Here is a 71,059-nt window from a genome sequence, read left to right as displayed (position 1 = left end):
GTGGCGCAGTGGGTAAGCCCTCAGCTGCTCACCGAAGGGTCAGCGATTCAAATCCACCAGCTGCTCTGTGGGAGAAAGATGTGGCAGCCTTCTTCCGTAAAGATTACAGTCTGGGAAACCCTATGGGGCAGTTCTACTCTGTCCTGTAGGGTTGTCATAAGTAGGAAATGACTTGACAGCAATTTTTTTTTTAAAATATAAGCCAAAGAATATTAGTGGTGACCAGGGATTTGGGGGGAGGGGGAAGTTTTTGCTTAGGGAGCAGTGAGATTATGTCCAGGGTGGTGGAGTGATTTGGGAAAGGATAGCAAGAGTGGCTGCACGACTTGAAGAATGTAATCAACGTGTCTGAGTTGCACATGGGGAAATTGCCGAATTGGTGAACTTTTCTTGTGTCTGTTTTCACCGCAGTGAAAAAGAAAAGAAATATATCACTGAAAAATGACTAAAGTAAAAATAATAGGACAGAAAGAAACAGTTAAAGATGAGAAGGAGAACTGCTTTGAGGTACAAAACCCCGTTGCCATTGAGTCGATTTCAACTCACAGTGACCCTATAGGACAGAGTAGACTGCCCCGTAGGGTTTCCAAGAAGCAGCTGGTGGATTTGAACTGCTGATCTTTTGATTAGCACCTGAGCTCTTAACCACTGCGCTACCAGAGTTTCTTGAGGGACAAAGACCAGTTAAAACTCAGCTGCGGCAAGTTGTCAGTCAAGGGCTTGAACAGCACATCCGTTTCTTAAAACCTCAGGAGGGTTGAGGTAGAGCCTCTGAATGGGACAGAAGAACTCAGGAGAGGCGTGACACTGCCATCGAAGCTCGACAGGGCTGAAGGTACCTACAGTAACATCGCAGAGGCGTGAGGGAGGCAGGCAGGTAAGGAGTGAAGCCATGTGTGAGGAGGAGCCCTGGGTGCAGCACCTGGAGCCAGGTGACGTCCACTAGGTGGGAAGTTGAGTGAGACTTGGAGAGAGACTTGCTGCAGAAGGGGCCATCAGCCTGGCCTGACAGAGCCCGAGACTGAGACTTACTGAGGCCCACAGCCCTGGGAAGTTCTGGGCAGGCAGCAAGCATCTGAGAAAACTGCTCAGCCTCCAAGAGCCATAGCCTGGCTGGAAGTCTCCGTGATAGCTGGAGATGCACAAAGACCTGGGCTCTGGGACCATTCCAGCCCCCTATGGCCCAGAACCTGCTCAGCCTGAAGGGCTGTGCCCCCTGGAGCCCAGGAACAAGGCAATGGCAGGGTGGAGATGGAGGTGGAAGGAGCTTGGGGTTGTTCCTTCTGTCCCTGCCCCAGGCTGGGCAGAGGGGTTTCTCACGACAAGTCGAAGGTCTTTTAGTAACAGTCCTGGGGGTTACCTGGTCATTGGGGGCCACATGGCAGCCTCAGGGAAGACTGGGGTCTGGGGACTGGACAGGCACCTGCAGCTCAGACTCAGCCTTGGCCAGCTAGGCACTCAGGGTTAGGTTAGTGTCACCACCAGGCTCCAGCTGTGTCCAGGAGGGCCCTGCCCTGTCCTCCCAGGTTGAGCTCCAGGCCAGGCCAGGAGAGCCCACATCCCTGGTGGGGCCTCTTGTCCTCTTGGGGTCCAGGGCAACCCCTCTCCTCTGCCGGGTGCTCTGGACTTATGAAGCTCGCCACACCCCACCCCTCTGCGAGGCAGGCCTCCTGAGCTTGGCCTCAAGGTCAGGAGACAGAGGCTTAGGGAGTGGGGAGACTGGGCAGCCACTGAGAGCACAGGCTCAGAGGGACCCCATGGGAGGAGCCTGGCAGAGCCCCTTGTTTTTCTGCAGAGCTGACAGGAGTACCCTCCCTGCAGGGTGGGCTAGAGGGCTGGGAGCCTCACCTGCTGCTCAGCCCGTGACCAGTGGTGCCATCATGACCCAGCACGATGTCACTGTAATGTGAGCAGAGGAGCTGACCTGGGCACCGTCTTCTGACCCAGAGTGCCCTCCACCGTCGTCCATTGACACACCTGCAAGAGCTCAATCACACACCTGAAGGGGCACTCACCTGGCTGAGCCTTCTGGGGAGTGAGTCCAGATGCGACGCTGGCCTTGCTCACGGTCCTTGAAGAGACCAGATGCCCATGAAAATGAAGGTGCTTTGGGCATTCCCGGTTCATGGTGCCCAGAGCCCAGGCGCGATGATACATGGACTGCCCCCTCTCACCAGGGCTTTCTAGTTGCTGCCCCTTTGTTCCTAGCATCCCCAGGGGCTGGCTGGTCCTTGCAGGAGGGGTAAAGTATCTGTCCCCACAACAGAGAAAGCAGGTCACTGTGTTCACGGCCCGGAGCTGGAAGGATTCAAGCTCTCCGCCCTGGAAACAGCGTGGCTCGAGTCCCTTTGTGGCTCCCTTGGTCGGGTGGTCTGGGGACAGGACAGAGTCAGGGAGATCAGCGATCTGCCTCTCAGTGCACACATGCTCACAGTGCACCCACACGTGTATACGCATGTGCATGTGTGTATACATGTTCAAGCAGATACGCCACTGCAGGGAGTTGGAAAGAACAGAGGACAGCTGCCTGAGTGACCGGACTCAGACCTCACCGATGGCAACAAGTGAGCGACACAGAGAGCTGGCCCCCAGGAGTTCTCTCTGCTCCTCGGTGAGGTGGGGACAGTGGGCACATGAGGGGACACTCCTGAGGTGTGATGCCCACTCTGACCACAGCTGTCTTGGTGGGGTGAAAAGGTGGGAGCTTGGGAGCTGGCCTAAGCAGGCTCAGTGTGCTCTCCACAGACTGCTCAGACCTGTCCTAGGAAAGCGGTGAGTCACCTTGGCTGCCTCAGAAAGATGAGATCTAGTCTGCACGGCGGTGGGTAGTAGAGGGCAGAGAAGGCCAGCCTCCAAAGCACTCCCGGCCCAGTGGGTGGGGCAGCTGCTGTCACCTGGAGCTTCCCTAGCTGGTGCCCCCCACACCCACCCGTGTGTGGTCCAGGTCCCAGGCAGGAAGCAGCCTCAGAGCTTCCATCTGCCAGTGGAGCTCCCCGAGGATGCCTGGAAGAGACCTCTGTGGCGAATCCCTCCAGCGATTGCCATCACTCCCTCACTTCAGCCTGGCAGAAGCCGTGGGAATGGGGCCTCCGACCCTGCCCTCTCTCTCACCTGGCACAGGTGGAAGGACTGACAGGGCTGCCTTGCTTGGCCCCAGTTGGGCTGCGATGACCTGGTGGCCTCTCTTGGCTTGGGGCTTGCTTTTGGGCCACAGTCAGGAGCATATCATTCTCTGGAAATCTCCCAGGAGCACAGCTCTTGTACGTTTGTGTACTTTTTTGTTTTTGTTTTTTTCCAAATTGACAAATGGCATCACATAGGTTTGGGAGAAATCCAATTCCCAGGCATATGCTCAGGACTGACATGTTCCACAGTGCAAGAATCTCACCACCCTTTGGGATTTTCTGAAATTCACTTTAAAATAAAAGTCCGCTCGTCTGGGAGCTCCTTAAGGGTTAGGAAGATTTGAAAGACTCTCCGGTTATGAGAGGAGGACTCGGCAAGAGCACAGCCTTGGGTGTTCGGCGAGTTACTCATTGCTGTGTAACAAACTACTTATCTCATCGTGTGTGTGTGCGCCTCTGAAGCTGCAATCAAGGGGTCTGCCAGGACCAAGGTCTCGCCTGAAGGCTTGGCCAGGGGAGGGTGAGCTTCCAAGCCTCCTCATGGGGGTGTTGGCAAAATTCAGTTCCTCAAGAGCTGTTGAGATGAAGACCCCAGGGCCCTGCTAGGTGCTGGTGGGAGCCCACCCTCTGGGTCTGGCCGTGAGGGGCCTCTCCAGCAAGGCAAGTTGCTTCTTCAAAGCCAGCAAGAAAGGAAGTCCACTGGCAAGCTGAAAGCACACCTCTTGTAACCTCATCACGAAGCTAACACCCCATCTCCTGTGCCACTTTCCATTGGTTGGAGCAAGTCAGTGTCCAGCCCACACTCAAGGGGGAGTGCCAGGGGACAGGAGTCATTGGGCCACAAGAGGATCCACCTGCCCACGTTGGTACGATGTTTCTGCAGGTCCTGGATCTGCTCCTCACTGACCTTGAGACCTCAGGTGCTCCTTTAGCCCTCCTGCAACTGCGTCCTGCAGGAGCCTTGCATCCCCGCCTGGATCCACGCCAGTGCTGTTGCCTGAATGTGGCCGAGTGGGTTCTGGGCCATGTGTGAGGCTGAACCCTGCAGGGTGCAGCCAGTGATGGCTGTGGGTGGATTGGAAATGAGAAGACATGGCTCCTTCTGCAATGCGCTTGGGTGCACATGAGAGGCGGGACTCGCAGCAGAGGCTTAGAGGCTCACAGAGGGGGAGGCCAGTGTTCGGTACTCACAGCTGAGGGATGGAAGGCGGGGAGCAGGCTGGGATTGCTGGGTTCACAGGAGGAGGTGGGTCTCACCTTGGGCAGGAAGGAAGAGTTTAGAGAAGGCAGAAGGAGGATGTCACTTGGGATTAATGGAGCACAGCTCTTGAACGTCTGTCTGCAGAGGGACTGCTTTGGACAATTGTCAATAGAAGAATAAACCAGTAAACCATTGGCCATCAAGTTGATTCCACCTCACGGCAACCCCATGCATGTCAGATTAGAACTCTTCTCCATAGGTGTCTTAGTCATCTAGTGCTGCTGTAACAGAAATACCACAAGTGGATGGATTTTTAACAAAGAGAAATGTATGCTCTTACAGTCCAGTAGGCTCTAAGTCCAAATTCAAGGCATCAGCTCCAGGGGAAGCCTTTCTCTTTGGAGGAAGGTCCTTGTCATCAGTCTTCCACCAGCTGAGGAGCTTCTCAGTCCCAGGGACCCAACTCTGCTCCCAGCACTGCTTTCTTGGTGGTATGAGTTCCCCTACTCTCTGCTCACTTCCCTTTCCTTTTATCTCTTGTAAGATAAAAGCTGGTACAGGCCACACTCCAGGGGAGCTCCCTTTACATTGGATCAGGGATGCAACCTTAGTAAGGGTGTTACAATCCCACCCTAACCCTCTTTAACATATAATTATAGTCACAAAATGGAGGGCAACCACACAATACTAGGAATCATGGCCTAATCAAGTTGACACATATCTTGGGGGAATGCAATTCAATCCAAGACAGTAAGGTTTTCAATGGCTAATTTTTCAGAAGTGGATTGCCAGGCCTTTCTCCCAATGTGCCTCTGGGTACGCTCAAACCTCCAAACTTTCAGTTAGCAGCCTACTGTGAGGGCTTACTGTTTGTACCACCCAGGGAACCCAATAGCAGAGGAGCCCTGCTTCACTGCAGCCTGCATGCTGAGCACATCCCTGCTCCTGATATTGCAGGCAGTGGGGAGGCAAAGGGGAACCCTGGCCATGACAGCTGGGTGGAAGGAGACCCATTTTGCACAGCTAGACCCAGGCTTCAGGGTGGGGGCTGGGGCCACAGGTCATCGGCCCACCTTGATGCAGCTTTGGCCCGACCATTAGACACCCACAGGCTTTAGTAGGGGCTCTTGGGGGAAGTGAAGTGGTGTGATTTGACCTGGCCTGGGATAATGCGTTGGATGGGATTCCCTCACCCTGCTTGTCTGCTCTCCACCCTCATCCCTCCACGGGAAAGCCCCCTGCTGACAGCTTCAGCTCTCTCAGGGGATTCCTGGGCCTGAAGGAGTTAACAGGAGCTGGCTGGGCAGCAGATGGCAAACTCCCAGCCCTCCCAAGGCAGTGGGCACCAGATGGCAGCTTCCTGAGTGTTCTGCGCCTTTAGCTTTGCGTGGGAACTGCATGAATCCCACCACGAGCTCCCGCAAGGCAGCCTGTGCTCTTGAGCTGTGTCTCTGAGTCACCCTCCTGGGGCCCTTGCCCACCTAGCCCTGTGATGTGCCTGGGAATCCCTGAGCACACTGGGACGGCTGGGTGCCTTTGGTTACCAGGGCCAAGTCCAGTCCTGCGGATGGTGAGGGCAAGGGGATTCCCAGGGGTCCTCTGCCCAGCCCCGGACACAAGGAGCTTCCAATGGATGAAAGTCTCCAGCTCACTCAAACTTCTGACATTTAAGCCCCTCTGTGCCTGCCGAGGGAGGGGGTGAGCCCACATGCACCCCATGGTGAGCGAGAGGAACCCAGCCCTGCAGGAAACACAGAACAGTACAGCAGTGAGGGCACAGTGACGCAGGTTCTGATGGGAGATGGGGGGCCATGACGTGCAAGTCACCACCCAGACTGGGGTGCTCAGAAGGCCCCAGTGAAAACCCTATGATCACAGAATATTGTCAGAGACCTTGACTCACTTACTCTGGGTTCATCATCAGGAGGGACTCCTTGCCGGAGAAGGACACCAAGTTTGGTAAAGTACAGGGTCATTGAAAACGATGGAGATCTTCCATGAGAGATGTACACAAATGCCGCAACAATGGGCTCAGACAAGGCACTGCTCATGAAGATGGTGCAGGACTGGGCGACATTTTGTTCTGTCGTCCATAAGGTCACCGTGAGTCAGAGCTGACTCGATGGCATCTCACAGCAACAATATTCAGAAATCACTTTGAGAAGCACCGGCACAGTATAAAGGCGTTGGCTGTTTTACTCCGTTCTGCTCATTCTTGAGGCAGAGGCGGGGTGGACAGTCGGCAGAAGCCCAGCCTTGTGCCCAGGACTCAGGTGGCAGATGGGTGGGATTGGAATGGATGGTCCGTCAACAGCCGTGATCAGGCTCATGGGATGGAGCTGAGGGTGCAGGTGCGGGGCTCCAGGACTGGGCCTTCTGGGACCAGGTGAGGAGAAGGGGTTTGGAGCAGAAGAATAGAGGTGTGTGACAAGTGTGGAGGTGGGCCGACTCCCCTTCATTTCCCAGGAAAGCACCTGGAGCCTGAGGCCCAGGGACTGGAAGTCACTGGAAAGGGTTAGCCAGTGGTCCTCCCATGTTAGCCAGATTCAGAACCGCTGGAGGGTTTGTTAAATCAGCTTGCTGGCCCTCCTCACCAGGGTCTCTGACTCTGCAGATCTAGGGGGAGGCCATGGATGTCTGTTTCTCACAGGGGCTCTGGGACATGAGGGTGTGGTGAGTTTTTCCATCTTCTCCCTAAGTCCAGCCTGGCCACAGTCAGAGTAAGATACCGCTTGCACACTGGCCTCACAAAGTCTGCAAAAATGTACCCCCAGGGTTCCTGATCTTGACATTTCACCCTAAAGAAATTTGCTCCTTTTGTGTGAAGCTTTGCATCCTATTAAAATGAGAGCTGCACAAAGACTTGAAAGGTGGCTTATCGGTTGATCCTGTAGTGGAAATCATTTTGACAATCTTTGTTTAGAAGGAGATTTTGGTAAAGAAGAACAGAACCCAAGAAGGAAGAGAAAGTGGGGAAGGCTCCCCTAAAAAATGAAGGATGGTGAGGAACATGGTGCCTCAGGCACCGGGAGCCGATATCACCATGTCGATAGCTTGTCGGTGGTAAGGTTGATTCTCTCTCATCCGGGTCTTGAGGGACTAAGCCACAGATGGAGGGGATCAAGGCCTCACTCGATTGCTTGTTCCACCCTGGTTGGCATCAGATTCTCTTCTGGGAGAAGATGACTTGTGCTCAGGAGGAGGAAGCATGAAGTGCCAATAGGAAGTGGCTCACAGACAAATGAGGGGGCACTCACAGCTAGGAGCATTGTGATAAGGGGGAGCAGAGGCGGGGCCGGAATGCAGGTGTGAGTCAGGGCAACATTCCCTGCTTGGCCAGAGGGTAGATGGACAATGAAACATGATGCAGAAAATCAGACATGGCGTACATGCATGGTGGCTGTGAGTACTCCCCTGGGCTTAGCCTCTGTCCACACTGGACAATGGCTGTGAATACTCCCCTGGGCTTGGCCTCCATCCAGGATGATGGACAAACACCCGGGAAAGGCTTTGAGACTAGGTTTGGATGTGATCAGTGCTGAGCTTTAGTCATGTGGACCTGGTGTTTTGGAGCGGGGAGAGGTCTGTGAGGGCATGGAGGCCTGTTAGAGGGTTACTTCAACAGTCCAGGAGATGTAAAGAACCTTAGTGAAAAGTGGGTGTCAGAATACCTGTGCACTGACACCGTACTTGGTGAGGAGTAGGTGTCAGTGTGCTGGGACACACTCTTCTTACCTGGTGGGCAATGGGTGTTAGTAGACCTGTACTCTGACATCATACTTGGTGGAGGGGTGAGTGTCAGGATACATGTACAGGCAATACCTCCCACACCAACTCTTACCCATTATCTCCTCCTTTACTATCTCTGCCATGTGGATCCCTTGCTGTGACTTGAATCCACCAAGGCCCTTTCATCATTGTATAAGGCTGACTCCTCACATAGTTGTACATCTGGCTCATTGTCTTTCAGTTATCTACTAAATGTTACAACCCCAGAAATCACATGATAGAATTTTGCAAGTCCAACAATTTCTTCATCTCGAGTACTGTTTTTAACAACATAAATGGTGACTACACTTGTAGGCTTCACCAGATGAATACATAGGAATCAAATCGACTCCATCTTCGTAAAGAGACAACGGGGCCATCTGTGAAACAGACCATCAATTGCTCATATACAAGTTCAAGCTGAAGCTGATGAAAATTAGAACAAGTCCACGAGAGCTAAAGGACAACCTTGAGCATATCCCACCTGAATTTAGAAATCATCTCAAGAATAGATTTGATGCATTGAACATTGATGACCGAAGACCAGCAGAGTTGTGGAATGACATCGAGGACATCATACATGAAGAAAGCAAGGGGTCATCAAAAAGACAGGAAAAAAAGAAAAGACCAAAATGGATGTTAGAAGAGACTCAGAAATGTGCTCTTGAATGTAGAGTAGCCAAAGCAAATGGAAGAAGTGATGAAGTAAAAGATGGGAACATAAGATTTTAAAGGGTGACTCAAGAAGATAAAGTAGATTATTATAATGAAATGTGCAAAGACCTAGAGATAGGAAACCAAAAGGGAAGAACATGCTCAGTGTTTCTCAAACTGAAAGAACTGAAGAAAAAATTCAAGCTTCAAGTTGCAATACTAAAGGATTCTATGACCAAAATATATTAAACGATGCAGGAAGCAGCAAAAGAAGATGGAAGGAATACACAGAGTCAGTGTACTAAAAATAATTGACTGATGTCCAACCATTTCAGGAAGCAGCATATGATCAAGAACTGCTGGTACCGAAGGAAGAGGTCCAAGCTGCACTGAAGGCACTGGCAAAAAACATAAAGCTTCAGGAATCGACAGAATACCAACTGAGAAGTTTCAACAAACAGATGCAGTGCTGGAAGCTCTCACTCATCTATGCCAAGAAATTTGGAAAACAGCTATCTGGCCAATTAAACTGAAAGAGAGAGCCATATTTGTACTCATTTCAAAGAAAGGTGATCCAACAGAATGTGGAAATCATCCAACAATATCATTAGTATCACACGCAAGTAAAATTTTGCTGAACGTCATTCAAAAGTGGATATAAACACTTATACACTGCTGGTGGGAATATCAAATGGTACAACCACTTTAGAAATCGATTTGGCGCTTCCTCAAAAAGCTAGAAGTAGAACTACCATATGATCCAGGAACCCCACTCCTTGGGATATATCCTAGAGAAATAAGAGCCTTTACACGAACAGATATTTGCACACCCTTGTTCATTGCAGCACTGTTTACAACAGCAAAAAGATGGAAGCAACCAAGGTGCCCATCAATGGATGAATAGATAAATAGATTATGGTATATTCACACAACGGAATGCTACACATCGATAAAGAACAGTGAGGAATCTGTGAAACATTTCATAACATGGAGGAATCTGGAAGGCACTAAGCGGAGCGAAATTAGTCAGTTGCAAAATGACAAATATTGTATAAGACCACCATTATAAGAACTTGAGAAATAGTTTAAACAGAGAAGAAAATATTCTTTGATGGTTACGAGGGCAGAGGGAGGGAAGGTGGGAGAGGTGAATTCACTAATTAGATAGTAGATAAGAATTACTTTAGGTGATGGGGAAGACAACACACAATACAGGAGAGGTCAGCACAACTGGACTAAACCAAAAGCAAAGAAGTTTCCTGAATAAACTGAATGCTTTGAAGGCCAGCATAGCAGGGGCACTGGTTTGGGGTCCATGGTTTCAGGGGACATCTAAGTCAATTGGCATAATAAAATCTATTAAGAAAACATTCTGCATCCCACTTTGGAGAGTGGTTTCTGGGGTCTTAAACGCTAGCAAGCAGCCGTCTAAGATGCATCAGTTGGTCTCAACCTACCTGGATCAAAGGAGAGTGAAGAACACCAAAGACACAAGGTAATTATGAGCCTAAGAGGCAGAAAGGGCCACATAAATCAGAGATTACATCAGTCTGAGACCAGAAAAACTAGATGGTGCCCGGCTACAACCGATGACTGCCTGACAGGGAACACAACAGAGAACCCCTGAGGGAGCAGGAGAACATTGGAATGCAGACCCCAAATTCTCGTAAAAAGGCCAGACTTAATGGTCTGATTGAGACTGGAAGGACCCCGGTGGTCATGGCCCCCAGACATTCTGTTGGCCCAGGAGAGGAACCATTCCCAAAGCCAACTCTTCAGACAGGGATTGGACTGGACAATGGGTTGGAGAGGGATGTTGGTGAGGAGTGAGCTTCTTGGATCAGGTGGACACTTGAGACTATGTTGGCATCTCCTCCCTGTAGGGGAGAGGGGAGAGGGGTTAGAAGCTGACGAAATGGACACGAAAAGAGAGAATGGAGGGAGGGAGCGGGCTGTCTCATTAGGGGGAGAGCAATTGAGAGTATGTAGCAAGGTGTATATAAGTTTTTGTGTGAGAGACTACTTGATTTGTAAACTTTCACTTTAAGCACAATAAAAATTAAAAAAACAAAAGTGGATACAGCAGTACTTTGACAGAGAGCTGCCAGAAATTCAAGCCGGATTCCGAAGAAGAGGTGGAACAAGCGACATCATTGCTGATGTCAGATGGATCTTGGCTGAAAGCAGAGACTATCAGAAAGATGTTTACCAAACTGTATGTTTGGTTTAAAGTCAGGAAATGTGTGCATCATGGTTGTATCCTTTCACCGTACTTATTCAATCTGTATGCTGAGCAAATTGTCTGAGAAGCTGAACTACATGGAGAAGAATGGGGCATCAGGATTGGAGGAAGACTCACTAACAACCTGCAGTATGCAAATGGGAACACCTTGCCTGCTGAAAGTGAAGAGGATTTGAAGCACTTACTAATGAAGATCAAAGCCCACAGCCTTCAGGATGAATTACACCTCAACATAAAGAAAACAAAAATCCTCACAACTGGACCAATGAGCAACATCAGGATGTTCATTTTACTTGGATCCACAATTAACACCCATGGAAGTAGCAGTCAAGAAATCAAAAGACGCATTGCATTGGGCAAATCTGCTGGAAAAGCAAAGATTCACATGAAAGATAAGGTGTGCCTGACTCAAACCATGGTGTTTTCAATCGCCGCATATGCATGGGAAAGATGGACAAGGAATAAAGAAGACTGAAGAATTGACGTCTTTGAATTATGGTGTTGGTGAAGAATATTGAATATACCATGGGCTGCCAGAAGGAAAAACAAATCTGTCTTGGAAAAAGTACATCCAGAATGCCCCTTAGGAGGAAGGGTGGTAAAACTTCATCTCACATACCTTGGACCTGCTTCCTCCCGTCCTTGGCTGACTCCTGACCTGCACAGGCGTGGGCTGGGACTCCAAGGAACCCAGTGGGGAGGAGCAGCAGGAAGGCTGAACTGGCTGACCAGAGGTCACGGCAGCTTCCCAGTGTGCGGAAAATAGTTTGAGTTCAAGTTCGACCGAGTTCAGTGGATTTGGTAAACAGCTCAGGCTTTCCACTGAAACCCCAAAAAAGTCCTTCCTTAAGTAACAGGATCACACAACAGGACTAAAGTTTACAATTTAGGATTTCGGGCAAAGCTAAAATACGTTCATCCTACCAGGTGCCGTGGAGCCAATGCTGCCTCGTGGCTGGCTGCTCTGGCGGTTATTAAGACCGCGCCCCATAAAGTTGTCAACGGACGCGACCCTGTGGAAGCAGGTCACAGAACTTTCTTCTGAGGTACGTCTCGGTGGGTTTCAACCGCCAGTCTTTCAGTGAGTAGCCAAGATCTTAACCATTTGCGCTATCCGGAGGTCTTAGGTTCATCCTAACAAAGCTTGAAGCCCAGTCTACCATGCAACACAATACAAACCGGTGATTTGAGACAGCAGGGTGTTCTACAAAGGAGCTAAGCGGGATGAGTTAATAACAAAGCGGTGCAAAATAAGACAGATGAAGCCTGAAATCTCTGTGGCTTAACACACAATGTTTGTTTCTTGTTCTCGTAAAAGTCAGTGTGGGTGCTCCTCACCTGCTGGCACAAAACTCAGCTCTTCGCTGAGGATGAGCACAGAACTCAATGTCTATGTAAAATACCATCCATAATGTCCCGTATAGAATCAAAATTTAGTAGACATGCAAAGAAGGAGGAGAATGTGACCTATGTTGTTGGTTATTGTTAGGTGGTGTCAAGTTGGTTCCATCTCATAGAGACCCTATGTACAATAGAATGAAACACTGCCTGGTCCTGTGCCATCCTCACAATCGTTGCTGTTTGAGCAAATTGTTGCAGCCACTGTGTCAATCAATCTCGTCGAGCATCATCCTCTTTTTCGCTGGCCCTCTACTTCACCACGAATGATGGCCTTCTCCACAGACTGGTTTCTCTTGATAACATGTCCAAAGTATGTGAGATGAAGTCTCGCCATCTGCATTTCTAAGGAGCTTTCTGGCTGTACTTTTTCCAAGACAGATTTGTTTGTTCTTCTGGCAGTCCACGGTATATTCAATATTCTTCGCCAACACCTCAATTCAAAGGCGTCAGTTCTTCTTCGGTCCTCCTTATTCACTGTCCAGCTTTCACATGCACACAAGGCAATTGAAAACACCGTGGCTTGGGTGAGGTGCACCTTAGTCTTCAAGGTGACGTCTTGGCTTTTCAACACTTCAAAGAGGTCTTTTGCAGCAGATTTGCCCAATGCAATGTGTCTTTTGATTTCTTGGTTGCTGCTTTCACGGGTGTTGATTGTGGATCCAAGTAAAATAAAATCCTTGACAACCTCAATCTTTTCTCCGTTTATCATGATGTTGCTTATTGGTCCAGTTGTGAGGATTTTTGTTTTCTTTATGTTGACGTGTAATCCATCCTAAAGGCTGTGGTCTTTAATATTCATCAGTAAATGCTTCAAGCTCTCTTCACTTTCAGCAAGCAAGGTTGTGTCATCTGCGTAACGCAGATTGTTAATGAGCCTTCATCCAGTCCTGACACTGCGTTCTTCTTCATATAGTCCAGCTTCTCGTATGATTGGCTCAGCATACAGGTTGAATTAGGTACAGTGACAAGATACAACCCTGATGCACACCTTTCCCGACTTAATTTTTTTTTTTTTAGCTGGCTTCCTTCCATCCTTTTTTTTTATTATTATTATTTTTATTGTGCTTTAAGTGAAAGTTTACAAATGAAGTCAGTCTCTCATACAAAAATTTATATACACCTTAGTATATACTCCTAGTTGCTCTCCCCCTAATGACACAGCACACTCCTTCCCTCCACTCTCTATTTCATGTCCATTCAGCCAGCTTCTGACCCCCTCTGCCCTCTCATCTCCACTCCAGACAGGAGATGCCAACATAGTCTCATGTGTCTACTTCATCCAAGAAGCTCATTCTTCACAAGCATCATTTTCTATCCCACAGTGCAGTCCAATCCCTGCCTGAAGAGTTGGCTTTGAGAATGGTTCTTGTCTTGGACTAACAGAAGGCCTGGGGACCATGACCACCGGGGTCCTTCTAGTCTCAATCAGACCATTAAGTCTGGTTTTTTACGAGAATTTGATGTCTGCATCCCACTGCTCTCCTGCTCCCTCAGGGGTTCTCTGTCGTGTTCCCTGTCAGGGCAGTCATCGGTTGTAGCCGGGCACCATCTAGTTCTTCTGGTCTCAGGATGATGTAGTGTCCGATTTGTGGCCCTTTCTGTCTCTTGGGCTCATAATTATCTTCTGTCTTTGGTGTTCTTCATTCTCCTTTGCTCCAGGTAGGTTGAGACCATTCGATGTATCTTAGGTGGCTGATTGCTAGCATTTAAGACCCCAGAAGCCACTCTCCAAAGTGGGATGCAGAATGTTTTCTTAATAGATTTTATCATGCCAATTGAGTTAGATGTCCCCTGAAACCATGGTCCCCAAACCCCTACCCCTGCTACGCTGGCCTTCAAAGCATTCAGTTTATTCAGGAAACTTCTTTGCTTTTGGTTTAGTCCAGTTGTGCTGACCTCTCCTGTATTGTGTGTTGTCTTTCCCTTCACCTAAAATAGTTCTTGTCTACCATCTAATTAGTGAATACCCCTCTCCCTCCCTCCCTCCCCCCCATAACCATCAAAGAATATTTTCTTCTCTGTTTATACTATTTTTCAAGCTCTTATAATAGTGGTCTTATACAATATTTGTCCTTTCACAACTGACTAATTTCACTCAGCATAATGCCTTCCAGATTCCTCCATGTTATAAAATGTTTCACGGATTCCTCACTGTTCTTTATCGATGTGTAAAATTCCATTGTGTGAATATACCATAATTTATCCTTTCCTACGTTTTTACATTGATGGGCACCTTGGTTGCTTGTGTCTTTTTGCTATTGTAAACAGTGCTGCAATGAACATGGGTGTGCATATATCTGTTCGTGTAAAGGCTCTTATTTCCCTAGGATATATTCCAAGGAGTGGGATCGTTGGATCGTATGGTAGTTCTATTTCTAGCTTTTTGAGGAAGCGCCAAATCTATTTCCAAAGAGGTTGTACCATTTTACATTCCCACCAGCAGTGTGTAAGTGTTCCAATCTCTCCACAATCTCTCCAACATTTATTATTTTGTGTTTTTTGGATGCATGCCAGCCTTGTTGGAGTGAAATGGTATCTCATTATGGTTTTGATTTGCATTTCCCTAATGGCTAATGATCGTGAGCATTTCCTCATGTATCTTTTAGCTACCTGAATGTCTTCTTTGGTGAAGTGCCTGTTCATATCCTCTGCCCATTTTTTAATTGGGTTATTTGTCTTTTTGTAGTTGAATTTTTCCAGTATCATGTAGGTTTTAGAGATCAGATACTGATGGGAAATGTCATAGCTAAAACCTTTTTCCCAGTCTGTAGATAACCTTTTTACCCTTTTGGTGAAGTCTTTGGATGAGCATAGGTGTTTGATTTTTAGGAGCTCCCAGTTATCTGGTTTCTCTTCTGCATTGTTACTAATGTTTTGTATACTGTTTATGCCATGTATTAGGGCTCCTAGCATTGTCCCTATTTTTTCTTCCATGATCTTTATTGTTTGAGATTTTATATTTAGGTCTTTGATCCATTTTGGGTTAGTTTTTGTGCATGGTGTGAGGTATGGGTCTTGTTTTACCTTTCCTGACTTTAAATCACGCAGTATCCCCTTGTTCTGTTCGAAAGACTGCCTGTTGATCTATGTACAGTTTCCTTATGAGGACAATTAAGTATTGTGGGATTCCCATGCTTTGCAATGTTATCCGTAATTCTTATGATCCACACAGCGAGATGCCTTTGCATAGTCAATAAAACACAGGTAAACATCTTTCTGGTAGTCGCTGCTTTCAGCCAGGATCTATCTGACATCAGCTATGATGTCCCTGGTTTCATGTCCTCTTCTGAACCCAGCTTGAATTCCTGGTAGTTCCCTGTCGATATACTGCTGCAGCCACTTTTGAAAGATCATCAGCAAAATTTTACTTGTGTGTGATATTAATGATATTGTTCGATAATTTCCACGTTCTGTTGGATCACTTTTCTTTGGAATGAGCACAAATGTGGCTCTCTTCCAGCTCGCTTGGCCTGGTAGCTGTCTTCCAAATTTCTTGGCCGAGACAAGTGAGAGCTTCCAGCGGTGCATCTGTGTGATGAAACATCTCAACTGCTATTCCGTTGATTCCTGGAGCGTTGGGTTTTGCCAGTGCCTTCAGTGCGGCTTGGGCCTCTTCCTTCAGTACCATCAGTTCCTGATCACACGTTACCTCCTGAAAGGCTGACCTACACTCAAGAGGAAAAAAACCAACACACAAAAATGAACAGGTGACTCAGATGTTTTCGAATTTGCAGGCAAGGACTTTATTGTAATTCGGCTGAAGATATGCTAAATAGTACGCAATAAAGATGGATATAATGGGTGAAGAGATGGAGATTTCAAGTTGTTATTGTTAGTTACCATAGAGTCCGTTCCGTCTCACAGTAACCGTGTGTGTGCCAGGAGGAAACACCACCCGGCCCCGCGCCGTCCTCACCATCATTGCTGTGCTGGAGCCCAGTGCTGCAGCAGCTGTGTCCATCAGTCTCATTTAGGGTCTTCCCCTGTTTCGCTGACCATCTACTTTACCAAGCATGATGTCCTTTTCCAGGCTTTGGCCCCTCTTCATAACCAATCTGAAGAGAGATATGTAAATTCTGAAAATAAACTAAACAGAAATACAAGAAATGAAAAAATACAATATTTGAAATAAAAAAAAAAATCATGGGGTGAACAATGCAAAGAACAGATTAGAGAGTTCGAACACATGTTGATAGATAACATCCAAACTGAAGCATAGAAAGAGAAATGTTTTTAATCAAAGAAAACAGAGCCTCGTTTCCCAATGGGAAAGTATCCAAAGACCAAAACAGGGCTATCTGAGTGCAAAAGGTAGAGAGAAGATGGGGCAGAAAAATTATCTCAAAAAATATGAACGAAAAATTTCTAAATCTGATTAAGACCATGAACTCCAGATCCAAGAAACTAAGCAAAACCCAAACAGAACAACAAAAAAATTATATATATATGTGTATGTACATATATGTATTTATATAGACATTTTTTTTACCAAAGCATGTAATAACCAAGCTGCTAAAAAGCAAAGGAAAAGAAAAATCTAAAAAGCAAAGGAAAAGAAAAATCTAAAAAGCAGCCCGAGGTAAAAAGGCATTCAACGATAAGAATGATGCATGACGGCTAATCATAGGCCGTAGGAGACAGAAGACAAGCACACACCACTTTTAAGGTGCTGAGAGACAAAAATTCTTGGCCTAAAATTCACGTCTAGCAAGAAGTGATTCAAAAATGAAGGTGAAATAAAGGTATTTCAGCTAAATGAAAGCTGAGGGAATTCATCGCCAGCAGATTCATGTGACAGGAAATGTTGGAGGAAACCTTTTAGGCACAAAGGAAAGGACACCTGGTAGAGATTTAGATCCCAGGGGAGAAATGGGGGGCAATAGAAATGGTAAATGCGACAGTAAATATAAAATGCTTTTCTCCCCTCCTTTAAAAAATGTTGTTAAAGACAATTGGCCTTTTCAGACAAAAATAATGAAAAGTCATTTTGGCTTTTATAATATATATAGAAGTAAATATATATTAAAACAGTAGGAAAAACAACTATGGTAAGTGTCTTTATAAGTGAAGTGAAATAATATTCATTCAAGGGAGATCGTGATGTTAAAAATGCTTATTGTAATCCCTGGAGCTACCACTAAAAAATAATATAAGGGGGTAGAAATAACAACTCAATGGAGACAGAATGAAGTAATAAAAAAAATACTTGGGCACCCAAAGGATGACAGGCAAGAAAGAACGAAGATGGGGGTACAAATCTATTGCCTTTGAGTCCTTTTCAACTCATAAAAAAAAAAAAAAAAAAAACTAGTGCCATTTTCAACTCATAGTGACCCTTTAATGGTAAAACTGTCCCGTAGGTTTTCCAAGGCTGTAATCTTTACAGACGTAGATTGCCACATCTTTCTCCTGTGGTACAGCTGGTGGGTTTGAACTGCCAACCTTTAGTTAGCAGCTGAGTGCTTAACCACTGTGCCACTAGGGCTCTAAAGATGAGGTAAAAGATGAGGTAGGGGATATAAAATAAGTAGCAAGATGGTAGACTCAACACAATCATATCCATAATTACATTAAATATAAATCAACTAAACACTCTATTTAAAAGGCAGAGGTTGTCAGAGTGGATAAAAAAAAGCAAGATTCAGTGACATCCTGTTTACAAGAACTGTACGTTAAAGGCACAGGCAGAATGAATATGAACAAATGGAAAAACATATACCATTCAGATAGTATCTTGAAAAAATACAGTCTCCAGACATTTGAGCCCATTTTCCAGTGTGCTTAGAAACACCTGCTTCCTCTTCCCCTGGCTCACGAAGGTTCATGTTCCCCCGAGTCTCTTGTGGGTAGGTGGGTCCTTCTCACAGTTCTGGTCAAATGGATGTGAGTGGAGGGAGGGAAGGACACCTCCTTCAGGCCTGTCCTGCAGATGTCTCCCCCACAGGAACCTTGATGATCTTTTCCTCTTTGGGTTGGTTGGAATGAAGATGACCCTCAGTATAGGAGCATGTAGGTTGTCGTTAGGTGATGTTGAGTCAGCTCCAGCTCATAGCGACCCTAAATACAACAGACCAAAACACTGTCTGGTCTTGTGCCATTCTCAGTCATTGCTATGTTTGAGCCCATTGCTGCAGCAGCTGTGTCAATCCATCTCGTTGAGGGTCTTCCTCTTTTTCACTAACCCTCTACTTTAATAAACATGATGTCCTTCTCTGGGGACTAGTCCCTCTTGAACACATGTCCAAACTATGCAAGATGAAGTCTTGCCATCCTCACTTCTAAGGAGTATTCTGGCTGTACTTCTTCCAAGACAAATTTGTTTGTTCTTCTGGCAGTCCGTGGATATTCAATACTCCTCACCAACACCATATGTAATTCAAAGGCATTGATTCTTCTTCAGACTTCCTTATTCATTGTCCAGCATCCACATGCGTATGAGGTGATAGAAGGGCCAAAGCCACATGCTAGAATCACCGCTTGGAGGAGAGGTACTTGGCCAAGAGCACTAACGTAAGACTATTACGAGCTAGAGAAATAAACATTTTGTGTGTTAAGCCACCGAGATTTCAGGCTTCATCTGTCACGGTTTGCATTGTCATTATTAACACATCCTGCTTAGTTCCTCTGTAGAGCACATTGCTGTCATGGATCACCATTTTATATTGTGTTGTACTGTATTGTGTTTTTATTCTCTCTCATTAATTTTCTGTCTTCCCTCAATAGAACATAGGTCCCTGAGCAAAGAGACTTGTTTGCCTTGTTCTTCTTGTACCAATAGGGTGTAGAGCAGCTCCTGGCACGTAGTAGGTGCTCATTAAACATTCCTCTTCTCTCCTCCTGTGAGACCAATAGAATTGGAAGCCAAATCCCTGCATATTGACCCAGGGAAGGCTTGTATAAACCCCTGACAGTAATAACCAATAATAATAATAATAATAACAATAATGGTATCCTGAAATTCTGGGATTCAAGGCAGCCAATCACAGGATTTTAATTTTTGATCCTTGTCCCTGAACTGAACTTTCATTTACTCTGAGAGTAACATTTCGGCTCCAGCGGGGAATCCTCCTGAGGGAATTTGGGGATGTCTAACCCCTATACTAGGTCATTAAAGACGAGGGGCATGCAGTAAAAAGAGCAGTGGACCAGCAGCCTGGATACAAACTTTCATACCACTCACATTGGGGCAGAGGCTCTCGCTGGGAGCCAGAGTTAACTCGTGGGGGGGAGGGGGAGGCAGCGGTGGAGGATGGAAGGGAGGCACGAGCATCCCTCGAATATCTGGAAGCTAAGATCTAATCTCGGCTCAGCTACTAACAGGCTGTGGGGCCCCGAAGCAGGCTCTTTGCTTCCCTGGGCCTCATGCCCTCACCTGTAAGAAGTGCCCTGATTCTTGTGGTGTGGGGTTGATTTTCTGTGTGTACTGGTTGGTTTGGTTTGGTTTGTCTCTTATAGAAAAGTTTACGCAGCATAGTACCAAATGTAATTTATTCAACTTATTAAAACTACAACTTCAAAAGTAAGGTGGTTCCTTAAACTTCTAAGCTTGGGGTATAAACCTTACCATTCTATCTATAACTGGCAAATTTTAATAACTTCCTTTAATGAAGGGGCCTGGGAATAATTCTTGGTCCATTCACTGACTTAATTTCACATCTTTAAATGTTTTAATTGCATTTATAAATTGAATGTGTTTAAATTTCATTTTTTTAGCATTTCTGTTGTTTACATTTAACAAAACCTTTTGTGCATAAGCTAACTTTTAGAGTTCTAATAATTTAAACATATGACTGTGATGAACTTAAAACCCATTAAAACTCATTGCTGTTAACGTAGCTTATAAAGAATATGTTCTATATTCTACTTTGGTGAGTAGCGTCTGGGGTCTTAAAAGCCTGTAAGCGGCCATCTAGGATACTCCACTGGTCTCACCCCTTTAGGAACAAGTAAGAATGAAGAAAACTAAAGATACAAGGGAAAGATTAGTCCAAAGGACTAATGGACCACAACTACCACAGCCTCCACCAGACTGAGTCCAGTACAACTAGATGGTGCCAGGCTACCACCACCGACTGCTCTGACAGGGATCACAATAAAGGGTCCCAGACAGAACTGGAGAAAAATGTAGAACAAAATTCTAACTCAGGAAGAAAGATCAGACTTTCTGGTCTGAAAGAGGCTGGAGAAACCCTGGGAGTATGGTCTCTGGACACCCTTTCAGCTCAGTAATGATGTCACTCCTGAGGTTTACCCTTTGGGCAAAGATTGAACCGGTCCACGGAACAAAACAGACTAAAGGGGTGCACCAGCCCTGGGTCAGGGACTGGAAGTCAGGAGGGAACAGGAAATCTGGTAATAGAGAACCCAGGGTTGAGAAGGGAGAGTGTTGACATGTCATGGGGTTGTTAACCAATGTCATAGAGCAATGTGTGTACTAACAGTTTGATGAGAAACTAGTTTGTTCTGTAAACCTTCATCTAAACTACAATAAAAAAAAAAAAGTATGATGGTAAAAAACAAAAAATAAAAAAACTCATTGCTGTCAAGTTGATTCTGTCTATAGGACAGAGTAGAACTGCCCCATAGGGTTTCCAAGGCTGTAATCTTTACAGAAGCAGACTGTCACATCTTTCTCCCACACAGTGGTTGGTGGGCTCAAACCGCTGACCTTTTGGTTAGCAGCTGGGCACCTAGCCACCGAGTCTCTTGAATGTTCCAATACAACAAGATTTCCCCAGCTAATTGCAAACTGGTTTGATTACACAGTTTCTCATTCACAGGTGGACATGGCAGGTTGTCACTCTTATGGGCCAAATTCTTTTAAACATTACCAATACTTGAAATGCCAAATTGACATAATTTCCTTTTACTAAATGAAATATTAATGCTATGAATTTCAATCTCTCAATCCTATCTTGATTTGTAAACACAGATCCACTGAGGAGGACCAGGACCACTCAGTTATTGCCAAAGACTAAGGACCGGGGACTTGGCCAGGATGATGTGGGGTTTCAGGTGGCCCCTCTGAGGTCCTCATGGTCTCTGTGCTTGTCCTGTCAGTGTCTCCATGGCATTGAGAGCAGACACCAGAAGGTCCTGTCGAGGGTTCTGTTTTCCCAAGTGCCCAGGTTTCTGTGTCTCCCAGCCAGGCTCCTAACTTGGTGGGATAAGTTGAAGTCATTGAACGTGACGGACTCAGGAGTGCTGTCATATTCTCTGCACCATGCAGCTCCAGAAACACGGAAAAGATATCCGATGGGACATGTAATTCCATGGAGCCTTATTAGACTTGGTGGTCACAATTCTACTCCTTCTACTGCCACACCTGGACAGGGGCTATTGGGGGCAAGGCTGGGGCCACAGACCTTCCCGTTTTGTCTCAAACCTGACTTACCGAAGGTGAGAATTTGTTTCAGAATCTTCTCTTCCCCAAGACATGTGGATCAACCATGGAAACCAAGTGTCCCCTGGGACAATTATGTGTCCCATCCCCTCCCAGCCTGAAGTTTGCTGTTGTTATTAGGTGGCAAGTTGTTCCTGACTCTTAGCTACTGAGTTGGTTAAGATGGTGTGTCATCTTGGCTGGGCCATGATTCTCAATGTTTTGGCACAGGTATAATGTTGTGATCACTTCCCTGTTGAAATCTGATACATGATCACCCCCATGATGGGATCTGCTGTGAGTTGGTACCAGCAGGGGTGGGGCCTGTGGCAGCTCATCACCCACCTCAGCCTTCATCTCCACCACCTAGCTTCTTCCTGCTCTCCTTGCCAGGGCTTTTGCTTATTCTGGATCCTGCAGCTGGCTCTTATTCATCTGATCTCTGGTTCTTGGGACTTGAGCTACCACCTTACCTGTGGTCTTGCCTGCCGATCTTTGGATTCGTCGATCTTCACAGCCTGTGAGCAACAGCTTCTACTCTCCAGCCTACTGATCTTGGGTTCACTGGCCCCTGAGGCTGTGTGAATCAGGAGAAGCCTCTTTTCTGACCCATGGGCTTGGGACATTGCAGCCTCTACAACCTTGTGACCCATTTCGTTGATATAAATCTCTCTCTCTCTACACACACGCACACACACACATATATATATATAAGTACGCTTTACTGGTTTTGCTACTACAGAGAACTCAGCCTAAGACAGCTACCCTATGTACAACAGAACAGAACAGTGCTGCTCCTATGCCATTGTCATGATATCCTTGTTATGCTTGAGCCCATTGTTGTAGCCACTGTGTCAGTCCATCCCATTGAGGATCTTCCTCTTTTTCACTGACCCTCTACTTTACCAAGGATGATGTCCTGCTAAGGACTGATTCTTCCTGACAACATGTCCAAAATACTTGAGATGTAGTCTTGCCATCCTTGCTTCTAAAGAGCATTCTGGTTGTACTTCTTTCAAGACAGATTTATTAGTATTTTTGGCAGCCCATGGTATACTCGATATTCTTTGCCAACACCACAATTCAAAGCCGTTGATTCTTCTTCGGTCCTCCTTATTCACTGTCCAGCTTTCACATGCACACAAGGCAATTGAAAACACCGTGGCTTGGGTGAGGCGCACCTTAGTCCACAAAGTGACATCTTTGCTTTTTAACACTTTAAAGAGGTCTTTTGCAGCAGATTTGCCCAATGCAATGCATCTTTTGATTTCTTGACTGCTGCTCCCATGAGTATTGATTGTGGATCCAAGTAAAATGAAATCCTTGACAACCTCAATCTTTTCTCCGTTTATCATGATGTTGCTTATTGGTCTAGCTGTGAGGATTTTTGTTTTTTTTTACGTTGAGGTGTAATCTATCCTGAGGGCTGTGGTCTTTGATCTTCATCAGTAAGCGCTTCAAGTCCTCTTCACTTTCAGCAAGGAAGGTTGTGTCATCTGCATAACTCAGGTCGTTAAAGAGTCTTCCTCCAATTCTGATGCTGCATTCTACTTCTTACAGTCGAGCTTCTTGGATGCTTTGTTCAGCATACACATTGAATAAGTATGGTGAAAGGATACAATCCTGACACACACCTTTCCTGACTTTAAACCACACAGTATCCCCTTGTTCTGTTTGAAAGACTGCCTTTTGATCTATGTACAGGTTCCTCATGAACACAATTAAGTGTTCTGGAATTTCCATTCTTCACAATGTTATCCGTCATTTGTTATTATCCACATAGCCGAATGCCTTTGCATAGCCAATAAAACACAGATAAACATCTTTCTAATATTCTCTGCTTTCAGCCAGGATCCATCTGATATCAATAGTGCCATCCCTGGTTCCACGTCCTTTTCTGAATCTGGGCTTGAATTTCTGGCAGTTCCCTGTGAGTATGTTACTGCAGCCACTTTTGAATGATCTTCAGCGAAAATTTTACTTGGATGTGATATTAATGACATTGTTCAATAATTTCCATATTTGGTTGGCTCATCTTCCTTGGGAATAGGCATAAATATGGATCTCTTCCTGTAGGTTGGCCAGGTAACTGTCTTCCAAATTTCTTGGCATAGATGAGTGAGCAGTTCCAGAGGTGCACCCGTTTGTTGGAACATCTCAATGTTTCCGTCAATTGGTATTCCATCAATTCCTGGAGCCTTGTTTTTCAATGAAGCTTTTAGCTTGGGCTTCCTATTTCAGTACCATTGGTTCCTGATCATATGCTACCTCTTGAAATGGTTGAAAGTCGATCAATTCTTTTTTGGCATAGTGACTCTCTGTGTTCTTTCCAACATCTTTTGATGCTTCCTGCATCGTTTAATATTTTCCCGACAGAATCCTTCAATATTACAACTCAAAGCTTGAGTTTTTTCTTCAGTTCTTTCAGCCTGAGAAATGCCGAGTGTGTTCTTGTCTTTTGGTTTTCTGTCTCCAGGTCTTTGCACATGTTGTTATAATACTTTACTTTGTCTTCTCAAGCTGCCATTTGAAATCTTTTGTTCAGCTCTTTTACTTCATCATTTCTTTCTTTTACTTTAGCTACTCAATATCCAGTAGAAAGTTCCAGAGTCTTTTCTGACAACCACTTTGGTCTTTTCTTTCTTTCCTGTCTTTCTAATCACCTCTTGCTTTCTTCATGTGTGATGTCCTTGATGTCATTCCACAACTTGTCTGGTCTTCAGTCATTAGTGTTCAACGCATCAAATCTATTCTTGTTATGGTCTCTAAATTCAGGTGGGATATACTCAAGGTCATACTTTTGCTCTCGTGGACTTGTTCTAATTTTCTTCAGTTTCAACTTGAACTTCCATGTGAGTAGTTGATTGTTGCGCAGTTGGCACCTGGCCTTGTATTGGCTGATGATACTGACCTTTTCCTTTGTCTCTTTCCAAAAATGTAGTTGATTTTATACCTGACTGTCATCTCAGAAGCCCCTTGGACTGGGATCTGGTCAGCATTCCCAGGCAGCCCAGCACCCTTTGCCGTTGTCAAAAAAAATGTAAGTTTTACATTGTGAAAACAGAAGGAGTTCTCTTACCTATGACGATAAAGGCCATCTTGTTACATGTTGTTAGAAACCTACGCACTGTGATGAGTAAATAATCCTTTTAGCTATGCTATAAATTAGCCTTTAGAAGTAGCTTATTTGTTTCACATAATTAATTGTTTCTAGGCGACCGAGCCCACTGGAACCAGAAGGGTTGGTTTCATTACCCATTAACTTTCGCTTAAAACTTATTCTTTCAGAAAACAATCAAAATTAATAAATGCACCCTGATTTCAAAACACATGAACTTATCCTGTTTTCAAGATTGAGGAACATATCCTTTTTCACAACTTCAGGGGTCCTATAACCAAGACTCATTGATCTTGTGATAGTCTTCTGTTTAGCAAAGTTACTTAAATATCAATCAGAAATTTTGTTCAAAAGTTCCTGAAAACTTTGTATATAAGCATTTAAAGAATATTGACTAATCAGAACTCTCATTTGTTTGGTGAATATGTGTTGCCCAGTTGAAAATTGTCTATTAAACCTAGTAAAACCCATTGCCATTGAGTCAATTCCAACTCACAGCGACCCTATAGGACAGAGTAGAACTGCCCACAGGATTCCCAAGGAGCGGCCGGCGGGTTCGAGTGTTGGAACTTTCGGTTAGCAGCCAAACACTTAGCCACAGCACCGCCAGGACTCCTGCTTAAACCTGTTGCCGTTGAGTCAATGGCTGCTCATTGTGGTATTGATGGTGCTCCTGGTGTTTGTTTTTTGATACGATGCCCCTGGTCTGGTTGGTCCCTGCCTCTGTCTTACTTGTGAGCCCCCTCCAGCTGGAGCCATATTGCTGCACACAGGCCCAGGGAACTGTCTACCCCCAGACAATCTGCTCTGTACTCTTCTCCCCTTGGAACCTTTCTAGACCTCCAGTGGGAAGTTCTAGACTTCTGTGGACTTGAGTCCATTATATGCAAGGCAACTACAGTGTAAGACGTGGGGGTAGGGTCAGTGTGCTGGGTTACTCCTGCACACCCCAGGCCTTGAGGCACTGTAGGGCAAAGCTGATAATGAGTGGGGAGTGGGCTGGCTTTTCCTAAAGACACAAACAAGAGGATCCCATCACACAGGAGCCCCTGTGGGAGCCCTCTTGGAGGGAAGAATTTCTCCTTGCTGAGGGGAAGTGAAGCTAATTTAGTAGGAAGCATGGTGGAGCTGGGGAAAAGAACACATTCTGCAGCTGTATCCACCTCCAGCTGGCACCACCCAGCCAGCAGGGAGGAAGTGGCTGTGCCCAGGGATGGTGAGAAACAGAGGCAGAGTTTCCAGTGGGCTGCTGGCCCTGTAAGAGGGAGGCGCTCCTTCTGCAGCAGAGACCAGAGCTCCAGACCCAGCAGAGCCTCCTTCGGCCGTGAGGCCTGCTGTACTGCTCATCGTAATCCTGCGTATCAAGGCCTCCGTGGCCACTGACACCTGCATAGGTGAGTCAGACCTCAGGCAAGGAGGCCCTGAGCATGTCGGGACCCTGAAAGCTGACCACTCACCCTGTGCCAGGCCCTAGGCCCCACCTTTTGCGGGCATTCTCCCTTTCCTCTTCTCAATGGCTCGTTTTCAGCACTCTTTTCATAGAGAAGAAGCTCAAAGCGGCAGGTGTGCCGTGCTCGGAGGCTAGGAGTGTGCACTGTGAAGACAGCATCTGGGTCCTAACCCTGCTCCCAGCCCCTGCAGGGGTCCTGACAGTCACGCTCTTCTCATGTCTCAGGGCTCTGAGTCAGGGTGACCCCATGTGTCAGAACACAACTGTGCTTCACAGAGTTTTCAAAAACTGATATTTTAGAAGTAGATTGCCAGGCCTTTCTTCCCCAGGCAGCTCTGGGTAGACTTGACATGCCAACCCTTCAGCTCAGGGCCAAGAGTTTTAGCCATTTGCATCTCCCAGGGACTCCACTCAGTAGAAGGACGGTAATGAGAGCCCATGTCAGGGTTGTGTGAGAAGGTGAAACATCTGGAAGGCTCAGCCTAGGTGAGCACGAGGTCAAGATGTGCTGACTGTCACCACTGAAACCTCTTAGCAGACGTGGCCAAGCAGGGGTGCATACCTGGGGGGGCTGGGCTTTCAGTCCAGGATGCACACAGCTCTGGGGACAGGCGATTCCCATTGTGTCCGGGACGACAGAAGCAAGGATAACATTGTTCCCACAGGTTCCAGACCTCATTCCCCTGGACTCCCAAGAGGACCTCAGTGTCCAAGCCCCCTCCTTGCACTGAGAGTCTGGCCTAGGGTCTTCTTGGCCGCAAGTAGAGTCTAGCCTTGAAAGAGGAAATCACCTTCCAAACGCACTGGCGGGCCTGAGGTTGCTAACACAGTATGGAGGGACGGTGAGGAGTGATTATCGTATATCACTATGGAGAGAGAACAAGAATTGAGTTAGGAAGGAAATACACACACACACACAGTGGTAGCTGACTTCACTACTGATACTATCTGTAAGGAGCCCGAGTAGCACAGTGGCAAAGAACTCGGCTGCTAACCAAAAGGTTGGCGGTTCGAATCCACCAGCCACTCATTGGAAACCCAATGGTGTAGTTCTACTGTGTCCTATAGGGTGGCTATGAGTCAGAATCGCCATGATGGAAACAGTTCTGGTTTTTTGTTTCATTATCAGTAAGTTAATTTTCTTTCTCCAAGTTTCTAATTCTGTAAATCATCTAAACTTAGCATGTGTTCTTTTGAAATCAGCAAAACTTAAAAGTATGAAAACTGAAGCAAAACCACACTCCAATGTGAGCTCTGCCTTGATGGTGCCACCAGCTCTGAGTCCCCACGGTGTGTGAGGTTGGACTCCACTGCCTAGTTCTGGAGTTGAAATGCCCACTTAGAACTGCCTTCCTCAAGTGAGATGTGAATGTTGGTTTTATTAACAGTGGAGATGGAAACAGTCAACAGTTGACACTCCTAAGGAGTCTTAGCTACGCCTTCAACTGTACATCCCTGTGAGGTCGGCCCTGTTCCCGTCCTCCCTGGGAGCTGAGGGGACAGAGGGTCAGAGTGCTGAGTTACTGGGGGGTCGGAGTCTCCCTCAGGCTCGTCCAGCCCCTCAGCCATTGCTGACCAGTACCCCATGGGGAGCAGAGACCTGGCCCCCACCATAGTGGAGACCCCTCACCCCTGGGCTGACCCTCCAGCTGAGCCTGTGACCCTGGTGGCCATCTTGCCAGCTGCCTGGCCCAGGGCTCCTGAGGCAGAGTCCCTTGTGGGCGGCCTGTCTGCTAGCTCTGCGGGCCTTTCTGGCCCAGGACACCCATGCTGAGGGGCCCCCTGTGTCTTCCTGCAGGGGTGAAGATGGTAGGTCTGGAGGACTCAGCATTCTCAGAGGCTGACTGGGGATGCCCGGAGTCCCGGGACCCAAGAGAGAGGCAGGCGCCAGTGGGGGGAGAGGTATGTGATCAGCCGTGGTGGGGGGTTGCTGACCTCCTGCTCTTGTTTCTAAACTCCCAGTTCCCCTGAACCCCAACCCAAACTCTGCTGAGATCCTTACTCAGGGCCTCTCTCCTGACAAAACAGCAGCAGGGGCAGGCCCCACCTGGCACAGTTTCTGGTCCCCTGAGCCTGGCATGAGGCTGGAGGATACTAGAGGCTCAATCAGGGACTGCCTTGGGATGGGGGGGTTGAACTCCCTGTGCCTTGAGAAGTTCAGGGGGACACTTACCAAGCACTGGGTGGGGATTCACGCTGGAAACAGGGCAAGTTTGGACATTCCTACCCCTCACACATTCTAAGGGGTGTCAGGCTCAGGGTCTGCGTGGTAGGCCCCTGTCAGGTCTGTGGGCGTTGGCTAACTGTGCCGCCCTCGCAGTGCTGGGCCCAAGGGTGGGATCTCTGCCTGCCCCCTGTGCCCTGTTGGGGACACCCAGACAAAGATCTGAGGGAGGTGGAAAAGGAATCTGAATCCAGCCTCTCTCGGACCACTTTCCTACCAGTGGGTGGGGTTCATCTGCCCAAAGCAGGACCCAGGCCCCCTTCCCCAGCCACAGTTGGCGGATGTGTGAGAAGGTGGGTGATGCCCCTGCTGCACCCTCCCTGCCCCGGCTGTCAGGACTGCCCCGAGGCCCTCTGTCCCCACAGCAAGCCTGAGGTCTAGAGCCCTTGAGATCAGGAATATTGGGGGCTGCAGCCATGGTAACCAGAATTACCAGAGGCAAGGACTCTCAAGGAGGATTTCTCAGGTTCCTAGACTTGGGAGGAGTCCTGACTGGCACAAACGACTAAGCACTTGGTTCAAACCCACCCAGAGGGGCCTCAGAAGACAGGCTGGAGATCTGCTTCTAAAAGACCACAGCCTGGAAAACCCCATGGGTCAGTTCTCCTCTGCACACATGGGGTCACCGTGAGTCAGAGTCAACAGCAACGAACAACAACAACAGGTCTGGGGGTTTTGGTGCATGAGTGTGTTTGGAATTTGCAGGACAATGCGGTCCCCCTGGGAAAGTAGGGCCATTTGGGCCCAAAGGTAAATCACAATAAAGAAGAAAGACACCCTGGGAAGAACAATGGACCTGCTGCAGAGAAATATGGGAGGGAACTAGGGGCTGTGACATTTGTCATTTCTAAAGAGCCAACTCCTGTCCCTGACAGGGCTCTGCCCCACCCTGGTCCTGGGTCTGGACCCAGGTACTCTGATTTACCCAACCCCAGCCCAGCAGTGGTTTCTGGGTGGACATCTGGGCCAGCAGAACCCTAAGCATCCCCAGATTAGCCCACCCCACCTCACTTGCATCCACGGGAGTGATTTGAGAAGTGGTTGAGTCCATCCCTGGGCTGACCACGTCTCTTTCCCTAGGACAGCCTGGACAGAAGGGGGTGCGTGGAGAGAAAGGTAAGCCGTCCTGAAGGGGGCGTCATGCTGGCTGTGTCCACACAAGAGGCTCTCAGGTCTTAGCCGTGCCTAGACTCTGGGGTGGGCCGGGGACCAACCTTCCCCTGTGAGGTAGACATGGTCTGAGTTGGGCAGGATGGAAGTATCTGCTCACCTCTCCCAGCCCTTCCCAGCCACACCTCACCTGGTCTGGTTCCAACCCCTAAGCAGGACTCCTGTCCTGTCCCCTCCTGTCATCTGACCCCTCACCTGCAGCTCGAGTCCAGGCAATGTGTGAAAACCAGGGTTAGCCGGAGGAGGGCCAGGGGAACGTCATCTACCACCACTCATCACAGAAAAGTGGGGACGATATAATGTATACACATACAGGGAGATTTTTTTTTTATATATACTTATAATTTATAAGGTATAACTTATTTTCTGTTATATGGGCTGTGGGGGCAGAGTCAGCTTTTCTGAAGGTGCTGACCCTTTCTTCTGGAAAGTTCTGGATTACTGTCCTACTTCCTAGTCCAGGGTGGGGGATGAGGGTTTGGATCTCCCACATGTGATGTGTTATGCTATTTTTTTCTATGCCATCTCAGGAGAGACTTGGAAGCCTCAAGGATGTCACACAGGTGGGTGACACCCCCCATGCCTCTCCTCAGCCTGCCCACAGACCACAGGCTGGACCTGGGCCCACCTGCAGGAAATGCTTGGCCCCCCGTTCCTGCCAACCCTAGCGCCTTCAGCAGCCTGGAGGCTCTGCCTGTTCTTACTCCCAAGTTAGCCGACTACCTAAAACAACATTGCCTGGATACACGTGTTTATATGCAGACACGCAGAGAGATTTACACCAGGAAATTGGCTCACACGATGGTGGATGGCAGCAAGCCTAAAATCTGAGGGTCAGGCAATAGCCTGAAGACTCCTGCAGGCTTGCTTCCCAAGACCCATAGATCAGGCAGTGGGAGGAGTGAGGAGTGGAGGAATTCGGGGAAAATGTCTATTTACAGTGTGGAGGCAGAACACTTACTAGGGGAAACTTTCTTTTTGTTCTTAAAACCTTCAAGTGATTGCACCACACCCACCCACATTATGGAGGGTAACAGGTGCTTTACTTAAGACCAACTGATTTTACCAGACCTCCCCCGCTCCACATTATGGAGGATAATGGGTGCTTTACTTAAGGCTAACTGATTCAGTCACGTGTAACTGCCACATAACAGCATCTAGACTAGTGTTTGGCCAAGGACTGGGCAGCAAACCCCAGCCTTGTGGACACCGAAAATCTCCATCACAGGATGGTCAAGGGGACTGGGCTCTGTAACTCACCACGGCGCCTTGTGGGCCTCCATCCCAGGCCCCAGCCTCCCCTGCCCATCCACACTCCCCTGTCCTGCTCTCCCTCTTCTTCCCCTGCAGTGCCCCTGTCCCCGTGCCCATTTCCCTGTTCCTCTCCAGGACCACAGAGCTGCAAGGAGCTGCTCACCCAGGGGAACGCTCTGAGCGGCTGGTACACCATCTTCCTCCCTGACTGCCAGCACCTGACCGTGCTCTATGACATGGACCGTGAGTGCTGGGTCACAGGGTTGCTGTGTGGCCTGGAGGAGGGGCTGCCTAAAATCCCAGCACTCTCCCTGTGACTTTCTAATGGTCTCTTTCCCTCTGGGCCTCCGTTTCCCTATTGTCACTCATAAGGCACAGTCCCCTCCCTTTCACTGAGGACAGAGAGAATCAGAAATGGTGGGGGTGGATGACCCTGTGAGGGAAAGAGGCCAGGTGGGGACTGAGGCCTGGGAGGAGCCCAATCCCTTTCCGCTGGAAGGGTCTGGGGTTCTCCTACCCTCTCTGAGCCCCATCTCCTTCTTGCGAAACTGGGGAGCCCTCCTGACCATCCTGGGTTGGTGATAAGGTCCAGGTGCAGTGTCATGCACATGGTCTGTGATGTTGTGTGAACTGTGAAGTATTGCTCCCATGTGGGGTCAGGATCACTCCCTGAACTGAGGGACGTGAGCCTGGTGCCCCCTCCCCAAGCCCCTCTGGTCCGTAGGTTTTCCAGTGGAGGATGGATGGCTCCGTGGACTTCTATCGGGACTGGGCCATGTACAAGCAGGGCTTTGGCAGTCAGCTGGGGGAGTTCTGGCTGGGGAACAACAACATCCACACTCTGCCCAGGGTGAGGCCCTGCTGGAGGCTTGAGGTCTTGGGGGCCTGGAATGGACACTGCCCAGCCCTGAGACCCAGACCTTCCAGAACATAAGACCCCTGTGCTCCTGGACCACAAATGATGGGACTCTGAGAACATGGATGTCTCACTGTGACCTGCTGAGGTGTGCATCCCTTCCTTGGGCTTTCAGAGCATGTGGACCAGGGGTGTGGGATCACTGGAGTGAAGACAACTTCCAACCATAGCGCCCTTGACACCGGGAACCAGAGAGTAGGGAGGGACATGGAGGCCTTCAGGACTTGTGTCCAGCCACCTATACTCATGTTCAACTCATTGCTAAGCTGGAACTGGAAGTTTGGCCTTTTGGGCCACTTTCCCAAGAGTAGCTGCTTCCCTGGGAATCCTGGGGAAATTGCAAAGCCATTCATGTTCTCTCTGCCCATGTAGACAGACACTCCTCAAGGGCTTACCCAATTCCCCACCCTCCATATCTGGTGGCAGAAAGACTCTTCAGCTGGGACCTTAAAATCTTTTCCCAACAGGCACTAGTGAGCTCTGTGTAGACCGGGTGGACTTGGAGAGCAACCACCAATTTGCCAAGTACAGCTCATTCAAGATGGCGGGAGAGGCAGAGAAATACAAGCTGATCCTGGGTGCCTTTGCAGGAGGCAGTGCAGGTGAGTCCGTGCAAAGCACCAGGGGCCTGGGCTTCACAGCGAGGCTGGGTAGTCAGTGAGATTGGGGCTAGAATCCTGGCTCTATTTCTCCCTGGGTGACCTCGTCCCCGGGGCCTCACCTCCTGAGTCCCTGTTCCTCCGTCTGTGAATCCAGGCACTCACACCTGCATCTCTAGGTAGGGTGGGATCCCAGGACATGACCCGTTACTGCCCCTCAGGCTACAGGGTGAGCTCTCTGTGAGTGTGGCAAGGTTACTGACCAGTGTCATTGCAGACACCTGGAAGGGGACAGTCATTTCACACATGTCCATAGACCTCCACTTCCCAAGCTATGTTCTCCGGGACATGAGCCCTATGGGACATTCTTTGCCAAAAGGCTTTTCCAGCTACATGACTTGGGGTCATTTTCCTATATAGCATCCTGTTGGGAATTCCCAGTGAACATGAGTTCCCCCAAAGACGGCAGGATCACTGCAGCAGGAAGCCGATACCTGTGTTTAACCCACAGTTGCCCAGACCAAGGCACTCCCTTGTGAGAAGTTACGATCATGAGAACCTAAGAATTTGCAGGTCCTTTTTACATTACTGAAGCTCCTTTGAGCCTCCTGGGAAGGGGGAAAGGACAGAGACCAGCACCTCCATTGTAGATGGTGAAGCTGAGGCTCGGGGTGAGCCTACTCCCAGCAGCAGCCAGAGCTGAGCTGGAGCTCAGGGGTCAGAGGGAGAGGATGGTGCCCTGGATGGTTCCCCAGAGTGGGGAACCTGCTGGAGGAAGGAGGCCTCTTCAGGGCAGGAGCTCTGCTCTGAGACAGCAGCTTACGGCTGTGTGGGGAGGGGTACTCTCAGTGCCTGGTGGAGGGGGTGTGGCCTGGGGGGTCCAGGAGTAGAGGATGGAGCTCCTGGTCACCTGACCTGCTCCTCTGAAAAGGAAGATGGCACGCATCAGGAGCTGCAGCTGACGGGGGTTTGCCAAAGACTCTGCAGACAACAGAGAGGAGAACACAGGCGCCTCCAGAGACCGAGCTTCTCGGATTGAGTGTGAGCAAGCTGCACCGCTGTCGGTGCAGACCCCTCACCGCTGGTGCATGAGGGGTCTCCCAGCGCTGCCTTCCAACACCCAGTTCTCCTCCTGAGCAGGCGATTCTCTGGCGTACCACAGCAGCCAGTCCTCCACCGAAGACCGGGACAATGCCGTGGATGGTAGAAACTGTGCTGAGCTGTATCAGGGAGCCTGGTGGTACAAAACTTGTCATGCGTCAAATCTGAATGGTCGCTACCTTGGGGGGAACCATGACAGTTTCACCAATGGCATCAACTGGATGTCTGGGAAGGGGCACAACTACAGCTACAAGACCTCGGAGATGAAGCTGCAGCCCACCTAGCTGGGGGCGAGGAAGCCCCGCCTTTTCCCAGCAGGGCCTCGCTCACACACAGTGGTGGGTGTGGACAGGAGATCATGTAGCCAAGGCATGTAGAAGACGGACATGTAATTTTAAGTTGTATTTCTCTTGCAGAAAGATATCCAAATCCTGTTCCATCTCTGGAATTATCAGCCCTAGGTTTGTGACATTTACTGATTTCAAGCCTCTTCCCCGCCTCAGCAATGAATGAGTATCCATTTCACCGTGCCCTTTCCAGCAATTAGTTCTATCATTAAGAAAAAAAAATAAAATTCAAATGATATGATGTGCTAAAAATGGGCCCCATTTTTATTTGCATTGTGTTGGTCACAGGCCAGGTTCTCCCTGGGAATTCTCACATGGCTTCCCCAGGACTTGGGTCAGCAGGTGGAACCAGGACACCCTTTTGATTGATAGAATTTCAGATACATTAAGACAAGGATCAACAAACTAAAGCTGGTGGTGCCTGTTTTTACCAAAAAAAAAAAAAAGTTTGCTTAGGCCTCAGCTATGCCATTGGCTCCATGTGGTCTGTGGCTGCTTTCACGCTCCAAGCAGAGTAGAGAAGTTGGAACAGAGACCATGTGACCCACAACTCCTACCACGTCTGCTCCCCAGTCCTTTAAAGGCAGTCTTTACAAATCCTTGTACCAAGTGATGAAGCAGCTGGTCTCAGGTCCCCAGCATCTGGGTCCCACGCCCTCTCCACACTACCCGTTCTTCCTTTGCCCCAGTCCCCTCCGTGCCCACGTGAGTTACTTGGAGACATCCTCACGCATTGAAAAAAGGTGATTTTATGCCTGGGAATTCCTCATCAAAAAAAAAAAAAAAAAAAACACAAATGAAATAAAGCAAGTGAGAGAGTGGTCAGAGAGTCCAGGCTAGGGAAACGTCTCTGTCTTGTGTGAGTCCAGCAGGGAGGGACTAAGAGCCTCATGGTGGTGCAAATGGTTTGTGCTCATTACTAACCTAAAGGTTGATGGTTTGGGCCCACCCCAAGGGACCTCGGAAGAAAGGCCTGGTGAGCCTGGCCATCTTCTTCCAAAAAACCAACCACTGAAAAGAAAACTCTATAGAGCACAGTTCTACTCTGACACACATGGGTTGCCGTGAATTGGCATCAACTCCACAAACATGGCAAAATTGTGTCTGCTGAGGGCTGTGCATTGCCCTTTCTCTGCCCCCTTCTCACCCGCCCCACCCCCATCCTTGCCCTGGTCAGCCTGAGGAAACCCTGCGTTGGCCAGTGCTGAACTTCTGCGTTGCTGCTTGGGTCTTCGTATAACTTTCTGGCCTCATCCTTCTACTGAGAGAAATTCAGAAGGGCTCCAAGGTGGCCACTATCCTTCTTTAATTTGTTGACCCAGGATCCACAGATCCCCCTTCTCCTCCCCAAGAGTCCCTTGCCAAGGCTTTAGCTGGTCCAGGAAACATTGAAAACATGGAAAATGGTATGTGTCTGAGTTTTTCTGGGAAGGAGTCCATGGTTTCCAGTGAGTTCTGAAGGGTGTGTGTCCCACAGATTCAGGTGCTACTGCTCCGGGCTGCACGCTCCCTGAGCCCACCGCAAGCTCTTGTTCCTTGGGTGGGATCTGAGTCCTGAGAGGAGCCCAGGAGAGGACCAGGAGAGGGACCAGCCCAGGGAGAGGCTGCTGGAGAGAGAGAGCGGCCCTTCCTGCCTCCCGAGCCCACAGTCTGGGACCATGCTCACCTGCCACTGGGACTCTGACCCATCTGCAGGACAGAAACCACCATCCAGCCCTGAAATGTGATGGTTTATTATTAAACGAAGAAGCGCCACCCTATAAAGTCACACCTCACAGCCTCTTCTCTCTCTGGGAGACCTGGCTCAGTGCTGTTTCCCAGAATCACCAATATATGGACGTGGATTCCTTGCTACAGAACACACCGGGCAGTCCATCATCTGGGGTGAGGTATTTGGCATCGTGTCTTTTGGTCAGCCAAGTGTCACCTAGCACGCGTCCCGTGTCCAGTGTCCCCAGGAGTCATGGTCGGATTCCCGGCAGGAAGTCCAAAGTTGTTTACCCAGCATCATCAGAATGGATCTCCACTGGGCTGGTGACCAAGATGTAGGGGTCAAGGACAAACTGCATATTTGAGAAAAAAAAAAAAAAGGCCACCCAGAATATAGCAGGCAAGCTTGGCTCTAAACATAGCCACCTGCATAACTAGATCCAGGGTTTCTAGAGAAGCTTGGGGACTGTGAGCAGGCCTAGATGTTGGCCAGTTGCCTCCCCTGATGATGCTTCTGGCTCCAAGTTCCTGGTCCTCTGGGCCTCATGGATTCTAATTGAAATGAGTTTGCGTTAATTTGCTCAGCTCTCTTCCCATTCTGGCCTCACCGTCTTCTGTAATAAGAGCTTTGCCCTGACAGGCCAGAAGCAGCAGAGCATTTGTGTGCTTGCACGGAAATCCTCAAATCGTTCACGCGGCTCTCTGCAACCAGCACCTAAAAAAACCAAACACAGGCATCTAGTAGATTCCGACTCAGGGCAACCCCGTGTGTGTCAGAGTAGAACTGCTCCATAGGGCTTTCTTGGCTGTAATCCTTATGGAAGCAGATTGCCAGCCCTTTCTTCTACCACACCTCTGGGCGGGTTCGAACTGCCAACCTTCGGGTTAACAGCAGAGTGCAAATCATTTGTGCCACCCAGAGAGTCAGAATCGACTCAACGGCAACGGTTTTTTTTTTTTTTTTTTTTGGTTAGGGACCTTACGGACACATTTTTTGTTGTTGAGCATTGTTGAGTCCATTTTTGACTTACGGCTCCCCCATCTGACATAGTAGAGCCATACCACAGAGTTTGCTAGGCTGTAGTCTTTATGGGGAGCAGATCACTGGGTCTTTCTCCTGCAGAGCAGCTGGCTGGCTTTGAACTGGCAACCTTTTGGTTATCGGTGGGGAACTTAAACATTGCACCATCATTAATAGTACATTAGTGGTCCCTAAACCTGACTTCCCATCACAATCACCTGGGGAGACTTAAAAATACTTACGCAGAGAACTCATCCCCAAATTACAAAACCAAAATTTTGGTGGATAACACCTGTTGTAGTAGTTAGGTGCTGTTGAGTCAGTTCCGACTCATGGAAACCCTGTGCACAACAGAACGAAACACTGCCCGGTCCGGCACCATCCTCACAATTGTTGTTATGCTTTGAGCCTATTCTAGCAGCCACTGTGTAAATCCATCTCACTGAGGATGAGATTGAAGAAGACATTGAAGGTCTTCTTCTCTTTTGCTGACCCTCTACTTTACAAAGCATGATGTCCTTCTCCAGGGACTGGTCCCTCCTGACAACGTGTCCAAAGTATGTAAGACGTAATCTCACCACCCTTGTTTCTAAAGAGCATTCTGGTTGTACTTCTTCTAAGACAGATTTGTTTGTTCTTTTGGCACTCCATGGTATATTCAATACTCTTCCCCAACACCACAGTTCAAAGGCATCAATTCTTTGGTCTTCCTTATTTATTATCCAGCTTTCACTTGCTTATGATGCAATTGAAAATACCATGGCTTGGTATTTTCAATCAATTTTCATGCATATGAAACAAATGAAAACACCATGACTTGGATCAGGCACACATTTGTCTTTAAATTGACATCTTTGCTTTTCGAGACTTTAAAGAGGTCTTTTCCAGCAGATTTGCCCAATGCAGTGCGTCTTTTGACTTCTCGACGGCTGCTCCCGTGGACGTTGACTGTGAAACCAAGTGAAATGAAGTCCTTGACAACCTCAGCCTTTTCTCCGTTTATCAGGATGTTGCTCACTGGTCCAGTTGTGAGGATTTCTGTTTTCTTTCTGTTGAGGAGTAATCGATACTGAAGGCTGTGGTCTTTGATCTTCATCAGTGAGTGCTTCAAGTCCTCTTCACTTTCAACAAGGGAGGTTGTGTCATCTGCATAATTCAGGTTGTTAACGAGTCTTCCTCCAATCCTGATGCCCTGTTCTTCTGCATCTAGTCCAGTTTCTCGGATTGCTTGTTCAGCATACAGGTAGCATAGGTATGATGAAAGGATACAATATTGATGCACACCTTTCCTGACTTTAAACTATGCAGGTCCCCTTGTTCTGTTCGAGCAACTGGCTCTTGATCCATGTAGGTTCCTCATAATCACAATTAAGTGTTCTGGAATTCCCATTCTCTACATTATCCATAGTTTGTTATGATCCACACAGCCGAATGCCTTAGCATACTCAGTAAAACACAGGTAAACATCCCTCTGGTATCCTCTGCTTTCAGCCAGGGTCCATCTGACATCAGCAATGATCTCCCTGGTTCCACATCCTCTTCTGAAACCGGCCTGAATTTCTGGCAGTTCCCTGTCGATATACTGCTGCAGCCACTTTTGAATGATCTTTAGCAAAATTTTGCTTGCGTGTGATATTAATGATACAGTTGGATAATTTCCACATTCGGTTGGGTCACCTTTCTCGGGGGTAGGCATAAATGTGGACCTCCTCCAGCTGGTGGGCCAGGCAGCTGGCTCCCCCATTTTTGGCGCAGACGAGTGAGCTTCCAGTGCTGCAACCATTTGCTGAGACATCTCAGTTGGTGTTCCGCCAACTCCTGACACCTTGTTTTCCCCAATGCCTTCAGGGCAGCTTGGACTTCTTCCTCCAGCATTGTCAGCTCCTCGTTATATGTTATGTCCGGAAATGGTTGGACATCGCCCAATTCTTTTTGGTATAGTGACTGTGTATTCCTTCCAACTTCTTTTGATGCTTCCTGCATTATTTGGTATTTTCCCTGTAGAATCCTTCAGTATTGCAACTCAAGGCTTAAATTGTTTTCTTCAGTTCTTTCTGCATGAGAAATGCTAAGCATGTTTTTCCCTTTTGCTTTTCTGTCGCCAGGTCTTTGCATGTGTCATCATAATACTTCACTTTGTCTTCTCCAGCCACTCTTTCAAATCTTCTGTTCAGCTCTTGTACTTCATCATATTTTCTTTTGCTTTAGCTACTCAACATTTAAGAGCAAGTTTCAGAGTGTCTTCTGACATCCATTTACGTCTTTTCTTTCTCTCCTCTCTTTTCAGTGACCTCTTGCTTTCTTCATGTATGATGTCCTTAATGTCATTCCACAACTTGTCTGGTCTTCAGTCATTAGTGTTCAACACATCAAACCTATTCTTGAGATGGTCTCTAAATTCAGGTGGGATATACTCAAGGTCGTACTTTGGCTCTCATGGACTTGTTCTAATTTTCTTCATTCTCAACTTGAAATTGCATATGAGTAATTTAAGGTCTGATCTGCAGTTGGCCCCCGGCCTTGTTCTGACTGATGACATCAAGCTTTTCAATTGTCTCTTTCCACAGATGTGGTCAATTTGATTCTTGTGTATTCCATCTGGCGAGGTGTTGGTGAAAAAAGGTATTTGCAATGAAGAAGTCATTGCTCTTGCAAAATTCTGTCATTCAATCTCCAGCATTGTTTTTATCACCAAGGGCATATTTTCTAACTACTGATCCTTCTTCGTTTCCAACTTTCAATTTCCAATCACCAGTAATTACAAATGCATCCTGATTGCATGTTCGATGAATTTCAGACTGCAGAAGCTAATAAAAATCTTCAATTTTTTCATCTTTGGCCCTGGCGGTTGGTGTGTAAATTAGAATAATAGTCATATTAACTGGTATTCCTTGTTGTTAGGTGCCGTAGAGTCAGTTCCGACTCATAGTGGCCCTATGCACAACAGAATGAAATATCGCCCAGTCCTGAGCCATCGTTACAATCGTTGTTATGCTTGAGCTCATTGCTGCAGCCTCTGTGTCAATCCACTTCATTGAGGGTCTTCCTCTTTTCCCCTGACCCTGTACTCTGTCAAGCATGATGTCCTTCTACAGACACTGATCGCCCCTGACAACATGTCCAAAGTATATAAGACACAGTCTTGTCATCCTTGCCTCTAAGGAGCATTCTGGTTGTACTTCTTCCAAGACAGATTTGTTTGTTCTTTTGGCAGTCCATGGCATATTCAACATTCTTTGCCAACACCACAATTCAAAGGCATCAATTCTTCTTCGGTCTTCCTTATTCATTGTCCAGCTTTCACATATATGTGATGCGATTGAAAATACCATGGCTTGGGTCAGGCGCAACTTACTCTTCAAGGTGACATCTTTGCTCTTCAACACTTTAGAGGCCCTTTGCAGCAGATCTATCCAATGCAATGTGTCTTTTGATTTCTTGACTGCTGTTTCCATGGGTGTTGATTGTGGATCCAAGTAAAATGAAATCCTTGACAACTTCAATCTTTTCTCCATTTATCATGATGTTGCTCATTGGTCCAGTTGGGAGGATTTTTGTTTTCTTTATGTTGAGGTGCAATCCACACTGAAGGCTGTGGTCTTTGATCTTCATTAGTAAATGCTTCAAGTCCTCTTCACTTTCAGCAAGCAAGGTTGTGTCATCTGCATAATGCAGGTTGTTAATGAGTCTTCCTCCAATCCTGATGACCTGTTCTTCTTCATATAGTCCAGCTTCTCATATTATTTGCTCAGCATACAGATTGAATAAGTATGGTGAAAGAATACAACCCTGACACATACCTTTCCTGACTTTAAACCAACCAGTATCCCCTTGTTCTGTCCAAACAACTGCTTCTTGATCTGTGTAAAGGTTTCTCATGACCACAATTAAGTGTTCTGGAATTCCCATTCTTCCCAAAGTTATCCATAATTTGTTATGATCCACACAGTTGAATGCCTTTGCATAGTCAATAAAACACAGGTAAACATCCTTCTGGTATTCTCTGCTTTCAGCCAGGATCCATCTGACATCAGCAATGATATCCCTGGTTCCACGTCCTCTTCTGAAACTGGCCTGAATTTCTGGCAGTTCCCTTTCCCTGTTGATATACTGCTGCAGCCATTTTTGAATGATCTTCAGCAAAATTTTGCTTGCAAGTGATATTAATGATATTGTTCTACAATTTCCACATTCTGTTGGATCACCTTTCTTGGGAATAGGCATAAATATGGATCTCTTCCAGTCAGTTGGCCAGGAAGCTGTCTTCCATATTCCTAGGCATAGACGAGTGAGCACCTCCAGCGCTGCATCTGTTTGTTGAAACATCTCAATTGATATTCCATCAATTCCTGGAGCCTTGTTTTTCCCCAATGCCTTCAGAGCAGCTTGGACTTCCTCCTTCAGTAGCATCAGTTTCTGATCATATGCCACATCTTGAAATGGTTGAACATCGACTAATTCTTTTTGGTATAATGATTCTGTGTATTCCTTCCATCTTCTTTTGATGCTTCCTGCATCATTTAATATCTTCCCCATAGAATCCTTCACTATTGCAACTTGAGGCTTGAATTTTTTTCTGCAGTTCTTTCAGCTTGAGAAATGCCAAGAGTGTTCTCCTTTGGTTTTCCATCTCCAGCTCTTTGCACATGTCATTATAATACTTTATTTTGTCTTCTCGAGAGGTCCTTTGAAATCTTCTGTCCAGTTCTTTTACTTCATCAATTCTTCCTTTTGCTTTGGCTGCTCAACATTCGAGAGCAAGTTTCAGAGTCTCCTCTGACATCCATCTTGGTCTTTTCTTTCTTTCCTGTCTTTTCAATGACCTCTTGCTTTCTTCACGGATGATGTCCTTGATGTCATTCCACAACTCGTCTGGTCTTCAGTCACTAGTGTTCAATGCGCCAAATCTATTCTTGAGATGGTCTCTAAATTCAGGTGGGATATGCTCAAGGTCATATTTTGGCTCTCTTGGACTTGCTCTGATTTTCTTCAGTTTCAGCTTGAACTTGCATATGAGCAATTGATGGTCTGTTCCACAGTCGGCCCCTGGCCTTGTTCTGACTGATGATATTGAGCTTTTCCATCATCTCTTTCCACAGATGTAGTCAGTTTGATTTCTGTGTGTTCCATCTGGCGAGGCCCATGTGTATAGTCCCCGTTTATGTTGGTGAAAGAAGGTATTTGCAATGGAAAAGCCTTTGGTCTTGCAAGATTCCATCATTCGATCCCTGGCACTGTTTCTATCACCAAGGCCATATTTTCCAACTACTGATCCTTCTCCTTTGTTTCCAGCGTTCTCATTCCAATCGCCAGTAATTATCAATGCATCTTGATTGCATGTTCGATCAATTTCAGACTGCAGCAGCTGATAAAAATCTTCTATTTCTTCATCTTTGGCCCTAGTGGTTGGTGCATAAATTTGAATAATAGTCGTATTAACTGGTCTTCCTTGTAGGCGTATTGATATTATCCTATCACTCACAACGTTGTACTTCAGGATAGATCTTGAAATGTTCTTTTTGATGATGAATGCAACAGCATTCCTCTTCAAGCTGTCATTCCCAGCGTAGTAGACTATATGATTGTCCAATTCAAAATGGCCAAGACCAGTCCATTTCAGCTCACTAATGCCTAGGATATTGATGTTTATGCATTCCATTTCATTTTTGATGATTTCCAGTTTCCCTGATTCATACTCCATACATTCCAGGTTCTGATTATTAATGGATCTTTGCAGCTGTTTCACCTCATTTTGATTACCGCCACACCAGCAAATGAAGGTTCTGAAAGCTTTACTCTATCCGTGCCATTAAAGTCAACTCTACTTCTAGGAGGCAGCTCCTTCCTAGTCGTCTTTTGAGTGCCTTCCAATCGGGGGGGCTCATCTTCCAGCACTGTATCAGCCAGTGTGCAACTGCTATTCATAAGGTTTTCACTGGCTAATGCTTTTCAGAAGTAGACTGCCGGGTCCTTCTCCCCAGTCTGTCTTAGCCTGGAAGGTCAGCTGAAACCTCTCCTCCATGGGTGACCCTGCTGGTATCTGAACATCGGTGGCATAGCTTCCAGCATCACAGCAACATGCAAGCCCCCACAGTGCAATAAACCAACAGGCACGTGGGGGATTCAGTGTGTATGCTGAGCAAATAATCCAAGAAGCTGGACTATATGAAGAAGAATGGGCATCAGAATTGGAGGAAGACTTATTAACAACCTGTGATATGTAGATAGCACAACCTTACTTGCTGAAAGTGAAGAGGACTTGAAGCACTTACTGATGAAGAGCAAGGACTACAGGCTTCAGTATGGATTAAGCCTCAACAAAAATCCTCACAGCTGAACCACTAAGCAACATCATGATAAATGGAGAAACGAGTGAGGTTGTCAAGGATTTCATTTTACTTGGATGCACAATCAACACCCATGGAAGCAGCAGGTCAAGAAATCAAAAAAAAAAAAAAATATGCATTGCATTGGGAAAATCTACTGCAAAAAGTTCTCTTTAGGGTGTTAAAAAGCAAAGATGTCACTTGAAGGACTAAGGTGTGTCTGACCGAAGCCATGGTTATTTCAATCACCTCACATACATGTGAAAGCTGGACAATGGATAAGGAAAACAAAGAATTGATGCCTTTGAATTATGGTGTTGGAGAAGAGTACTGAATATACCATGGACTGCTAGAAGAATGAACAAACCTGTCTTGGAAGAAGTACAACCAGAATGTTCATTCACTTTGTCTCACATACTTTGGACGTTTTGTCAGGAGGGACCAGTCCCTGGAGAAGGACATCGTGCTTGGTAGAGTAGAGGGTCAGCAAAAAAGAGGAAGACCCTCAAATTTCTTACTCATTTTTCTACTGAGCTACTATAATTTTTATGGATTTGTTGTGATTTAAATGTTTTGGCTATGAGCCTGTGTTTTTTTTTTTTTATGTTGTGGTATGCAGAATGATGGCTCCCCAAACGTTTCCCACCATAATCCCCAGACATTGGGACTATGATGCCTGCAAAAAGGACTTTTTGGATATGCTTAAGGGTGTGGACTTTGGTTGGGGAGATTATCCTGGCTTACACGAGTGCGCCCGATATAACCATGTAAATCCTTAAAAGCAGGAAATCTTTCACAGCCACAGTGGTCAGAAGTAGACATGACCACAGAAGAAGCATCAGGGAGATGAGATGTTGCTGATTTTGGAGGAGCTAGAGGAGGGGGCCCTGAGCCTAGGAGTGCAGGCAGTCTCTAGGAACTGGAAAAGGCAAGGAAACATATTCTTCTCTGTGGCCTCCAGAAGGAATGCAGCTCCACCAACACCTTGATTTTAGTCCTGCGAGACCCATGTCAGACTCCTGACCTCAAGGCTATAAGACAAGAAACCTGTGCTGTTTTAGGTCACTGAGCTTGTAGCAATGAGTTGTGGCGGTAGCAGAAACCTGATGTGCGTACATGCTACAAAGTGATTCCATCCCTCTTTGAGTTCCTTTAATTCCCTTAAGGTGTCCTTTGAAAAACAGAATTTCTTGAGTTTAATATGGTCGCACTGATCAATTTTTCCTTTATGTTTTCCATAAATCCTGTTCAGTAAATCTTTTCATGGCCAGAGGAGATGGGGACACCTCTGCTATTCCCTCATGCAAGGCTTGTTTACACGTTTCGCCCTGCAATCCACTGGAGTTGAGGCCTGTGTGTGTAAGGCAGGGACCCACCCTATATGGGAGAGATGGGTGTCCCGCGGACCCACACGGCGCTGAAAAGGTGCAGCAGCAGCTTCCCTGTGAGTATGGTTTTGGCTTTCCAGCTCTTTTCAGGGAACAGCTGGCACTGAGCATTGACTCTGCCATGATTGGTGGCTGAAATGTCCTTATTTAACTTTCCCCCTTTTTCATAAGAGTTTTCTAGGCTAAACATGACCTTTTTAAAGATGTGTGTGAATTCTGTGCGTGGGTCATGGGGAATACAGGGAACTTGGGGTCAAGCAGAGCATCCAATGATGTCAATTAAAGGAGGAGAGTTGGAGCTGGAGGTTGGAAGTCTATGGAAAAAGCCACTTAACCTCTCTGGACATCAGCAAGCACATCTGTCAGATGGACATTCTAATTCTTTCTCACTCACTAAATTCATGGGAATCTTCCACCAGTCTGTCAGTGTGTCCCACTGTGGGCATCTGTGTGTTGTTGTGATGCTGGAAGCTATTCTACCAGTATTTCAAATACCAGCGGGGTCACCCACTGTGGAAAGATTTCAGTGGAGTTTCCAGACTAAGACAGAGTAGGGGAAAAAAAGCCTGGTGATCTACTTCTGAAAATCAGCTAATGAAAATTCTCTGGGTCACAACAGATTACTTCCAGTATCGCATTGGAAGATGATCCTTCTAGGTTGGAAGGCACTCAAAATACACAGGGACTACAACAATGAACTCAAGAATACCAACAATTGGGAAGATGGAGCAGGACTGGGCAACGTTTCGTTCTGTTGTACATGGGGTCTCCATGAGTCGGAGCCAACTCTGAGCTAACTCAATGGCAACTAAAAAGAACTATGGATATGGAAAAATGCCCAAAGACTGTGTTCGAGAAATGCAAATTAAAAATGGGAAAAACATGTTGTCTGCCAAAAAGTAAACAATTTAAAAAATAATATTCATCATTCCAGTAAGGTTTGGGGATGCATGCGGTCTGAGACATGAAGATGAGAGGTGCTGAGCTTTACAAAATTAGATCGACAAAGCTGTGAGGCATCGAGGCAGAGCTGGAATGAACAGGGGACACAGAACTAAGATTCTGCTGTTAACACGCCTGTGCACGTGATTTCCCCACTGTGGGCGGACAGGGCCCTGAAGGGACAGGTGAGGGTGGCTGGCCCCGAGCTAGGTGGGCCGCAGCTTCATCTCGGAGGTCTGGTAGCTGTAGTTGTGTCCCTTCCCCGACTTCCAGTTGATGCCATTTGCGTAGCTCTCGTGGGTCCCCCCGAGGTAGCGACCGTTCAGGTTCGACATGTGACAACTTCTGTACCACCAGGCCCCCTGGTACAGCACAGAGCAGCTTGCAGAGTTCTCGTCATTGTCCCGGTCTTTGGTGGAGAAGAACTGGTTTTTGTGAGCTGTCAGGGAATCTCCTGTTTGGGATAAAAAGTGGGTGTGATGAGTGCTAGAAAATGCCTATCGCCAGGAAGTCCCCACCTGGCCCTGTCTCCTGTTTCTGCCTTGTACCACCCTCCCTCCAGAGATGTGGGTGCTGCCACCCAGGCAGGTCCAGAGCCTGTCCAGGCCTGGGGGATGAAAAAGCCAAGTACCACCTCCCCCCACTCCCCCACTGCACCCTGGTGCAGGATTCCTTCCCCACATGACATGGCCTCCTTTCTCCAGAGATACTGCTTCCTCCTGGGTTCCACCAAGACCTTGAAGATCATTCTCTCTCCTGGAGAGACCCTCTCCTCCCAGGCAGCCCCCAGCTCTGGGCTTATCCTCCTGCCCTGGCTCCCCTGGGTGGGCTCCAGCCCTGCCCCCTGATGCCATCGTCTTTTCACAGAGGAGCAGGTGAGGGGACCAGGAGCTTCATCCTCTACTCATGGACCCCACCATGCCACGCCCCCTCCACCAGGCACCGAGGCCCCCCCCACACAGCTGTGAGCTACTGTCTCTGAGCAGAGCTCCAGCCCTGAAGAGGCCTCCTTCCTCCAGCAGGTTCCCTCTGGGGAACCATTCAGGGCACCATCCTGCTCTCTCTGACCCCTGGGCTCCAGCTCAGCTCTGGCTCCTGCCAGGATTGGTTTCACCTCGAGCCTCAGCTTCACCAGCTACAACAGGGGTGCCAGTCCCTGACGTTCTGCCCTCCCCAGGAGGCTCAAAGGACCTCCTACATGTAAAAAGAGCCTGCAAACTCTCAGGGTCTCATGATCATAACTCCCCACAAGGGAGTGCCTTGTCTGGGCAGTTGTGGGTTAAACACTGGTAAATCGGCTTCCTACCACAGTTATCCTTTGAGACTTGAGGGAACTCACTTGCACTGGGAATTCCCAAAAGGATGCTGTATAGGAAAAGGCCCCCAGATCATGTAGCTAGAGAACTCTTTTGGCAAAGAGGTTTCATGTCCCATAGAACACAGCTTGGGAAGTGGGGCTCTGTGGACATCAGTAAAGTGACCATCTCTTTCCAGGTATCAGCAATGACAATGGTCCGTAACCTTGGCCACACTCACAGAGAGCTCACCTGCAGCAGACACAGCCTGAGGGGCTGTAACAGGTCATGTCTCAGGATCCCATCCTACCTGGAGAGGCAGGTGTGTCTGCATTCACAGATTGGGGAACAGGGACTCAGGAAATAAGGGCCCATGAACAAGGTCACCCAGGGAGAAACAGAGCCAGGATTCTAGCCCCAATCTCACCAACTGCCCAGCCCCGCTGTGAAGCCCAGACCCCTGGTGCTCTGCAGACATTCACCTGCATTGCCCCCTGCAAAGGCCCCCAGGATCAGCTTGTATTTCTCTGCCTCTCCCGCCATCTTGAATGAGCTGTACTTGGCAAATTGGTGGTTGCCCTCAAAGTCCACCAGGTCCACACGGAGCTCGCTAGTGCCTATTGGAGAAAGATTTTAAGGTCCTAGCCGAAGAGTCCTTCTGCCACCAGATATGGAGGGTGGGGAATTGGGTAAGTCCTTGAGGGCTGTGTGAACACAGCATCCAGGGAAAATTCAGCAGAGACTGTACAAGTGGCTTATGGATGTGAGGACCTCAGGGACAGTCCGTATTTCTAAATACCATCTTCTCTTCCCCTTCATCCATCCTGAAATTTCACCATTGTGTTCACTGAATGGATGAAACATCACTCTAGTTTAAAATGTGAATTATCCTGGAAATGGTTGCTAAGCTACCAGCATGACGAGAGACTGTGTTTATACTTCCTGGCTCTTGGAAGAGGTGGAGGCATATGAGTGGATGCCCTTGAGGTTGTCCAGGGCCACTGGATGATGAGGAAAAGGACCATGACTTTGCAGCTTTCTCCAGGACAGACAAGAAGCTGACCTGTTGAGTGAGGGTTTGTGGGCATGAGGGAGAGGCCCTGCCCTCACTGGGGGTGTGCCTGCGTAGGGTCTGCCACAAGCTCTGAGCTAGGGTGGTGGGCAGGGGCCCTCTGTGGGCCTAAGATCCCAGCTCCAAAGAAAGAGAATTAGGTGCTGGGAGTGGGGTTACCCCAAGTCCTGAAGGCCTCCGTGTCCCCACCTACTCTCTGGTTCCAGGTGCCAAGGGCACTGGGGTTGGAAGATGTCTTCACCCCAGTGATCCCACATCCCTGGTCCTCATGCTCTGAAAGCCCAAGGCAGTGGTGCACACCTCAGCAGGTCACAGTGAGACATCCATGTTCTCAGAGTCCCATCATCTGTGGTCCAGGAGCACAGGGGTCTTATGTTGTGGAGGGTCTGGGTCTCAGGGTTGGGCAGTGTCCATCCCAGCCCCAAGACCTCAAGCCTCCAGCAGGGCCTCACCCTGGGCGGTCAGAATGTGGATGTTGTCGTTCCCCAGCCAGAACTCCCCCAGCTGACTGCCAAAGCCCTGCTTGTATGCAGCCCAGTCCCGATAGAAGTCCACGGAGCCGTCCATCCTCCGCTGGAAAACCTGGGGCAAGAGAGGCTTGGGGAGAGGGTGGACTGGGTCATATCCCTCAGCGAAGGGAATGACCCTGACACCATGTGGGAGCAGCACTTCGCAGTTCACACAATGTCACAGACCATGTGCATGACACCCCACCTGGGCCTCATCACCAACCCAGGACAGTCAGGAGGGCTCCCCAGTTTAACAAGTAAGAGATGGGACTCAGAGAGGGTGGGAAACAGCCCAGACCCTTACAGCTAAAAGGGAGTGGGCTCCTCCCAGGCCTCAGTCCCCACCTGGCCTCTTTCCCTCACAGGGTCATCCACCCCCACCATTTCTGATTCTCTCTGTCCTCAGTGAAAGGGAGGGGACTGTGCCTTATGAGTGACAATAGGGAAACGGAGGCCCAGAGGGAAAGAGACCATTAGAAAGTCACAGGGAGAGTGTGGGGATTTCAGGCAGCCCCTCCCCCAGGCCGCACAGCCACCCTGTGACCCGGCACTCACAGTCCAGCCCCCCCCGTCCGTGTCCGTGTCCATGTCACAGAGCACCGTCAGGTGCTGGCAGTTGGGGAGGAAGATGGTGTACCAGCCGCTCAGAGTGTTCCCCTGGGTGAGCAGCTCCTTGCAGCTCTGTGGTCCTGGAGAGGAACAGAGAAATGGGCACGGGGACAGGGGCACTGCAGGGGAAGAAGAGGGAGAGCAGGACAGGGGAGTGTGGATGGGCAGGGGAGGCTGGGGCCTGGGACAGAGACAGGACCCACAAGGCCCTGTGGTGAGTTACAGAGCCCAGTTTCCTTGATCATCCCCACACCCCAGGGCATCCCACCCTGGCCTCCCTGGCACCTGGCCTCTGCGGTAAATGTTAGGCTTCTCCAGAGAAATCAATATGGATATGCTTGAGAGCTATGCACACAACTGTTGCCCTTTCCTTGAGAAATTGTGGGTGGAAAGAGTGGGTGGAAGTGCCCTGTCCTTCGATTCTGGAACATGAGTATGGGCAGAGGCCTCCTGGCCCGAGCAAGGTGGCAGTATCGTCAGTCACCTGTCCTGCATGGTTCTGCAAGCCCAGGCTCTCCTGTTTCGGGGAGAGAGGAAACCCAGGTCACAAGATAATAAAGCGGAGCCCCCATCTCTTCAACCTCAAGGCTCCATGAACACAGCAGAAAATGGAAGCAATTATCTAGACCTTTCCAGGACCAACATGATCCAATTCCAGCGGTGCAAACAGTTAACGCGCTCAGCTGCTGACAGAAAGGTTGGAAGTTCCCGTCCACTCTGAGTTACCTCAGAAGAAAGGCCTGGCCATCTCCTTCCCCCCAAATCAGCCACTGAAAACCCTGCGGAGCACAGTTCTACTCCGAACTGCAGACCCGGTTGCCAGGACTTGGAGTCACTGGACAGCAGCGGGAACTTGTAGACTTTGCTTCACTTGCAGCAGACCCTGGGCCGAGCCGAGCCTTTCCTGTGGGCCGGCGGTCAGAATGGTGACTCGTCAGTACTACCTGGGCCACATTCGGCCACTTCCTCAGGGCCCTCTCGTGCAATGGAAACGGAGGGGCAACTCACCCGTCCCTCAAGGCCAGCTCAGCTGAGTGTAGGCCTCCAGGCCAGAGTCTGGGGTGAACAAGGCTAGCGGGGGGCTTTGGTGTCTGGGTCTGTACACCGATCAGGTATTTTTATTTGTACAGAGCGCGTGACTGTGTATTGGAATTTTATTTGTTTTATCCTTTCTGAATTTTACCATTTAAAAAAACAAATTAGCATAAATCAGAGAAAAAAGTGTAACTAAGCAGGATGTCCAGAATTCTTCAGTAATGTAGTCCTGCCGTTCACCATCCTGGGGTTGACTGCTAGCAGGCCCCAGGTTTGAGCCCTCATTGACGCCCAGAGGGGGCTGGGCCCCCTGAGGCATGAACGGGAGTGGGAAGGCCTATGCACCCCGCTGCCCTCGGCCTGCAGGGGAGAGACCTGGTCCCAGACCCCCTCCCACCCCCACCGCAGGGCTAATGCTCTGGCGAGACAGGGCCTGAGAGCCAGGCGGGACGAAGCCTGCACGGCAAGCTCAGGTCGGTGGGAATGCCTCACCTTTCTCTCCGCGTGGCCCCCTCTCTCCTGCAGGAAAAAAGAACAAAAACAAAACAGGCTGTAACTGCTGATGTGGGAGTTGCGTGTCACTCGGGGCAGTCAACTAGAGAGCCACTCCATCCCTGGCTGGCTCCCGGGGGGAGGGGCAGAGCAGTGGGCAGCGGCAAGGCCTTGCTCAGCATCTCATACTGACGGCCCTGTGGGTTCACAGAGATCCCAGGTGCCAGGCTCAGCAAGGGGCGTACACTGAGGCCACACTTCCAGCCCTGGTCTGAGAGGTTTCTGGGCCCAGGACCTCAGACCCCGGGCCCTGGGCTCAGGCCCCTGGACTGTCCTGAAGATCTTTGGCAAAAATGTAACAGAGACTCAAGGGGGACTCAGGGACAGTCCCTCTTTGTCTCCCTCTCTTTCTTTGCCTCTCTCCCTACCCCTTTCTCTCTGTCTCTCTCTGTGTTTGTAACACTTATTTTCTCTGTCTCTGTCTCTCTCCCTTTCTCTCTCTCTCTCTCTTCCTCATTCTCTCTTTTTCACTGGCCCTCATGATCTCACCCTCTCTCTCTCTCAGAGGTCCTGCTCAGGGCTCTTAATCCTTTGTCAGGTCATTACCTTTGGGTCCTGCTTTCCCAGGGATGCCAGGTGGACCTTGCTCTCCTGCAAATCGAAACACACCAGTTAGCACAACAGAACCTAAATGGTTGGACCTGAAAACTTTGCCCTGAGTAGTAAGATCCTAGCCGCCTCCTCTCTGGCTTCTAATGACACTCAGACTTGCAGAACCCCTGGGACTCTTAGCCGAGGTGGCCACAGATAGGGTGCTGCTTGTCATGGTCACAATGTGCTGGTTGGAGCAGCCTGGGCAGTGAGCTCCGTTGGCCCCATGGGTGTTGCCGTTTCCCATTTATCTTTGGGTACAACCTGGACACAAACTTCTGCGACCACAGACCCAGGTCCCTGCCTTCCAGGGCTCTGCTCTCTAATGAGGGCCAGGACTAGAACAAGGAGCCCCTTCTCAGGCTCCTGGTCACACCAGGTCCCCATGAGTGGGGGGGGTCTCTCTTTGCAGAGGGTCCCTTGAAGAAGGGGCAAGCTCTGTGCTGTCCCCAGGCCTCCAGACTCCCCAGTGGCTGGGGGGTGAGACCCTCCCTCCACACAACTTCTGAGGGGCACCAGGAACCACGCGGGCTCCCAGGTCAGTGTTACCTATATCATTTTGGGAGAAGAGGCGCCCTGTGCATGAATCTCAGCCTAACTCAGTTTAGGACTGAGGGACACTGGGCATGTCCTGAAGCTGACCCAGGTTCAAGTCCAGCTCGATCCCTCACCAGGGTGAGGACTAGGGTCCTTGGCTATGGGGTCCTCCTCTGATGCAGGCAGAGGAGATTCACATCCAGGGCTCAGGGAGAACTTGGAGGGACGTGGAATTGGAAGTCCAGTCGGTGACCACATAGAGCAGTGGCGGGTCAAGACTGGACATCTGTGTTCCACCCAAGCACGCCCACAGAGTGCCCACCAGGACTTAGGACACGGCTGCTCTCCAGGTGCTTCTCCAACCTCAGCAGGTCCTGGCCTTCAGCTGCTGACACAGGGCTCTAAGCAGGGCCAGGATCAAAGCCCCCTCTCGGAGAGCCACCCTGGGGCATTGCCCACCTCGGGATCTTATTTAGGAAGAGGAGGAGGTCAGCGACCCCCCCCCCCCCACCATGGGCAAGAACATACCTCTTCCTCCACTGGCGCCTGCCTCTCCCTTGGGTCCTGGGGCTCCAGGCACCCCTGGGCAGCCTCTGAGAATGCTGAGCTTGTCGGAGCCCTCCAGACCCACCATCTTCACCTCTGCAGGAAGACACAGAGGGCCCCTCAGCATGGGCGTCCTGGGCCGGAAAGACCCGCTGAGCTGGCAGATAGGCCATGCACCCAACGAGGGACTCTGCCGCAGGAGCCCTGGGCCAGGCAACTCCCAAGATGGCCACCAGGGTCACAGGCTAAGCTGGAGGGTCAGTCAGCCCAGGAGTGAGGCGTCCCCGCCGTGGTGGGGGCCGGGTCTCTGCTCCCAGTGAGGTGCTCCTCAGCAATGGCTGCAGAGCTGGAGGAGGGACAGGTAGAGCCTGAGGGAGAATCCGACCCCCCGTCACTCAGCCCTCTGACCGTCTGTTCCCTTAGCCTCAAAGTGGGGATAATAATAGGGCTGTAAGGAGGATTAAAAAAAAAAAAATTTATTTTTTTTTAAGGAGGATTAGATCAGTGTAAATTAAGAAAAAATCTTATATTAACTCATGACACTCAGAAAGAGTTCCATAAACAGTGACTATTTGCCGTAAACGCTAACTATAATTATTTGTAAGGAACTTGGGGAATTTGGGTCACCAGGCATTTCAGTCCCCAACCTTGGGAATATAATCAAGCAATTAGAGACCTGGAGGGTTCCTCTGGGTCCCCCTAGAGAGGGGAGGACGCAGAACAACAGCAAGCTAAGGCGGGAGCTGAACCAAGTATCGGCTTTACTTACTTCTCTAAAAACTATAAATTTGTTGATTACAAAAAGAATATAAGCTCCTACGAGACAGCCTGGAAGATACGGAATGAGCAGTGCCCCCACGGAGACAGAAGCAGCCACCGCTCGTGGGTGTCCTTCCCACCTGCCTTCGCCGAAACTGAGCGGTGACGTGCTATTGCTGCCGCCTCAATAAATGTCATCAGACCCTCTGCAGGTGGCTGGCTCTGTCACTGGGAGCAACGTCTCGCCAAGAGTGGTCCAGAGCCACTGCCCAGGACCTTGAGGCAGTTCTCTGTCCTTTACAAAAGCTTGCCCTCATCTTACTGGCTCCAACTCTCTGGAGCAAGGGCCCGGAATCTGTGTTTAAAAAAATTATTATGGCAAAATATATGGAACAAAACCGTTGACATGTTAACCATTTTTGGGTATTCAGTTCAGTGACATCGAAGGCAATCGGCGTGTTGTACTGCCATCGCCGTTGCCCACTTCGAAAAGTTAGAAGTCAGCTTCGCTAACACCCCCCCCCCAACGTAAGCTTGAGAATGACTGCTTTGAAGGATGTTACAGCGCCCCCAGTGAGCCCACGTCCTTGTAGTTAGGTGCTGTCCAGTCGGTTCTGACTCACGGTGACCCCATGTGCGCAGAGCATACAAGCTCCACAGGATTTTCAAGGCTGTGATCTTTTGGAAGCAAATTGCCACGCCTGTCTTTCGAGGTGCCTCTGGGTAGCTTCCAACCACCAGCCTTTTGGCTAGAAGTCCAGTGCTTCACCATTTGCAGCCCCCAGGGAGTCTAGGAGGGCAGAAAAGGTGAACACTTATTCCCCTTCTCAGTGGCAGAGTCAAGCCCATCTGTGAAACCCCATGGTCCAGACCAAGGGCTCCTAGGCCAGACGGACCTGGTTTTCAAACCTGCACCTTTCCTCTTAGCTGTGTGGCCTTGGACGAGTCACTCAGGCTCTCTGGGCCTCAGCCTCCTCATCTGAGGATAAAACAGAGCTGCTGAGTCTTGGTAAGAAGATGGCTGTAAGGGCTCCAGTTCAGTGCCCGGGATGCTCTGAGTGACCAGTGAGTGGTGGTTATCAGCTTTTAGGGACCAGAAAACTGGGTCGGTCTCACCTGGACAGGTGTCAGCAGCCTGGACAGTCAGGGCTTGAAGGCTCAGGAACAGAATGAGGTGGACAGCCGGCCCCAGGGCCATGGCAGCTCTGTTCAGCTCCACCACTGCTAGTCTTTGACTTCAAAGAGGCTTCCAGTTCTTATACGGCTGGAAAAGCACCCCTACCCTTGGGCTGTGATTTCTCAACGCCCACGGGGCCACCACTTCCTACACGTTGTTTGGTTGCATTAGTGGGAGGCGTGAGCTAGCACCCAGCAAGCTGTTCCTTCACTGGGCTCACGCCTCCCAGCAAGGGCACCCTGCTCCCTGACAAGAGGCTCCAAGCCCCTCTGCTCGGAAGGGGCTGTGGCTTAAGGGGACCCCACCCCACACCTCGCCTCTCACCCCCAGCTCTGCCTCAACAACCCCCTGAGGACTGTAGTTGGGATAAGGAAGGGTTTGCTGCAGATATCCTCCACTCCTCTGAATTCTCAGAGTACTACGGGCAGTTGGTTCAGAAGCAGAGGAAAAATTCTGAGCACCACGGTGGTTAAGAGCTTGGCTGCTAACTATAACGTCAGCAGTTTGAATCCACCAGCCGCTGCTTAGAAATCCCATAGGACAGTTCTACTCTGTCCTACAGGGTCACTAGGAGTTGGAATCGACTCAATGGCAGCTGGCTTTGTTATGTGTGAAGTACGGGTTGCATTTTATAATAATTCCACCAGCCTCGTCACGTGGGTGCGATTATGTGAGTCTCACAGGTGGAGAAGCTGGCATCACACAGCTAGTAGGGGCCAGCTGTCAGACTCCCGTCTACCCAGCTCACTGAGGGTCACCGGGCTGTTCACTTCGTCTGACGCTGAGGGTACCTCTGTCCCCGCCAAGTCCTTAAGGCCATATTCAACACCTCGTACTGTGAACACTGGGCAGGATGAACAAGCCATGGCATTTTGTGAATAATCTCTGGAGCTGTTTGGACACTGTCACTAAGGAGAAGAGGCTGGTAAAAGGAGACGGGGAGCAGACAGGGAAACTCCTGTGTGGTTTGACGTCACTCTGCGCCCATGTGCTGGCCCGGGATTCCAGCCACACCGCTGCACAGGCAGGAGAGCCACAGGGAGGGAGGTGGTCAGACCAGAGGCTTAGCAAGAGAGTGGGTGGTCGAGGGATCATAGGACCTTGGGTGCCAAGCTCTGTGGGGAAAAAAAAAAACACTAAAAACCAGTTAACCAGTCGCTGCCCAGTCAACTCTGACTCGTGGTGATCTCACGAGTGTCAGAGTAGAACTGTGCTCCACAGGGTTTTCAATGGCTGACTTCCAACGCCTTCCTCCAAGGCACCTCTGAGCGGATTCCAACCTCCAACCTTTCGGTTAGCAGCTGAGTGTTAACAGTTTGCACCACCCAGAGACTCCAGACAGGTAAAGGCTGTGGGAGTAAAATCCCAGTGAGCCTCGGGAGGGTGGTGGGAATGGGGACCCAGGCAGCATGGGGAGCAGGGAGGGGGCTGGAGGGAGGGAGGGGCCACCTCATTATTTGAGCCCTATGGGTGCAGAAATTGGAGGCGCACAGCTAGTAGAAGCCAGCCGTTGGACTCACGTCTGCCCGACTAGAGGGCGGGCGCTCCTTCGAGTATTGATGCTTCATGAGACTCAGACACTACTTCATCCTGCTTTGATTTTTAGGAATTATTGTAGACCCACCTTGCCCTACCTAATACAACTCCAACTTTTCAAACTCCAAGATGAGGTGAAGCCTTGGGCACCTCTACACCCAGTGCGCCCAGCATGCAGCAGGCCCTCAATGAGACTCTTCTCAGAGCTGTTGATGGTGGGGAGTGCTGACTACCCCTCGTCCTTCCAGCCCTCAGTTGGCATGCTTTCTCCACCCCATTTGCAAAGGAGGGTGCGGGGACTTTAATCGACAACACTGGTGAGCACGGTTGGCAGGGAGCACCCATCTCCCCTTGCCAAATGGAAGACCAGGAGAGTGCTGCTTCTCACCCAAGGAGAAGCTTCCCACTTGAAGGCTGTTTGCTGTTGTTTTCTGGGCCCCCTGATCACCTGTCTTCATCCCCTAGTGCTGCCGTAACAAAATATACCACGAAACGGTGAATTTAAAGAACAGGAATTTATTGTCTCACAGTTTTGGAGCCCAGAAGTCCAGATCAGGGCATTGGCTCTAGGCAAGTGTCCCTCCCTGTTGGTGGCACCAGGTTCTTTTTTTTTTTTTTTTTTTTTAATTTTTATTGTGCTTTAAGTGAAAGTTTACAAATCAAGTCAATCTCCCACACAAAAACTTATATACACCTTACTACATACTCCCAAAACTCTAGGCTTGAATTTTTTCCTTCAGTTCTTTCAGCTTGAGAAGCACCAAGTGTGTTCTTCCCTTTTGGTTTTCCATCTCCAGCTCTTTGCACACATCATTGTAATACTTTACTTTGTCTTCTCGAGAGGCCCTTTGAAATCTTCTGTTCAGTTCTTTTACTTCATCAATTCTTCCTTTCGCTTTAGCTGCTCGACAATCAAGAGCAAGCTTCAGAGTCTCCTCTGACATCCACCTTGGTCTTTTCTTTCTTTTCTGTCTTTTCAATGACCTTTTGCTTTCTTCACGGATGATGCCCTTGATGTCATTCCACAACTAGTCTGGTCTTTGGTCACTAGTGTTCAATGTGTCAAATCTATTCTTCAGATGGTCTCTAAATTCAGGTGGGATATACTCAAGGTCATATTTTGGCTTTCATGGACTTGCTCTGATTTTCCTCAGTTTCAACTTTAACTTGCATATGAGCAATTGATGGTCTGTTCCACAGTTGGCCCCGGCCTTGTTCTGACTGATGATATTGAGCTTTTCCATCTTCTCTTTCCACAGATGTAGTCAGTTTGATTTCTGTGTGTTCCATCTGGCGAGGTCCATGAGTATAGGTGCAGTTCCTGTTGGTGAAAGAAGGTATCTGCAATGAAAAAGTCATTGGTCTTGCAAAATTCTATCATTCGATCTCCGGCATTGTTTCTATCACCAAGGCCATATTTTCCAACTACTGATCCTTCTCCTTTGTTCCAACTTTCACATTCCAATCACCAGTAATTATCAATGCATCTTGATTGCATGTTCGATCAATTTCAGACTGCAGCAGCTAATAAAAATCTATTTCTTCATCTTTGCCCCTAGAGATTGGTGCATAAATTTGAATAATATTCGTATTAACTGGTCTTCCTTGTATACGTATGGGTATTATCCTATCACTGACAGTGTTGTACTTCAGGATAGATCTTGAAACGTTCTTTTTGACGACGAATGCAAAACCATTCCTCTTCAAGTTGTCTTTCCCGGCATAGCAGACTATATGATTGTCCAATTCAAAATGGCCAATACCAGTCCATTTCAGCTCACTAATGCCTAGGATATCGATGTTTATGCGTTCCATTTCATTTTTGACGATTTCCAATTTTCCTAGATTCATGCTCCGTACATTCCAGGTTCCGATTATTAATGGATGTTTGCAGCTGTTTCTTCTCATTTTGAGTCGTGCCACATCAGCAAATGAAGGTCCCGAAAGCTTTACTCCATCCATATCATTAAGGTCGACTCTATTTTGAGGAGGCAGCTCTTCCCCAGTCATCTTTTGAGTGCCTTCCAACCTGGGGGGCTCATCTTCCAGCACTATATCAGACAATGTTCCTCTGCTATTCATAAGGTTTTCACTGGCTAATGCTTTTCAGAAGTAGACTGCCGGGTCCTTCTTCCTAGTCTGTCTTAGTCTGGAAGCTCAGATGAAACCTGTCCTCCATGGGTGACCCTGCTGGTATCTGAATACCGGTGGCATAGCTTCCAGCATCATAGCAACACACAAGCCCCCACAATATGACAAACTGGCAGACACGTGAGAACCAACTGGATGGCACCTACCGACAACAACAACAACATATACTCCCAATTGCTCTCCCCCTAATGAGACAGCCCTCTCCCTCCCTCCACTCTCTTTTTTTCTGTCCATTTCGCCAGCTTCTAACCCCCTCTACCCTCTCATCTCCCCTCCAGGAAGGAGATGCCAACATAGTCTTAAGTGTCCACCTGATCCAAGAAGCTCACTCCTCACCAGTATCCCTCTTCAACACATTGTCCAGTCCAATCCCTGTCAAAGAGTTGGCTTTGGGAATGGTTCCTGTCCTGGGCCAACAGAAGGTCTGGGGGCCATAACCCCGGGGCCCTTCTAGTCTCAGTCAGACCATTAAGTCTGGTCTTCTTATGAGAATTTGGGGTCTGCATCCCACTGCTCTCCAGCTCCCTCAGGGGTTCTCTGTTGTGTTCCCTGTCATGGCAGTCATCAGTTGTAGCCAGGCACCATCTAGTTCTTCTGGTCTCAGGCTGATGTGGTCTCTGGTTCATCTGGCCCTTTCTGTCTCTTGGGCTTATAATTACCTTGTGTCTTTGGTGTTCTTCACTCTCCTTTGATCCAGGTAGGTTGAGACCAACTAATGGATCTTAGATGGCAGCTTGCTAGCGTTTAAGACCCCAGACACCACTCTCCAAAGTGGGATGCAGGATGTTTTCCTAACAGATTTTATTATGCCAATTGACTTAGATGTCCCCTGAAACCATGGTCCCCAAACCCCCGCACCTGCTATGTTGGCCTTCAAAGCATTCAGTTTATTCAGGAAACTTCTTTGCTTTTGGTTTAGTCCAGTTGTGCTGACCTCCACTGTATTGTATGTTGTCTTTTCCATCACTTAAAGGAATTCTTATCTAATTAGTGAATACCCCTCTCCCACACTCCCTCCGTCCCCCCGCTAGTACCCATCAAAGAATATTTCCTTCTCTGTTTAAACTATTTCTTGAGTTCTTTTAATAGTGGTCTTATACGATATTTGTCCTTTTGCAACTGACTAATTTCACTCAGCATAATGCCTTCCAGGTTCCTCCATGTTATGAAATGTTTCATAGATTCCTCACTGTTCTTTATCAAGGGCTAGTATTCCATTGTGTGAATATATCATCATTTATTTATCCATTGATCCGTTGATGGGCACCTTGGTTGCTTCCATCTTTTGCTATTGTAAACAGTGCTGCAATGAACATGGGTGTGCATGTATCTGTTCGTGTAAAGGTTCTTATTTCTTTAGGATGTAGTCCAAGGAGTGGGATTGCTGGATCGTATGATAGTTCTATTTCTGGCTTTTTAAGGAAGCACCAAATCAATTTCCAAAGTGGTTGTACCATTTTACATTCCCACCAGCAGTGTATAAGTGTTCCAGTCTCTCCAACATTTATTATTTTGTGTTTTTTGGATTAATGCCAGCCTTGTTGGAGTGAGATGAAATCTCATTGTAGTTTTGATTTGCATTTCTCTAATGGCTAATGATTCCGACTCATAGTGACCCTATAGGACAGAGTAGAACTGCCCCATAGAGTTTCCAAGGAGCACCTGGCGGATTCGAACTGCTGACCCTTTGGTTAGCAGCCGTAGCAGTTAACCACTATGCCACCAGGGTTTCTGAATGGCTAATGATTGTGAGCATTTCCTCATGTATCTGTTAGCTACCTGAATGTCTTCTTTAGTGAAGTGTCTATTCATATCTTTCGCCCATTTTTTAATTGGGTTATTTGTCTTTTTGTAGTTGAGTTTTTGTAGTATCATGTAGATTTTAGAGATCGGTGCTGATCAGAAATGTCATAACTAAAAATTTTTTACCAGTCTGTAGGTAGTCTTTTTACTCTTTTGGTGAAGTCTTTGGATGAACATAAGTGTTTGATTTTTAAGAGCTCCCAGTTATCTGGTTTCTCTTCTGCATTGTTAGTAATGTTTTGTATACTGTTTATGCCATGTATTAGGGCTCCTAACATTGTCCCTATTTTTTCTTCCATGATCTTTATCATTTTAGATTTGATATTTAGGTCTTTGATCCATTTTGAGCTCGTTTTTGTGCATGGAGTGAGGTATGGTTCTTGTTTCATTTTTTTGCAGATGGATATCCAGTTCTGCCAACATCATTTGTTAAAAAGGCTGTCTTTTCCCACATTTAACTGTTTTGGAAGCCCCAGGTTCTTGACTGCTCATAGCTGTATCTCTACCTGGCGTCTGTCTTCCCTCTATGTGCTTGTCTCTGTGTCTGTTTTCCCTTTCTGTAAGATACCACTCAGAACCCATTAGGTTTAGGATCCACCCTACTCCAGTATGACCTCTTTAATCTAATGAAAGAAAACCCCTATTTCTAAACAGTGTCACATTCACAGGTACAGGGGCTAGGATTTCAACATATCTTTGTGGGGAGGCACAATTCAAGGGGAAGCCCATGCTGCTTTCTACACTTCCCCCACCCAATTCTTTGCACTCCAGCTTTCAAAATGTGACCAATGATTTTGAACAGCTTGGCAAAGCTTGTGAGTTTGAAGGCTTTCCTCTTATGTAAACTGCCCATTTGTAACCTTTCTATTGGGGTTGTTGCTTTTTCATTGATAATGCCGCATCTTTTCCAGACATTGATGACAAGTTGCCTAAGACATGCAAATATCTTCTTCCATTCTATCAGCACTCCATTAACTTTGCCCTTGTAGTTCTTGACCTTATAATTTTTGCTTTTAAAATTTTTTGAAGCTTTGTCTCTCTAATCTAACCATCTAACAAGCCATCTGTCCTTCCCCCATTGGATTTGTAGTGCCATCTTTGTGGTGAATTAATATCCCACATGGAGCCCATCAGCTGTGTCCCTGAGCTCCTGGCTCTAACCACTGCTCTTATGCCAATTCCACACGACATTTATTTCTGCATCTTTGCAGGATGCCTTAATGTCTCCTAGGGCAAGGCCACCCTCTTCAGTCTTCTCTAATCAAGTCGAATTAGCTATTTGTGGATCTTATTCCTCCATATAAATCTTAGATCACTTTTATTGAGTTCCTCAAAAAAATTTTGATTGGTATTGTGTTGGATTTATGGATTAATTTGGAGACACTTGACATCTTTATAACTTTAGGTCTTCCCATCCAAGAGCGTGGCTTCTTTCTATTTATTCAGATCTTCATTTACTTCTCATGGAAGAGCTTTAAATTTACCCCCACAGAAGCCTGGTGTATTTCCTGTTAGGTTAATTCCTAGATACTTTATGGTTTCTGTTCCTAGGGCAGAGGCATCTTTTTTAAAATTACATTTTCTAATAGGTTATTGCTGGTGAAAATAGATGCTATTGATTTTTGCAGGTCCATATGCAGTATGTCTGTTGACTCTATTATTTTTTTCTAGGTGGGCAATCCAGTCAGAAAGATCCTCAAAGACTCCGTGAAAATGGCAAACTTCTCTGGAGGACAGGTGTTTCCTGGCCACTCAGGTGCTCCCGGGGGTGATGCCCAGCGGCAGCCTGGGCCCAGGGGAAGTAGGAGAGAGAAGGCTGACCTACTGTCCTAGCTCCACGGTCACTCCATGCAGCCTCAGGTTCACCTTCGCCTGCCTGAGCCTCAGTTTACCTCTGTAAAGTGAGGAGTGTGGACTGGCTGTCCTTCTGGACCCTTCTCTGCTGCAGCCGGAACTTCTTCCCGCCCCCAGGCCGGCCGCTCTGATTCTCGGGGTCTCCCGTCCTCCTCCAGCAGGGCCCCGAGCTGTGCAGCCGGAACTTCTTCCCGCCCCCGGGCCAGCCGCTCTGATTCTCGGGGTCTCCCGGCCTCCTCCAGCAGGGCCCCGAGCTGTTAGGACTTGTTGTTGTTGTGAGTTGTCGTGGAGTCGGCTCTGACTCATGATAACCTTACGAACAACAGAACAGATGGCCCAGTCCTGGGCCACCTTCAGGATCGTTGGTAGACTAGTGGAGAGGCCGGAGACCTCGGGTCTTACGGCGGGGTTCAGTTTTGGGGAGAAGATCTGGATTCTGCAGGAATTGGGTCACTTGTCCGTACGGTAGTTTCTCTTCATCCCCGATGCAAGTGGAGCATCAGGAGCTCAGGACAAGGTGACGGACAGCCTCCCTGACCCCCCGGAGACCCAGCACCCAGGCCTCAGGCATGGGGGGCAGGGAGCCTGACCCTAAAGACCCCAAAGGGGTGTCCTCTTGGCATCATGGGGTGGGGCAGGCAGGAATGAGAGAGGTCCCCCAGTCGCCAGTCCCCCCTCCCTTCCTTCCCTTTTCCTGCCTCCTTCCCTGCTGGGCCCAAAGGCTGACAGTGACACTCACCTTTATAAAGCCCCCTTCTAGCTGCAAATACTCTGAGGCGCTTAGCAGCTCTTCCCAGCCAGCGGAGGGTTGAGAGCTGGGCTGAGGCTGGCCAGGCCAGCTGAGAAGGAAGAAAAACTCATTCTTAGAGCTGCCTGGAGGTCAGCTGGGCTCTGAGGCAGAGGACACCCGGGGCTCGGCAGGAAGCTAACCTCACCCTGTGGCCCGTTTTAATTTCCCAAAGATAATAACCTGGCTGCCGAGTATCTCCCAGGCCCCTGAAGACAGACGGCCAGTGTTTGCTGGGTAATAGTCTGTGTCAGTGTAAATTGGAATGTATATCTCGGGAGGCAGCTAATCCCCGTCAGAGCTCGGGGACGTCCCCAGGACTGGAGGCGTTGGCCCCGGCTGCTCTCTGAAGACAGGAGGGAGACAGCTTGCCACAGAGGAGCCCAGCCTGCCCGGGGCCGGTTTTTAATAACTTCGTTGAGTCTGCAAGCCCTAGGACACTGTGGAAGAAGCAAATCCTGCCAAGTCCTCCTCAGCTTCCTGGGATAGAGGTCGTTTTCACCTTCTGAAAATTCAGGGAAACAGATCAGGGAAGCAGGGTTTTCTGTTCATTTATTTTTCTTTTTGAGCTTAAAAAAAAAAAAATTATTGCAGTGAAAACATAGACACCAAAACATCCGACAACCGCTTCCACGTTTGCAGCCGGTGACACAGACGAGAGTTTCCGTGCCCGGCCGCCATTCTGGCCGCCATTCTCGCTCGCCTTTGCCAAAATATACCACCGTTAACAGAAACGCAGCCCTCCTCCCGGACTGAAACTCGCCCACCACCCCTGGGAACCGCGAAGAGGCTTTGGTTTCTATTTCTTTGTTTATTCCCGTAAGTGAGACCTCACAGCACTTGTCCTTTTGCGGCCGCCGGTTTCCCTCGGCAGGACGGTTCCGGGTCCACCCCTGCGGGCCGCGCTCGGGCCTCCTTCCTCTTCACGGCTCGGTTGTCGCCGTGGCGGCGCGCACAGGCCACGTCGTGTGTATCTGTTCCTCTGCTGATGGGCATCGCGGTTGTTTTCACATTTTGTCTCTTGTGACAGACAAGAGCAGCAACAAACCCTGGTGTACAGATTTCTGCCTGCATCCCTTCCTTCGCGTCTTCGGGGTTGTTGTTTATGTTTTCTGGTGTTGTTGTTGATTCCTTGGAACGGACCAGAAAAGTCCAGAAGTGAGCCCTCACCTAAGTTAGGGGATTCGTTCTCGAGATTCCAGGCGCTTCTGCCGTGCTCGCCCCCAGGACCAGCCCACAATCTGCTTTGCTCTTGATTTAAACATGGCGACCAGCTGCTGCCACCTGCAGTGGTGGCCCAGATGGCTGTCGTATTTAATGACAGGATGAGAGGAAAGGGACTCAGGCTGGCGAACACCTGCGAGCCCCGCTCCGTGACCCAGCTCCCAGAGCTGTTGTGCCAACATATTCACTCTGCATGAGAGAACCGGGTGAAGCTGCTCAGGACAGTTGTTTCTTGCTGTGGTTTTGGTTTTCAGACTTGCGTTAGGACAGGATTAACCTTGCTGAAAGGTATTGGAGTGAGGGCGGAATATATAAAATTAATCCCAGGTACAGGTCCCTATGGCGAGCGGAATCAAATATTCTTTGCTTACCAGCACTCTCGCCAGGCCCCCTCACTTGGTGCAGTCACCTCTGGGAGGCAGGTGTCTGCCCACTAGAGCAGAACGAGGTCAAGCCTCGGGCCTAAACAGACAGCTCTTCTAGCCACTCCCAGTGTCCCCAATCTTAGTCACCCCAGGGATAAGAGATGCCATGGATGGTGAGCGAGTGGGTTTGCAGCCCACAGTGTTTGCTGGGCCCTCCTGTGGCTGGTATGTGGGGCCCCTTAAAGACAGCTCTGTTACAGGCACAACCTCATGGAGGACACAGACCGGAACCTCAGAGCCCAGACCTCAGGGTGGAAAACTGTCTGGGGCATGGTCAGTGCTGAAAGACACATGGAGAGGGTGATGCCTGGGCCGGGCCTAGGAGGGACTGGACAGGAACCCCCAGCAGAGGGACCATGGGCACAGAGGGTCACATGACAATGGCCTGGCACGCACAGAACAGGTGACAAGAGAGGCAGGCAGGCTCTGCAGGCATGCCAGGGAGCCACTCCAGGCTGTTACACCTCAGAGAAGTGAGGTCCGACCTGTGGTTTAAAGAGATCCCTCGGCAGCCTCAAGCGGAAGGGAGAGGGTGGGAGGGGGCTAGCTGTGTTAGGACGGCAGCTCCGTGGGGTGGTAAGCATACGGCTAGGCTGAGAACAACCCAAGAGACACCTTCCCTGGGTCCTACCCCTTCTCCCCTGCCTCTGCTGCCCCCAGGCCCAGGGCACGCCGTTTCTCAGCTTTATTGTCAACCATCTCCCTGGCCCCCTGCAGAACAGTCTCCAAACTGCAGCCAGACAAGCTTCTAAAAAGATAAACCAAGTCCCATCACTCCCCTGCTTAAATCCCAGGGGCTTCCTGTGGCACTCGGAAGGAATGGAGAGCTCTCCCATGTGACCTGGCATCTGCCCGCGCCTCCTGCTGCCCTCCGAGGTCCTGGCCAGCCACCCCTGCTGGCTCCTTCCCCAGCAGCCCACCTCTGACCCTGCCCCAGGGCCTTTGCACTGGCTTCTCCTGCTGCCTGACCAGCCCCGCCCAAGCCCTGCTCCCTGCTTCTCCTTCTCTTCACTCCAGGCTCTGCTGAAGGTTGCTCCCCATGGGGCTGCCCTGACCACCTGATGGCTGTCCTCTGCCTGTGTGGCTCCTTCACGGCCCTTGCCAGAAAGCTTGGCAGTTGGCTGCCTGCCCCAGGCAAAGGGCTTCTAGACAGTTCTAGGCTTGGGAGGTGCTGGGCAGCCCACTGGAAGGGCGAACCGACCTCCAAAGGGAGGGGGCTCCATCCCTGAGGGCTGATCCCAATTTGCAGCTAGTTTTGGGGTGAGTGGTCCCCTGGCCTTTGGAGGGGGGCTTTCCACAGCACAAAGGAAACGAGGCAATTTCAGCTGCTAACTTGACGGAAAAACCGGTCACTATCGAGCTGACTCCGACTCACGGCAGCCTTGTTGTGTCAGAGGGGAACCGCTTCACGGGGTTGGCTTTTTAAAAATAATTTTTATTGTGCTTTAAGTGAAAGTTTACAAATCAAGCCAGTCTCTCACACAAAAACTTACATACACCTTGCTACATACTCCCAACTGCTCTGCCCCTAATGAGACAGCCCTCTCCCTCCCTCCACTCTCTCTTTTCGGGTCCATTTCGCCAGCTTCTAACCCCCTCCACCCTCTCATCTCCCCTCCAGGCAGGAGATGCCAACACAGTCTCAAGTGTCCACCTGATCCAAGAAGCTCACCCCTCACCAGCATCCGTCTCCAACCCACTGTCCAGTCCAATCCATGTCTGAAGAGTTGGCTTCGGGAATGGTTCCTGTCATGGGGCAACAGAAGGTCTGGGGGCCATGACCCCCAGGGTCCTTCTAGTCTCAGTCAGACCATTAAGTCTGGTCTTTTACAAGAATTTGGGGTCTGCATCCCACCACTACCCTGCTCCCTCAGGGGTTCTCTGTTGTGTTCCCTGTCAGGGCAGTCATTGGTTGTAGCTGGGCACCATCTAGCTCTTCTGGTCTCAAGCTGATGTAGTCTCTGGTTCATCTGGCCCTTTCTGTCTCTTGGGCTTGTAATTACCTTGCGTCCTTGGTGTTCTTCATTTTCCTTTGATCCAGGTGGGTTGAGACTCATTGATGCATCTTAGATGGCTGCTTGCTAGCATTTAAGACCCTAGACACCACTCTCCAAAGTGGGATGCAGAATGTTCTCTTAATACATTTTATTATGCCAATTGACTTAGATGTCCCCTGAAACCATGGTCCCCAAACCCCCGCCCCTGCTTCGCTGGCCTTCGAAGCATTCAGTTTATTCAGGAAGCTTCTCTGCTTTTGGTTTAGTCCAGTTGTGCTGACCTAACCTGAATTCATGGGGTTTTCAATGGCTGGTTTTTTAGAAGTAGATCACCAGGCCTTTCTTCCAAGGTGCCTGATTTGAACCTCCAACCTTCCAGTTAGCAGTCAAGAGTGTTCACCTACACCCCCTAGGGACTCTAGGAAGGGGCTGTTTGAAAGATTGAGGCAGGCACCCAGGACTGGAGGAAGCACTGAGAACAGAGATGCTCTGGACTTTGAAAATCCACACACATACTCACAGGCACACATACACACATGCACACACACACTCATATGTACTCACACACTCACACACGTGCACACACACACATGCATACACACATACTGACATGTACACGTACACACACACGTGCACACACATTCATACACATGTACACACATACATGCATACAGACATGTACACTCACACACATACTCATCCACGTGTACACGCATACACACATATAATCATATGCACACATATGCACACACACATACACACATATGCACAGATACTCAGACACATGCACACACATACACATACTCACATACACGTACACACACATACTTACACGTGTACACACACGTACTCATGCACATGTACACACATACACACATACATGCACGCCTACTCACATGTACATGAACACACATACACACGCTCACATGCACACATACAGTACATGCATACACACATACTCACACACATGTACACACATACTTACACGCACACGTGCATGCATACACACACATACTCATATACATAAACCCTGCTTGGGTTCTTTCTCTCCTTCTACAGAGAACTCTCTGGAAGGCAGAGAGACAGCCATGGCCACTGATGAGTTACGACCATCCTACCCTGGCCTGGGAGCTAAGAGAGGCTGTGACCCACCAGGGAAGATTCTTATTGGCTGCTTACTGGGCTACCTGTCTGTCCTGACCAATCACCTTGACTGAGGAAATCGGGAATGGGGCTGCTGGAGAGACAATGGCTGCCCTAGGAGACTTACACCAGGGGCTTAAGTTGGGTGACCAACTGCCCTGGTTTGCCAGGACCTCTTGCTTTTGGCACTGACCGTTCCCATGTCTTGGGACACCTCTCAGTCCAGCAAACTGGGCTGGTGGTCAGTCCAGCTTCCTGAGCCCACTGAGACTTCCAAGGCTGCCTAGCAAGCTGGATGAGCACTGATGACCTGTTTCTCAAGCGCTGCATTTCCAGGGCTTCCTCCTCAGATGTTCCACTCAGCACATTCCAGAGGAAGAACGAACAAGAACTGAAACCAGGTCAAGGCCACCCCACCCTGTGGCTTCCCTCCCCAGCCCTCAATCCCTGCATCATCTTGTGGTTTCAACCGAAGCCGCTGTTTGGAAATGCCTGCTATATCTCCAGCCACTTGGGTGGTGGTTCCCCTTTCAGGTTGCAAACCAGGAGAAGCTTGGTTAACAGTTAGGTTAACGCACATTTTGGCATCAATATCTCCCTTCCCGACAAGTCCTCCTAAGAGAAGGTTAGGGCAGTGGTCATGCACAGCCCCGTGCGCCTGTGGACACTGTCCTGGGACCCAGGACAAACTAGATCTCTAGGTAGTCCAAGTTCCCTTCCCTTAAAGCAGGAGTCCCTGGTCTTGCAGAGGCTGCTAACCAAAAGGTTGGAGATTTGAGACCACCCAGAGGTGCCTTGGAAGAAAGCCCGGCAACCTACTTCTGAAAAATCAGATACTGGAAACCCTGTGGAGCACAGGTCAGGGGCAGCTGGCACTGGTTTGAACACGCGTCAGCTGTTGACCTGTTGATTAAATCAGGGAGGTACAGATCCAGTGTGGACACCTTCTCCCTGACCCCGGCCGCCCCTCTCCCATATCCCTTCCCACCCCACCCCGCTGCAGGAGAGGGGTCTGCAGGACCCCGGCTGCCCCCCTCCCATATCCCTTCCCGCCCCACCCTGCTGCAGGAGAGGGGTCTGCAGGACCCCGGCCGCCCCCCTCCCATATCCCTTCCTGCCCCACCCTGCTGCAGGAGAGGGGTCTGCAGGACCCCGGCCGCCCCCCTCCCATATCCCTTCCCGCCCCACCCTGCTGCAGGAGAGGGGTCTGCAGGACCCTGGCCACCCCCCTCCCATATTCCTTCCCGCCCCACCCTGCTGCAGGAGAGGGGTCTGCAGGTTGCACTGGGGGCTCTGGAAGGTTGCCAAGTCCCATCCCCCATGTGAGCTGGCTTTGTTCCTAAAGCAGAGCTCTGGATGTGCTTCAGCAAAGAGGATGCCCAAAGTGACGGAGACTCCAGGCCCGGGGCTGCCCTCCAGCACCTCCCTCCCTCCTCTCTCTGGGGCAGGCGGCTGTCAGCCAGGTGGGGGCCAAACTGTACTCTGGAGCTAAGAGCGACAGATTCACCGGATTCACCGGAGAAGAACGCAGACAGCCTTGGGCTGAGGTTCCAGCTGAGTCAACTCAGCACCTCCCTGCACTACCCCCAGACTGCAAATCAAACGTGCCCTGTGTTCATGCTTCTGTCCATGGACGCAGCAGCTCAGCCTGGGCCGAGGGACAGGGGCCTGTCCTGCTCACAGATCTCAGGTGCAGAAGCCTCTGCTCACCTGCCAGCAGACCCTGCCCCACTGTGCAGGTGAGGAAACAGAGGCTCTGCTGGGGAGGTAGTTTGCCTGGTACTACCACAATAATGGGGTCACTCCTGGACTTGGACAGTAACTGGGTTCTGCAACTTGACATGAAAGGCCCCTCTGTACCACCATTTCCTCCTCCATAGAATGAAGAGGTGGCACCTGCTAACTCGGAGGCTATGTCTGACACAGGCAGTGGGTGCGGGCCAGACAGGTGTGGGGACTGTGACCAGCCACAGGCAAAGCCAACGACCACCCTGACCCCGATGGCAGGAGGGTCTGATAATAGGTCCTGGGGTTGTCCATAGGTGGTACCAGGACATCCAGGTCTGGAGGCCACAGGGATCTCCAGGTTCTTCCTTGGGCTCACTCACTCCAGCCCCTGGAACTTCTGGAGCCCAGAGCCCCCCGAGAAAGCCCTGGAAGAGAAGCCACAAGCCTGGCCTGGGGACTGGGGGCTGGGGACAGGAGACAGGGGACAGTGGACTGGGGACAGGGGACAGGGGACTGGAGACAGGGGACAGGGGACAGAGGACTGGGAACAGGAGATAGGGGACAGTGGACTGGAGTCAGGGGACAGGGACAGAGGACTGGGGACTGAAAACGGGACAGGAGACAGGAGATGGGGACAGGGAACTGGAGACAGTGGACGGGGACGGGACTGAAGACAGGGGATGGGGACATGGGACTGGGGACATGGGACTGGAGACAAGGGACAGGAGACAGGGACTGGGGGCAGGGGACAGGGGACAGGGACAGGAGACGGGACAGGGGACTGGGGACGGGGACACAGGACTGGGGATAGAAGGCTGGGGACAGGGGACAGGAGACTAGGGACAGGGGACTGGGGACTGGAGACAGGGGACACGGAACAGAAAAACAGGGGACTGGGGACAGGGGATCAGCTCCATTGTCCACTGACTGCTTGGGCTTCAGCTGCCTCCTCTGCAGAGAAGGGAGTGACTCCTGCGCCCCTCTCCTCACCCCCACCCAGCTGCCATGGCATTGGTATGACCTTAGTGCCTTGGGGACCTGTCTACTTCTCTCCTCCTGGTGCCTTCTCCTGGCCGAACTGCCCTACCTCCTCCCTCTCCAGTCTCCCGGCTTCTGCAGAGGCCCCTCTGGGAATGGTAAGTGGGTCTCTGTCGCTCTGCTGCACAGCCCCCTCCCATTGTGTCCTGTTAGAGTAGACAGGCGCAAACTCAGACTCCTTGTCCACTCGGCCTCATGGCCCTGTAGGTTCTGACCCTGGCCTTGTCTGGCCTGGTGCCCCCTTGTTGCTCACTGCCAGCCTGGCCTTTCTTTCTGGGTCCTCTCCCATTGCTGCCCAGATCCTTCATCAGCTGGTCCCCCTGCCCAGGACACCTTCTCCTGTCTTTGTCTGTTAAGTGCTATTTGTCCTTTCATCTCAGTTCACCTGGTGAGGTCACAGGGTCAGCTCAGCCCCTCCCACCCGCTCCCCCACTTTGTGAGGGCTTGCCCCCCTTTCTGTACTCAACACGTTCTAGTTGCACATGAGTTCTTCCAGGCCCAGGAGCCAGGGCCGTGTGTGGTTTACGCTCACACAGAGCCTTTGAATGAAGGGAGGAATGAATGAAGACTGGTCTTAGAGGTCCTCCAGCCCTGTAACTGATTCAGGGGACTTGTTTGAGCCTGTGAGGCAGTTGTCTTGCTTTGGAGGCAGTTGGAGGTATGTGGGTCAATCCCTGCAGTGTCCTGTCGCCAGGGGCCAAGGTGGGGAGTTGACTTCCGGGGTTGGGGTCAGGCGGTGGCTCCTGCCTGGTGCTGGCAGTCTTGTTCAGAGAAATGAGTGAGCAGAGGTTAGAGCTGGTGTGACCAGTGCTTGCCAGAGGAAGCCCAGAAGGTGGGCGTCCATCCACAAGGGAACAGGTGAGCACCTAGGGGCTGGCAAGGGGCATTGAAATCAGGGCACGGTCCCAATCTTGGGAGGACCTGGGCCCTGAGAAGGGAGTTTCTGTCACCCCTCTGAAAGGCCAGGTGGGCACAAACTGGCTGCAGTGTAGGCCCCAGGGCTGGTCTGGCTCTGCCCTTCTGTCTTCTTGGTGGAGAACACAGCCCCTGCTGTCACGGCTCACAACCAGTCCTCCTTGATGTCCTGAACTGGCACCAGCATGGAGCCCATCTCATGCGCAAGGGGCCCTGGCGCTGGCTGGGCCGATTACCCAATGTGGTGGTTAATATTGTGTCAACTTGGGTGGACCATGATTTTCAGTGTTTTGGCAGCTGTATAATTTTGTGATCACGTTCCTGTTGAAATTTGATGTGTGATCATCCTCATGATGGAATCTGCTGAGTGGTACGCGTAGAAGTGGGGCCTGTAGTGGCTCACCGCCCCCTCAGCCTTCATCTCTCTGCCCTCTGCC

At 49.2% G+C, this 71,059-nt stretch overlaps 1 protein-coding gene and 1 pseudogene across 2 annotated transcripts; one reads left to right on the top strand and one right to left on the bottom strand.

Moving 5' to 3' along the window:
* Nucleotides 1-26,010: 26,010 nt before the first annotated feature.
* On the top strand, nucleotides 26,011-33,983 carry LOC126083135 (ficolin-2-like; annotated as a pseudogene).
* Nucleotides 33,984-45,262: 11,279 nt separating this feature from the next.
* On the bottom strand, nucleotides 45,263-54,102 carry LOC126083048 (ficolin-1-like). Of its 2 annotated transcripts, none has more exons than XM_049896371.1 (9): nucleotides 53,961-54,102; nucleotides 52,068-52,181; nucleotides 50,958-51,002; nucleotides 50,352-50,378; nucleotides 49,309-49,341; nucleotides 48,771-48,904; nucleotides 48,159-48,303; nucleotides 47,117-47,251; nucleotides 45,263-45,793 (listed from the first exon to the last, which is right to left on the bottom strand). In XM_049896371.1, the coding sequence occupies exons 1-9, from the start codon at nucleotides 54,040-54,042 to the stop codon at nucleotides 45,546-45,548; spliced, it is 963 nt and encodes a 320-aa protein (XP_049752328.1). In that variant the 5' UTR covers nucleotides 54,043-54,102; the 3' UTR covers nucleotides 45,263-45,545. The 2 variants fall into 2 exon arrangements, with proteins under 2 accessions (XP_049752328.1, XP_049752329.1); XM_049896372.1 differs by having other exon boundaries at nucleotides 48,159-48,288; nucleotides 53,961-54,101.
* Nucleotides 54,103-71,059: the final 16,957 nt, after the last annotated feature.

The sequence above is a fragment of the Elephas maximus genome, chromosome 9 (assembly GCF_024166365.1).
Source record: "Elephas maximus indicus isolate mEleMax1 chromosome 9, mEleMax1 primary haplotype, whole genome shotgun sequence".
Lineage (NCBI taxonomy): Eukaryota > Metazoa > Chordata > Mammalia > Proboscidea > Elephantidae > Elephas > Elephas maximus.
The sequence above is the reverse complement of the archived record's forward strand: the minus strand, read 5'-3'. Positions and strand labels throughout refer to the sequence as shown.

What these genes read in the sequence shown, in the direction of transcription:
- LOC126083048 (XM_049896371.1), bottom strand. Translation starts at nt 54,042, where the DNA reads ATGGCCCTGGGGCCGGCTGTCCACCTCATTCTGTTCCTGAGCCTTCAA. An exon ending in CGGACGGGGGGGGCTGGACT is followed by an intron (nt 48,304 to 48,770) that starts GTGAGTGCCGGG and finishes CCTCTCCCCAAG; the next exon opens with CCTCTCTTGCCCCAGGTTTT. An exon ending in CTTTGCAGGGGGCAATGCAG is followed by an intron (nt 45,794 to 47,116) that starts GTGAATGTCTGC and finishes TATCCCAAACAG; the next exon opens with GAGATTCCCTGACAGCTCAC.